Source organism: Lolium perenne, chromosome 4 (assembly GCF_019359855.2).
Source record: "Lolium perenne isolate Kyuss_39 chromosome 4, Kyuss_2.0, whole genome shotgun sequence".
NCBI classification, from domain to species: domain Eukaryota; kingdom Viridiplantae; phylum Streptophyta; class Magnoliopsida; order Poales; family Poaceae; genus Lolium; species Lolium perenne.
In genome coordinates, this window is record NC_067247.2 from 138313286 (window position 1) to 138385374 (window position 72089).

General features: G+C 41.9%; 1 protein-coding gene and 1 pseudogene across 1 annotated transcript; one reads left to right on the forward strand and one right to left on the reverse strand.

Annotated features, from left to right (window-relative positions):
* Positions 1 to 15607: 15607 nt before the first annotated feature.
* On the reverse strand, positions 15608 to 26637 carry LOC127347227 (uncharacterized). Its single transcript, XM_071829187.1, has 8 exons — positions 26145 to 26637; positions 25909 to 26055; positions 25466 to 25812; positions 20670 to 20801; positions 19245 to 19361; positions 18483 to 18548; positions 17274 to 17324; positions 15608 to 16489 (listed from the first exon to the last, which is right to left on the reverse strand). The coding sequence occupies exons 1-8, from the start codon at positions 26515 to 26517 to the stop codon at positions 15608 to 15610; spliced, it is 2115 nt and encodes a 704-aa protein (XP_071685288.1). The 5' UTR covers positions 26518 to 26637.
* Positions 26638 to 28219: 1582 nt separating this feature from the next.
* On the forward strand, positions 28220 to 29567 carry LOC127347228 (putative F-box protein At4g17565; annotated as a pseudogene).
* Positions 29568 to 72089: the final 42522 nt, after the last annotated feature.

Below are 72089 nucleotides of genomic sequence, written 5' to 3' on the forward strand. Positions count from 1 at the left end.
CTAACCCATCTACTATCAGCAATAGGATATATAATACCAGCTTCAAGAAGTCTTAATACCTCATTCCTTACCACTTCCTTCATCTTCGGAATTAGACGACGCTGAGGTTCAACAACAGGCTTTGCATCATCTTCCATATTAATAGCATGTTGGCAAATAGAAGGAGAAATCCCCTTCAAATCATCAAGAGTGTAGCCAATAGCGCCTCGGTGTTTCTTCAATATTTCCAATAACCTTTCTTCCTCAATCTCTGAAAGTTTAGAACTAATAATAACAGGATATATTTTCTTATCATCAATATGAGCATATTTAAGGTTATCAGGCAAAGGCTTTAATTCAAAAACAGGATCTTCCTTTGGTGGCGGTGTTGTACCCAAATCTTCCACCGGTAAATCATGCTTGAGAATAGGTTGGCGGAGAAAAATTTCCTCCAGCTCATCTCTTTCTTTCCTAAAGACTTCACTCTCGCTATCCTCCAAATGTTGCTGCAAAGGATTATTAGGAACAAGAACAATAGATGCACATTGCTCCATTTTAAAATCATCACTAGGCAAATCAGCTTTATAAGGAGTTTTGGTAAATTTAGAGAAGTTAAACTCATAAGATTCACCAGCAAATCTAGTCAAAATTTTCTCTTTCTTGCAATCTATAATAGCTCCACAAGTATTTAGAAAAGGTCTACCAAAAATAATAGGACAATAATCACTAGCAGCAGAACCAAGTACCAAAAAGTCAGCAGGATATTTAATCTTACCACATAGAACTTCCACATCTCGAACGATACCAATTGGAGAAATAGTTTCTCTATTAGCCAGCTGAATAACCACATCAATATCTTCAAGTTCACAAGAATCAATTTCGTGCATAATCTCCGTGTAAAGCTCATAAGGAATAGCACTAACACTTGCACCAATATCACATAATCCATAATAGCAATGATCACCAATTCTAACAGATAGCATAGGAACACTAGCTTGTTTGGGTTTATTAGGATGTGAAACAATATTAGAAGCATCTTCACAAAAAATAATATGACCATCCTCCACATTTTCAGTCACAAGATCTTTAACTATTGCAACAGCAGGTTCAACTTTTATTTGTTCTTTAGGTTCTACAGGTTTCTTTTCACTTTTATGAACCGCACTATTTATAACAGAGTACTCCTTCATTTTAGCAGGGAAAGGAGTTTTTTCAATATAAGCTTCAGGAATAACATGATCAGCCGCATTTATTAATAGATGAATCAATTTTATCCTTATACGGTTCATGATACTTATCAAAATTCTTCTTAGGCAATTCATAATGAGAGGCAAAAGCTTTATAAAGATTTGCAGCAACTTGAGAATCAAGACCATATGTAGCACTCATATTACGAAATTTATCAGTATCCATAAAAGCTTCAATGCATTTATAATCATAAATTATACCTGATTCTCTATCCTTGTCGTTCTCCCAACCTTCAGTATTTTCTTGGATCCGATCAAGAAGGTCCCTTTTAAACTCTTCTTTGTTGCATGTAAATGATCCAGAACAAGAAGTATCCAGCAAGGTCTTGTCTTGAAAAGAAAGTCTTGCATAGAAATTATCAATAATAACATTACCAGGAAGCTCATGAATGGGGCATTTGAGCATTAAAGACTTCAATCTCCCCCAAGCTTGGGCAATACTCTCTCCATCATGAGGCCAAAAATTATATATGCGATTCCGATCCTTGTGAATTTCACTTGGAGGATAGAACTTAGAATAAAACCGGGGCACAATATCATTCCATTCAAGAGAATCCCCATTATCCAGTAATTTATACCAATGCGCCGCCTTACGGGACAGCGATAAAGAGAATAGTTTCTTCCTCACTTCATCCATAGCAATACCTGCACATTTGAATAACCCACATAATTCATGCAAAAACAGTAAATGATCACCAGGATGGACAGTTCCATCCCCTTCATAGCGGTTATCCATAACACGTTCAATAATTTTCATAGGTATTTTATATGGTATCACTTCCTCACCTGGCGCCTCATCCACTACCATTGCAGTAGTAGTAGATTTCCCAAATAAAAATTGAAGAGAAGATCTCTCCATAATTACTTATAGCAGCAGACAGAAATAAAATCAGCACAAACAGTAAAGGTTTTCCTTACCAATTCCACTTACCAATAGCGCTTCACTCCCCGGCAACGGCGCCAGAAAATAGTCTTGATGACCCACAAGTATAGGGGGTGTATCGTAGTATTTTCGATAAGTAAGAATGTCGATCCCAACGAGGAGCAGAAGGTGTTGACAAGCAGTTTTGATGAAGGATTCACTGTAAATGCTCACAGACAAGTATTCAGGGGGTTTTGATGTAACAGTTGAATAAAGTACGAGTAAGTAAAGTGCGAGAGTAACAATTGCAGCGAGTGGCCCAATCCTTTTTAGCACAAAGGACAAGCCGGTTTGTTTACTTATAATGACCAAACGTTCTCGAGGACACACGGGATTTTAGTCTAGTGCTTTCGCTACATACGGCTAAATAATCTTCATTGTTATGATAAGTGTTGTGTGGGTGAACCTATGCTAATGTACCGCCCTTCCTAGGACTAATACATACTTGTGATTATACCCCTTGCAAGCATCCGCAACTACAAGAAAGTAATTAAGAATAAATCTAACCACAGCCTTAAACTCTGAGATCCTGCTATCCCTCCTGCATCGATATACCAGCGGGGGTTTAGGTTTCTGTCACTCCGGCAACCCCGCAATTGGAAAACGAATACAAGATGCATTCCCATAGGCCCATAAATGGTGAAGTGTCATGTAGTCGACGTTCACATGACACCACTAGATGAATAACACCACAACTTAAATATCATACCATTGAATATTACTCAACCATAGTTCACTACTAACATTTAGACTTCACCCATGTCCTCAAGAACTAAACGAACTACTCACAAGACATCATATGGAACATGATCAGAGGTGATATGATGATGAATAACAATCTGAACATAAACTTGGTTCAATGGTTTCACTCAATAGCATCAACAACAAGTAGAGATCGATACCGGGAGAGTTTCCCCTATCAAACAATCAAGATCAAACCCAAATTGCTACGGCGGTGACGGTGTCCAGCGGTGGAGACGGCGGTGATGATGGTGGAGATGATGATGATGGTGATGGAGATGATGTCCAGCTCGATGACGGTGACGATGGCGTCGATTTCCCCCTCCCGGAGGGAATTTCCCCGGCGGATTCCTGCCCGCCGGAGAGCTCTTTTCTCTCTGGTGTTCTCCGCCCCCGCAGAGGCGGCTGTAACTCTTCACGAGGTACCCTCTGTGGCTTAGGTTTTCGGGACGAAGGATTTCGCGAAGAAAAGGAGGCGAAAGGGGCTGTGGGGCCCCCACACCACATGGTGGCGCGGCCAGGCCATGGGCCGCGCCGCCCTATGGTGTGGGCCCACCCTGGGTCCAGCTGGCTCCTCCTTCTGGCTTCCTTCGTCATCTTGAAAAATAGGATTTTTGGTATAATTTCCTTCCACAGTTGATCTTCCGAAATATTGCGTTCTGACGGTGCTTTTTCCAGCAGAATCCTGGCTCCGGTGCTTGATCCTCCAATAATGATGAAACATGCAAAATAGATGAAATAACATAAGTATTGTGCCCCAATATGAAATATATCAATGAATAACAGCAAATTATGATATAAAATAGTGATGCAAATTGGACGTATCATTGAGCAAGCCACAAGGGAATCGTCTCAAGCTAGCAGGAGGAGCAGGGCAAGCTTTACACACCAACCAGAAGGAAATCCTCTACATCAGCAACTAATCTAGGAGCTGGAGTGAGGTATACACAATTGATCATGAGAAAACACATGTTTTGCTCATCAATAAGCATACGCATGCATCACAGAAGCAAAGAAGGGTAGAACACCCAGCTTGTATCATCACTTGGCTATCAAGCCATTTGGTGCTAGCAAACAAGTGACCTAGCTAGAAGGAAATCACCAAGGGAACAATGGTTCTGTCAACATAGTGACATAACCAAAGGAATCCATCATGGATTTATCCTATCTAACCATCCATATTCACCAAGCACCTACATCTAGCTAAGCCATCAGATTATTGGACATTTATCTGTCCAGTATTATCTCAACATCAAATATCCTATCAGCCCATGAAAGACTACCAGGAATATTGCATAGAAAAATCCACTAGAGGTAGGAGCAACCATTTCCAGCAGACCAAGTCTTCTAGGGTCACAACAGCTACCTAGCCACACAGAAAAGCCTACTGAAGAAGCACATCATCACCCAATAGGGTTTAGCATGAGCTAGGGTACCCAACCAGTGGTTGGCATCCCTCTAGCCCCATTAAATAAATTCATAAGATCATCACTGCTAAGCAGTTCACATCATTTATCCATTCAATAAATCAGAACTACACAGATAAATGAAATAGTTAAGCAAACCATGCACCAGGCCTTGCATATGATCCAAGGGATGACTGCAAGCAACAACAGAGGCTTGAGCAAGCACAAGCATGCACCAGCATAAGCTTGAGAATCACACAAATCCTGGAAGAGCAATAGTAATGGATTCACCAGCAAAAGGAACCACCAGTACTTGGTGAAAAGCTAAATCCACAAGCAACAACATCATATAAATTGAATCCATGCATACATTTAAACCAATAGGAGGACCTAGTGATCACAGGATCTCCAAAGCCACAGTTAATCAACCAATGTATCACAGATAATCAAATAGATGCATTATAATTGTATGCAGAAGCACACTAACAAGAGATGGAGCTGTCTAGCCAACAATCATGCTCAATAGAGCATTCCCATGAATTACAACTCAAAGAGCATCACACGGAGGCACTGGTTCTTGCTAAAATGCAAGGATTACCTACTGTAATCAAGCCAAGGGCCAAGAAATGAATACACATGATAGTCTAGCACTAGTAGCAAGCTCAGGAACAACCTAGCATGGCAGGAGCATCGCAGAATGCTCATGAGCAAGTGCTCATGAGTCACAGCAGCACAGAGGGCAAGCACACATGCATAGTCCAGAGGGAGGAGAACAACATCATGGTATATGATAGAACAAATAGAGCACAGACAGTAGCTAGCAACCATGGCAGTAGCAGAGAGCCAGCAGCACAGCATGGCTTCTCCATGAGGAGGAGTGATACGTCTCCGACGTATCGATAATTTCTTATGTTCCATGCCACATTATTGATGTTATCTACATGTTTTATGCACACTTTATGTCATATTCGTGCATTTTCTGGAACTAACCTATTAACAAGATGCCGAAGTGCCAGTTCCTGTTTTCTGCTGTTTTTGGTTTCAGAAATCCTAGTAACGAAATATTCTCGGAATCGGACGAAATCAACGCCCAAGTTCCTATTTTCACCGGAAGCATCCAGAACACCCGGGAAGGACCAGAGGGGGGGCACTGGGCCCCCAGACCATAGGCCGGCGCGTTCCCCAGATATGTACGCAACTTTACGTGCGTGTTCCCCAGATATGTACGCAACTTTCATTAGTTTTGAGTTTTCTGATTTGAGCAACGGAAGTATTTATTAGAAATTCGTCTTTACGGACTGTTCTGTTTTGATAGATTCTGCCTTTTATTTCGCATTGCCTCTTTTGCTATGTGGGATGGATTTCTTTGTTCCATTAAACTCCAGTAGCTTTGAGCAATGTCCAGAAGTGTTAAGAATGATTGTGTCACCTCTGAACATGTGAGTTTTTGATTATGTACTAACCCCTCTAATGAAGTTTATGAGAAGTTTGGTGTGAAGGAAGTTTTCAAGGGTCAAGAGAGGAGGATGATATACAATGATCAAGAAGAGTGAAAGCTCTAAGCTTGGGGATGCCCCGGTGGTTCACCCCTGCATATATCAAGAAGACTCAAGCGTCTAAGCTTGGGGATGCCCAAGGCATCCCCTTCTTCATCGACAAATTATCAGGTTCCTTCTCTTGAAACTATATTTTTATTCGGTCACATCTTATGTGCTTTACTTGGAGCGTCTGTATGCTTTTATTTTTGTTTGTGTTTGAATAAATTGGATTACATCATGCTTGTGTGGGAGAGAGACACGCTCCGCTGTAGCATATGGACAAGTATGTCCTTAGGCTCTACTCATAGTATTCATGGCGAAGTTTCTCCTTCGTTAAATTGTTATATGGTTGGAATTGGAAAATGATACATGTAGTAATTGCTATAAATGTCTTGGGTAATGTGATACTTGGCAATTGTTGTGCTCATGTTTAAGCTCTTGCATCATATGCTTTGCACCCATTAATGAAGAAATACATAGAGCATGCTAAAATTTGGTTTGCATATTTGGTTTCTCTAAGGTCTAGATAATTTCTAGTATTGAGTTTGAACAACAAGGAAGACGGTGTAGAGTCTTATAATGTTTTCAATATGTCTTTTATGTGAGTTTTGCTGCACCGGTTCATCCTTGTGTTTGTTTCAAATAAGCCTTGATATCCTAAACCTTGTATCGAGAGGGAATACTTCTCATGCATCCAAATACTTGAGCCAACCACTATGCCATTTGTGTCCACTATACCTACCTACTACATGGTATTTTCCGCCATTCCAAAGTAAATTGCTTGAGTGCTACCTTTAAAATTCCATCATTCACCTTTGCAATATATAGCTCATGGGACAAATAGCTTAAAAACTATTGTGGTATTGAATATGTAATTATGCACTTTATCTCTTATTAAGTTGCTTGTTGTGCGATAACCATGTTTACTGGGGATGCCATCAACTATTCATTGTTGAATTTCATGTGAGTTGCTATGCATGTTCGTCTTGTCTGAAGTAAGGGCGATCTACACTGAGTTGAATGGTTTGAGCATGCATATTGTTAGAGAAGAACATTGGGCCGCTAACTAAATCCATGATCCATGGTGGAAGTTTCAGTTTTGGACAAACATCCTCAAATCTCTAATGAGAAAAGAATTAATTATTGTTGAATGCTTAAAGCATTAAAAGAGGAGTCCATTATCTGTTGTCTATGTTGTCCTGGTATGGATGTCTAAGTTGAGAATAATCAAAAGCGAGAAATCCAAATGCGAGCTTTCTCCTTAGACCTTTGTACAGGCGGCATAGAGGTACCCCTTTGTGATACTTGGTTAAAGCATATGTATTGCGGTGATAATCCAGGTAGTCCAAGCTAATTAGGACAAGGTGCGGGCACTATTGGTACACTATGCATGAGGCTTGCAACTTATAAGATATAATTTACATGATGCATATGCATTATTACTACCGTTGACAAAATTGTTTCATGTTTTCAAAATCAAAGCTCTAGCACAAATATAGCAATCGATGCTTTTCCTCTATGGAGGACCATTCTTTTACTTTTAATGTTGAGTCAGTTCACCTATTTCTCTCCACCTCAAGAAGCAAACACTTGTGTGAACTGTGCATTGATTCCTACATACTTGCTTATTGCACTTATTATATTACTCTATGTTGACAATATCCATGAGATATACATGTTACAAGTTGAAAGCAACCGCTGAAACTTAATCTTCTTTTGTGTTGCTTCAATGCTTTTACTATGAATTATTGCTTTATGAGTTAACTCTTATGCAAGACTTATTGATGCTTGTCTTGAAGTGCTATTCATGAAAAGTCTTTGCTTTATGATTCACTTGTTTACTCATGTCATATACATTGTTTTGATCGCTGCATTCACTACATATGCTTTACAAATAGTATGATCAAGATTATGATGGCATGTCACTCCAGAAATTATCTGTGTTATCGTTTTACCTGCTCGGGACGAGCAGAACTAAGCTTGGGGATGCTGATACGTCTCCGACGTATCGATAATTTCTTATGTTCCATGCCACATTATTGATGTTATCTACATGTTTTATGCACACTTTATGTCATATTCGTGCATTTTACGGAACTAACCTATTAACAAGATGCCGAAGTGCAGTTCACATTTCTGCTGTTTTTGGTTTCAGAAATCCTAGTAACGCAATATTCTCGGAATCGGACGAAATCAACGCCCAAGTTCCTATTTTCACCGGAAGCATCCAGAACACCGGGAAGGACCGGAGGGGGCACTGGGCCCCCAGGACCATAGGCCGGCGCGGCCCAGGCCCTGGCCGCGCCGCCCTATGGTGTCGTCGCCCCTTCGACCCTCTGCGCCGCCTCATCGCCTATATAAAGCCCCTGGATCGAAAACCACGATACGATTGGCGAAAACCCACGAAACCTTCCCGAGCCGCCGCCATCGCGACGCCAAGATCCGGGGACAGAGTCTCTGTTCCGGCACGCTGCCGGAGCGGGGAAGTGCCCCCGGAAGGCTTCTCCATCGACACCGCTGCCATCTCCACCGCCATCTTCATCACCGCTGCTGCTCCCATGAGGAGGGAGTAATTCTCCATCGAGGCTCGGGGCTGTACCGGTAGCTATGTGGTTCATCTCTCCCATGTACCTCAATACAATAATCTCATGAGCTGCTTTACATGATTGAGATTCATATGAGTTTTGTATCACTACTATCTATGTGCTACTCTAGCAAAGTTATTAAAGTAGTTCTATTCCTCCTGCACGTGTGTAAAGGTGACAGTGTGTGCACCGTGTTAGTACTTGGTTTATGCTATGATCATGATCTCTTGTAGATTGCGAAGTTAACTATTGCTATGATAATATTGATGTGATCTATTCCTCCTACATATGCATGAAGGTGACAGTGTGCATGCTATGCTAGTACTTGGTTTAGTCTTTTGATCTATCTTACACTAAAGGTTACTAAAATATGAGCATTATTGTGGAGCTTGTTAACTCCAGCATTGAGGGTTCGTGTAATCCTACGCAATGTGTTCATCATCCAACAAAAGTGTAGAGTATGCATTTATCTATTCTGTTATGTGATCAATATTGAGAGTGTCCACTAGTGAAAGTCTAATCCCTAGGCCTTGTTCCTAAATACTGCTGCGTTACTCGCTTGTTTCTTGTTTCTTGTGTTACTATCTGCTGCAATACTACCACCATCAACTACACGCCAGCAAGCTATTTTCTGGCACCGTTGCTACTGCTCATATATATTCATACCACCTGTATTTCACTATCTCTTCGCCGAACTAGTGCACCTATTAGGTGTGTTGGGGACACAAGAGACTTCTTGCTTTGTGGTTGCAGGGTTGCATGAGAGGGATATCTTTGACCTCTTCCTCCCTGAGTTCGATAAACCTTGGGTGATCCACTTAAGGGAAAACTTGCTGCTGTTCTACAAACCTCTGCTCTTGGAGGCCCAACACTGTCTACAGGAAAGGAGGGGGAACGTAGACATCAAGGAGCAGCCGCAGCTCAAGCTAGAAGGAGGAGGATAAGAGCTGAGAGATAAAGGGGAGGCGATGGAGCACTTACAGGTGAAGCGGGCCGACGAACGCGGCCATGGCGGCCACGACGGCACACGCCAGGGGCACGGCAGCGCCAGGCCAGGCCACGGCAACGCCGCAGCGCCCAGCACCACCACGGTAGGGCTCATGGCGACGCCACAGCACCAGGAGCACCGGCGGGCGGCGCATCACCATGGATCCTTGCGGCCGTGTTGCAGAGGAGTTGGGGGCGAGCGGTGGCGACGACGAATCCCAGATCGACACGGACCGATAGGTGCGCCATCGAGCGGCGGTTCATCTGCGACCCATCTCGTCGCCGGAGGTGGCCGGAGGCGGCCGAGATAAATCGGCGAAGGCGGCGGCGACCGCAGATCGCCAGAGCGTCGGGTGAGAGTAGGGTTAGGACGAAACGGCGTCTATGGGCGCGACTGGGTCGGTTGGACCGAGCCCAACTAGCTGGTCCAACCTAACCAGCACGGGCCACCTGACAGGTGGGGCCCAAGGGCACTTTGTTCATTTAAAAAATGACCATTTAACTAAATCTTTCACAAAATTTTATAAAATAAACAAAACTCTAAAAAATAGAGAAAAATATGCAAAACACTTAAAATTTTATTCTCTATCCAAATAAAATATGAGATAGAATTTTTGAGACAATTAAAAATTGAGTCATAATTAAATGCAAGAAATGAATATTTAAATCACTAAAAAAACACTTTATATTTTTAATGATAAAATAAGTCCATAAATCCTTTTGGACTTAAAAACACCTTGGCAATATTCCAAGGTAGTAATTTACTCTTAAGGAGTCATCTTAAAATTGTTCTTAGTAATCACCTCTGACATAAAATGATAAAACACAGGGAAGGGGGGAACAAAACCCTAAAAACTGAAAGCATGCATAATTGCTTCTTTAACCATTGCCCTTATCGGACAATGATGCTATCTTTCAGCAACAGAGGACAAGGGTCAGTCCACACCATCGAACTGCAACACTTTGCAGTCTTCAGGCAAGTTCATCGCTTGCTCATTTCACTTGAGTATTTTTACCAAATTACTTGCAAAGTACTATACTTACCACTCTTGCATGAAAAGAAAAAATACTATTTTCATAACTATGAATTTGACTATGTGGTTGGCAATGGAACCATGGAATGTGTTGATATGGTGGAGGTTCCATTGCAATGGGTTTATATCCATCTAGGATTAAACAACAAATGGAGGAGGACACCGACGACCAAGATGGAGCAGATGGGATCTGCTATGAAGAGCCAGAGCTCTCCGGAGGTGTAGAGCGAGTGGATTACCTTATCGTCTATGGAGCCGGGGAGGGTTCCGAAGGAGAACAAGCATAGGTTACCCTACGTACTAGTAGTAGTAACCGAGCAGTACAAACACTTTAGTACTTAGCTGCTCGAGGAGAATAAATGTATGACCTGCTAAGACTCTTATATTATAAGTTAAATCGGGTTCACCTCGAACCCAGGAGTAAACCTCTTTGGACCCAGGAGGAGCTCCGAAATGATGTATATATATATGGGTTGTAATAATGTATGAATAAGTTATGGACCAGCTATGTTTTGTTGTACTACTCTGAGGGATGTAATATTTGCGGATTGGTACTTCGTGAATGTTATGTCAACGACTGGCATACTACAAATTGCTACACGAAACAATCTTTGGGACAATTTGCACCATTCCTCTTCTCGTTTATGATCGAAAAATACTACTGCCTATTCTGGTCCATCTTCCGAAAAATATGGTTACTCCACGAACATTTATCGCATGTACTACCATTATCTTTTATCGAAAAACTACTACAGTCATCTTCTATGATACCTTAATAAAAATATACTTACAATACGTCCTAAAAATTTTATTTGCTTCACCGTATAGGACGTACCCAGTGCTGAGAGCTCCCGCACTGTGCGGGGTCTGGGGAAGATGTTAGTGGCAAGCCTTACCCTCACAAAGTGCAATGTGAGGAGACCGCGACTCGAACCTGGGACCTCTCGGTCACAGGCGGTGAGGCTCTACCGCTGCACCAGGCCCGCCCTTCTATTTGCTTCACCGTATGTTGTTTCAAAAATATATTTACTTACAATTATCTAGAGATTTTTGTCCGCACTACCATCTTTTTCCACCGCATCACAATCAGCCTACACGACGTGGGAAAAAAATAAATACTATACATAGAAGCTGTTGGTGTTTGCTGCCTTTCATTCATTTGGTCACTGTTCAAGTGCACATGAATAGTGCCATACGAAAATTGCTACACGAACAATCTTTGGGACAATTTGCACCATTCCGCTTCTCTTTTATGCTCGAAACGTACTACTGCATCTTCTAGTATAAGGTACATCCATGGCGACCAATTTTTCCTTTGGACAGACTACAGCTTGAGCATTACAGACCTTCCGTAGGGATGGCAAAATGAGAATCCAATGGTGGCCCAAAATTATACACTATATAAAAGGTAATCAGTTTACCACATCTCAGATTGATTTAGCCACTGTAGATGGTCTATTTATCTCTTCATCCCTCCCATCGTTGCCTGACACGTGCTTTCCATCTTTACTGCAACGTTAAATTAGTGCAATCAACTGTTTTGCATTTCCCTTTTCTTCCGTCTGAAGGTTACCGGTTACCGGATGCCACGCTGCCTTCCTTTGAATTGATTTGATTGCTGCCGGTAATCACGTTTTTACGGTTTTAAAGCGGTGAGTCTTTCACGTTCTGCCACGTTATTTTTCACGGTAAGGTACGTGTCCTCTTCTGGCTTATCGGATAAACTTTGCGTGTCCATATCAGAAATTTCTAGATTTTCTGTTCTCTTCCCCGTGGAAAGCGAAAAGGCAGCAGCACTACCCCGGCCGATCGCTCTGTGCGAGTCTGTCGATTTGCCTTCTCTCTGCTTGCCGCTCCGGCAGCCGGTGGTGGGGAGTGGCCGAGTGGGATCCCTGTGTTTCGGGTCCAGCCTGTAAATATGTTAGGGCTAGGTCTTACCGATGGCTGTGCTCCGTCAGCGAGTTGTTCTGATGAGGTTCCCTTCCCCTCGACTACGTTCGCTAGGGTGGGATCGACGAACCGCCGATGTTGATTACTGGGGGTTAGCAGGGTTAGGACTTTCTCGCCGTTCTTGCGGGACGGCGGTATCTCTCGGTCGCCGCCTTGCTGGAGTTCTCAATCTGGGGTTTCCAGTCGCTGGCGACGGTGCTGCAGCGGCGCCATCGTTTTCTCCGGCGATGCTGTGAAACCAGTGGGATTGCTGGGCCTCGCGGAGGTGCTGTACAGGAGGTGGTCGTGCGCTGACCTGAATGGTGACGGCGGTGATCGAGCTTGAGCAACTACATCTCATTTTCTGGGGTGTGGAACTATGGATCCTGGTGACTCCCCCATCGTGACAAACAAGGTTCGACTTGCTTTGAGTTGCAGACAGCGGCAGCGGTGGACAGCCATCAGCTCATCCAGTCATCCTGGAGGTTTGCTCTTTCTGTTTTCTTTGGAGATTTTCACTTGATCAGCTTTTGTTGGTACAACGTTTAGTTGATCTGATTGTGTTTTTGATTCATTAACACTGTGTTTTCTTCCTTGCCTTACCATGTGTGCACTCCTTATTTCTGCAGGTTCCTTATGAGTGGGTGGATGAGTGTATCTAAGTGACTAAATCTAACAAATTTTCCCTGGCAAATGTGGAGAGGTGACATTGCGGAGCAAGCGTTGTCTATTGTGCATTAGATAAATGATGAAGAGACAAGAGCCATGGATGCTCCTTCAGGTTTCATGTGTATTGTGCGTTCTCAGTACTGATACCATATGAGATTAGCATTAGAGTTTCTGAAAATGATTCGCCAGAAGGTTCGGCCTCGCAAGGTACAGTTGTGTTTCTGTATCTTAATACATTTTCATGGACAATGTTCAGTATCTCCACGCCATAAATAGAAGGTACAGGGGAAGATTCCACCTACTAATGTATCCAAACATCGTCCTATAGTGTCCCCTGCAGACTGCTACATTTCAACAAGAATATTTGATGCGTAATTTGTTAGCCTTCTTTGAGTCTTTATTTGCTACTCTACATAAACATAGAGGGCATAGCCTCAAAGAAACTGATCAGTTGTCACTAATATGTTCACCAATCTCTTGTGAAACTGAATCGCATATGGTGCATCTCAATATTTTAAAAATAAACTTAATTAGCTCTAATCTGCTATAGGTGTAGTTAATTATTTTCTTAATGGCAATTTAGGAACCACAAAACATGTATGTGCAACAGTATAACTTCACTCCTTGTGAAACCTGATGACTACAGTCTGGTGCTAATGGTAATAGGACCCATTGTTGGTGCCTCTTACTCATTTGTTTTTGAACCAGAACTTGGGTTTAGTTGGTTATTTGTTGTTTCACCCAATCCAAAGATTGTGTTCCACCATATCGGTAGTGCTGAATAGTATTGTATGTAAGGATGCAGATTGTGCCACTAGATCCTCTATTAGGAGAGTGTGTAAGTAAGTATGGCACTGACAAAACCACTCCCTATGTGATGCATTGCTTTTCCGTTTTCCATTTTCCCTGTTTGGCCCCTCGGTGTGTTTGTTGTTAACCTTCAGATTCACATAAGTCTGTCATGCCTTAGATTTATGTGCATATTCATATAACTTGCAAGTAATACCTTCTTCTCTCCTCCATGCATTTTCTTATATTTCAGATGTACACTAAGCGACTCGTGAGTGCAGATTTTACTCACCTGTTCAGATAATCTTGGTAATATTGTCAGCAATTTTCTAATGAAACCAAATTCAGGTGGTTGCATCAGTACCTGATCGTCCTTCCTCATTATTAAAGAATGACATAGCATATTTTGAAGTGATAAAAAATTCCCTGTGAAACTTGGAGAGTGCATTTCAGGGAAAAACAGGGTTAATCATGTTAATATCTGTGCTTCGCGCTCGGGTCAACCATCAGATCAGTATGGTAGGGCTAATGCAGGTAAGAAAAATTCTTGCTCTATTTCTACAAACCTAATTATTTTCTCTTTGGTAAAATAACTACCAATGAAACATCACATCTTCGATCAATGCATGAATCTCCTGGTATTCTAGCTTCTGGTGTTGATCTGTTTTTCCCTGGGGATCCAATAAATTATTAAGTGTCACATGTCCTATGCTTTCGTATGTCTGCTGTCTGCTGCTATGAGCGCCTAAAAGGGGAATTCTAATACTATGGGTATCGTAACGGTTAAAATCATATCCATATAGTAAGTAAATTGTTCTATTGGATTAATTTGACAGTGTATCTGTTTCAGGAATTATCTTATTTTGTTGGAACTTATCATTTTTGTATGCATTGTCTTATATCACTGTACTCAAGATTTACCTTAAATAGGAATAATGTGCCTTTTTGTTGTCAACGTGTTGCTGCTGAATCAAGAGCAGTAGCTGCACTGACATGCTACCTCATTGCTTAACGTTTAGTTTTCTACTTGCTGACTTTTGTTTGTATTATCCTGCTGTTTGAGATGCTTCTTCTCTGTTGCTCTGTCTGATACTTTCATGTGGGTGCTTACATACCAGAGGTTCGTCTTGGCAAGCTGCTGGTTGGCTGTTCTGAAGGTAGCTATTTTCTTCCTCTTTCCCTATTATACATTCGCTCGGTCACTCTTCTTTTTCTCTTACTTTGTTTTCCAACTTGCAAGCAAATTGGGAGCATTTCAGACATAGGCAAGGATATGATCCTTAGAGAACTAGCCAGGAAAGTATCCAGAAGACAAAACCCATGAGAGTAATAAGGAAGGTGTACACGTTTGCAGCATGCTGAGGTATAATAGACTGTATGGAATGGAACATGAAAATGTAAGGCCGTTGTTTTCGTCATTGGTCCCTCCGTGGTGAAAGATATTATCGATCCATGCGGCCTTGCTGATGTGGTAATTCGAGTTTGGCCAAAAGCAGGCATGATCAACAAATATATACAGTGCAGGAACGGTTATTGATCAACTATATATATGTAGTATGCTGGAAGTAATTACTACAGAAAAATGCATCATGCCATTCACTTGCTGATGTAGTATGTCTTCCAGTTAAGGAGTCCGGTGGCAATTCACTTGTGGACTGATCGGTTATAAATATGCTCCTATATCCTCATCCTTTTTAAGACCAAAAGAACAAAATATGATTTGAAAATATTAAATCCTATCTTACATGCGCACATTTCATATTCTTGCACATTACAATGTCTTACCTCCTGAATTCTCCATTCTTCCGTCCACGGGCGCGGCGTGCCGCCGCGCCTATGCTTCCTAGTGCCAACACAAACGTGGCAGCGGTGACCACGTATAGCACTGGATCACCAAACATCTCTCCCACATGTTCCTCCGGCGCTGGATCTGGACCGGGAGCAGTGCACATGTTGCCATGTGTGATCTTGTGAAGGTTGGTGTTTGCTAGGTAGCTCTGTATGCCGAACGACCCGCGCTGACCAGAGTTCGGAATGCATCCTGACAAGTTGTTGTATGCCACGGAGAAGACCCCTAATGATGATAACTGGGTTAACTGCTGAGGTATCAGTCCACTCAACTCATTGTGGGAGAGGTCCAAGCTTTCTATCTCCTTCATGCCACCGAAGGTTGCTGGGATTGGGCCAACAAAAAAATTGTATGACAGGTTAAGGGATTTGATACGGCTTAGATTTCCTAGCTCCCAAGGAATTTCTCCATCCAGCATGTTTGCAGACAGGTCGATGCCAGACATCGAAAGAAAGAAACTGCGACCATATGTGTACAGATTCCCTTTTGTAGCAAAGGCGAAGCTTTTGAAGTCATAGGAATTACTGTACTTTTTGGGGGCATAGAAATTTCTGTAGAAGTAGGATATAAACCTGTGGACTGGCTGAAAAATCTGATCATCTGTCTCGCCTTTGAAAGAGATATTACCAATACATGCTGGTAATGAACCTGAAAGCTTGTTATGTGACAAATCAATTATCCTCAAGTACAGGAGTTTGCACAGGATTGGACTGATCTGCCCTTCAAACTTGTTTCCACTCAAGAAAAGTAGCCTGGTGTTACCAAGATAGCGTACCCAGTGAAGGTTGCCCATGAACTGATTGTGTCTTATATCCTGTTATAATCGAGATGCACAATAAACGAAGAACGAAAAGTAAAACACTGCAGGTGACATGAGATTTTAACGTGGAAAACCCTTGCAACACACAAGGGAAAAACCACGGGCGCCAGCCAGCAAAACTTCACTATTTCGGTGGTGTTTACAAACGCCGTGGGTGTACAATGATGCGACAAAACCCTAGCGGCGGCTTACAGGGAATATATATAGACGGTGGCAACGATCCATACCGCGGGGGGCTTCGCCTCCCGCACACCCCAGGTGCACCTGCTGGGCCTCGGTGTGGGCTAACTTCAGACTCGCTTCGCTCGGCTCAAGCCTACGGCGACGGGCCTCGCTCTGCTCGTCAGAAGTTAGCCTCTTCTTGGAATTTGGATCACAAATATAACAAACTCCACCTTGAGACAAATTCCTTGTAGCATGAACTTCAACAATCACCTGAATCAACAAAGAAAACACTTGCTGGCGCCAATAGCCACTTGGGCTAAACAGTTATACCAACCAAGCTTGAACAAAGCTCAAACTTGGACACAGGGACAGGCTTAGTCATCATATCAGCAGGATTATCATAAGTACTAATCTTGCATACCTTCACTTTACCTTTTGCAACAACATCTCTGATTGCGTGGTACTTAATATCAATGTGCTTTGTCCTCTCATGGAACATCTGATCTTTAGTAAGATAAATAGCACTTTGAATGTCACTGAACAACTTAATACAAGAATTATCTCCACAAAGCTCAGCATATAAACCTTTCAGCCAAACAGCCTCTTTACCTGCCTCAGCAATAGCAATGTACTTAGCCTCAATAGTAGATTGTGCAACAGCATCCTGCAAAGTAGACTTCCAGCTAACAGCACATCCACCAACAGTAAACACATAACCTGTGAGGGACCTTCTCTTATCCAAATCGCCAGCATAATCTAAATCCACATATCCGGCGAGCCCCTCACCAATCCTGCCAAACCTCAAGCAAGCTTTTGATGTGCCGCGAAGGTACCTGAAAATCCATTGAACAGCTTTCCAATGTTCTTTACCAGGATTAGCCATGTATCGACTGACCAAACTCATAGCATATGACAGATCAGGACGTGAACAAACCATGGCATACATCAAGGAACCAACAGCACTAGAATAGGGAACTCGAGACATGTACTCAATATCATCTTCAGAGCTAGGACATTGCAAAGCTGACAACTTGAAATGAGAAGCAATAGGAGTAGTAACTGACTTTGCATCATGCATATTAAAACGATGAAGAACTTTCTCAATGTACTTTTCCTGACTAAGAAACATCAAGCTAGACTTTCTGTCCCTTTTAATTTCCATGCATAGTATTTTCTTAGCAGGACCAAGATCCTTCATCTCAAACTCACTACTTAATTGATTCTTTAAAATAGTGATCTCTTTCATGCTCTTGGCAGCAATCAACATATCATCAACATATAGCAGCAAATAAATAGGTGATCCATTAACAAACTTGATATACACAAAACTATCATACCGAGATCTCTCAAAACCATGTGTAAGCATAAATGAATCAAACCTTTTATACCACTGTCGTGGCGACTGTTTCAGACCATAAAGGGACCTCTTTAATTTGCAAACAAGATCCTCCTTACCAGGCACAACATAACCTTCAGGTTGGTCCATATATATCTCCTCCTCCAACTCACCATGCAGAAAAGCAGTCTTTACATCTAGCTGCTCAAGCTCAAGATCATGCATAGCAACAATACCGAAGAAAGCACGAATAGAACTATGCTTCACAACCGGGGAGAATACATCATTATAATCAACACCTGGAATTTGACTGAAACCTTTTGCTACTAACATTGCCTTAAACCGTGGAGGCTCATTAGGAGACAAACCTTCCTTTCTTTTAAATATCCACTTGCAGCGGACAGCCTTCTTTTGTTTAGGCAAGTGCACAACATCCCATGTGCAATTCTTCTCAAGCGATTGCATCTCTTCTTGCATCGCACCTACCCACTTCTCTTTATCAACCGAAGAAATGGCTTCAATATATGTAGCTGGTTCAATATCATGCTCCACCTGTTCAGCACAACTCAAAGCATAATCAACAATATCACATTCTTGAATTAATCGGGTAGGAGGTGCAATATTTTTCTTAGGGCGGTCAGCAGCAGTAGACCGTCCTTGTTGCTGAACAATAGGTGGTGAAGGTGGAACATCATTATCATCATTGTTGGTTTCAGGAACCACATTTTCATTCTCCTTTGCATGCTCCACCTGCACGCCAATTCTGTGCTGCTCATCATCAGAAACATCAGGAGAATCAATAGCATCAGAAATATTAGTAGACGGACTATCATTAAACATAACCGCCTCATTAAAAACGACATTCCTGATCAACACAATTTTCTTAGTTTTAGGATTCCATAATCTATATGCCTTAACTCCTGAACCATAACCAAGGAAGATGCACTTAACAGCCCTTGGCTCCAACTTTCCATTATCAACATGAGCGTAAGCAGTGCAACCATAAACTCTCAAATCTGAATAATCAGCAGGTGAACCAGACCATACCTCAATTGGAGTTTTCTTATCAAGTGGAACAGAAGGTGACCTGTTGATGAGATAACATGCGGTGGAGGCTGCTTCAGCCTAAAAAATTCTATGCATCTTTGCATTAGACAACATGCAGCGAGCCCTCGAAATAATGGTCATGTTCATGCGTTCAGCCACGCCATTCTATTGAGGGGTGTACGGGATGGTATGATGTCTTACCATCCCATCATTGCTGCAAAACTCATCAAATTCATTTGAACAAAATTCCATACCATTGTCAGTACGGAGTATCTTAACCTTCTTTTTAGTTTGGGTTTCTACCATAACTTTCCACTTCTTAAAAGCATTAAAAACATCAGATTTATGTTTCAGGAAATATGGCCACACTTTCCTTGAGTAATCATCAATAATAGTAAGCATGTAATTAGCACCACCATTAGAAGTTCTACGGGATGGACCCCAAACATCCACATGTACATAATCTAAAATGCCTTTGGTGGTATGAACGGAAGCATTAAATTTTACTCTTTTATGCTTACCAAAGATGCAGTGCTCACAGAACTCAAGCTTACCTAAATCGCAGCCATCAATTAGTTCTCTCTTTGCCAATTCTGCCATGCCAAGCTCACTCATATGTCCAAGACGCTTATGCCAAAGGTTAGTCTTACTAGATTCATCAGAACTAACAGCAGCAGCAATACCAGACAAAGTGCTACCTCTAAGGACATATAATTTCGCAGAATTCATATCACCAATCATAATAATGAGAGAACCTGATGATACCTTCAAAAGTTTGTTCCCACCTTTGTACTTGTACCCGTCACAATCAAGGGTAATCAAAGAGATCAAATTCCTCGCCATGGAGGGTATGTGTTTCACTCCTATCAACGTGTGTGTCATCCCATCATGGGTCTTGATCTGAACAGAACCAATGCCAACAATGCTGCACTGGTTGTCATTCCCCACACGCACAAAATCTCCACTCTGCACAGACTCATAAGAACTGAACCAATCTTTGTTACAGCAAATATGAAACGAACATGCAGTATCAAGAATCCATTCATCATCACGTGAAACACATGCAGCCAAGACAGCTAAGCAATCTCCATCAGAACTATCACTACCATCATTACCAGCAACAACAGCAGCCTCACCCTTACCGGTGACAACGGCAGCCTTACCATTACCATCATTATTTTTCGGTTGGTAAGTTCCGTTCCTTTTCTCCTTGTTCTGCAGCTTCCAACAATCATCAATATTGTGGTTAGATTTCTTACAATACCTGCAGAACTTGTCACGTCCTTTGGACTTTGAGCGACCTCTGTCGCCCTTGCTCTTATCTCTGTTGTTGTGGTAGTAGTTATCTCGCTGCTCAGGCCTGCCACGGACCTCTAATGCCTCCGCCTTGGAGGATGAACTTTCAGCCTGCACCATAGATTTCATTTTCTCCTTTTGTTGGAGAGCATCATAAACTTCCGCGAGAGTTAGTTTGTCACGGCTCAATAATATGGTGTCACAAAAATTACTGAAAGAATTAGGCAACGAGCATAAAAGAAGAAGACCTAAATCCTCATCGTCATAATTAACTTCTATAGACTGCAAATCAGAAACAATCTCTTTCCAGGAAGATAGGTGATTCATTACCGAACCTCCCTCTTGCAACTTATGCGAGAACAACTTCATCTTCACGTGCAATCTGCCCGTGAGATCCTTGGACAAACAGATCTCCTCTAGTTTGACCCACAACTCGGCGGTGGTTTTCTCCTGCATCACTTCCTGCAAAATATTATTGGACAGATGGAGTTGAATCAACGATAAAGCCTTACGGTCTTTCCGCTTCTCCGCATCGGTCCAGGTATCCTTCGCTTTCTCGCCAAAAGCATCAATCGCTTCATCCAGATCTGAAGATTGGGCGAGAATCGCCCTCATCTTCACTTGCCACAAAGCAAATCTCGTGGTGTAGTCCAGCTGCGGTAGATCGAACTTCAGTGACGACATCTCGTAAACCCTAGATCCAAAGAACACGGGCTCTGATACCACTTGTTATAATCGAGATGCACAATAAACGAAGAACGAAAAGTAAAACACTGCAGGGGATACGAGATTTTAACGTGGAAAACTCTTGCAACACACAAGGGAGAAACCACGGGCGCCAGCCATCAAAACTTCACTATTTCGGTGGTGTTTACAAACGCCGTGGGTGTACAATGATGCGACAAAACCCTAGCGGCGGCTTACAGGGAATATATATAGACGGTGGCAACGATCCGTACCGCGGGGGGCTTCGCCCCCGCACACCCCCAGGTGCACCTGCTGGGCCTCGGTGTGGGCTAACTTCAGACTCGCTTCGCTCGGCTCAAGCCTCCGGCGACGGGCCTCGCTCCGCTCGTCAGAAGTTAGCCTCTTCTTGGAATTTGGATCACAAATATAACAAACTCCACCTTGAGACAAATTCCTTGTAGCATGAACACTCATGTTATTATAATGGAGATTTAAGACTTCAAGTGGAACTGGTTCTGGAGACAAACTAATAGGAAAACGTCCCTCAAAATTATTGTATGAGAGATCTAGGAACTTCAGATGAGGAAGTGCAAATAATGATACAGGGAGAGATCCTCTGAACTGGTTGCCAGACAAATTCAAGTTCCTGATGTTTTGAAAGGCTGTGATGCATGCAAGTAATATAATCTATCTATTATATACTAAAAGCAAAATAAGAGGCTTTTAACGGAGACACCAGGTTAATCCACATAGACTCTATATATGTCATTGATCTTAATTTTAATGGTACGGATTTAAAGCCGATATATGTTACGTAAAAAGTTGACACGTACAAACTATTAAGAACATACACAACCATCATACATGGAGCCATCCCCACGTGATTTAGAAGGACCAGCGTACATGTCAAGAAAAAATAGTACGTGGGGCCATCTCTAAGTAATTTTCTAAATCACGTAACAATATTGTGATAGAGCATGCTGGATTGGTAATATACGTGGAGTTTAGGAAAAAGTAGAATCCTTCCCACATACGCTTTGTCCTTCAAATAATTAAACTTGCAATATCCGTGTACTATAAAAATTAGAGCCCCTCTTTCACACGATTTGGCCGTACGAATAGTCTTTTGCTGTAAAAAAAAATCTTGCTAGCTAGCCGAGTCCGTTCGGCAAGAAAACATTTATTTTTATATTAAAATAGGCACACATTCGGAAAAAATGACTTACACTACCTACCTTGCTCGGTAGCAATATATGAGTTTGTTCAAAAAAAAATTATACACAAGATTATCTATCTAAAATGCTAAACCTAGCAGAAAATTAAAAGAAGGCGTTTGGGTGAGAAAAATAGAATAATTTAAATTACGTAACATGAAATTTATAAAAAATAAATACATAGCTTAGTCTACTGTGCATGATTAAGTAGAAAAATTAATTATGAAACATTTACGCATTAATTTATTTAAACAATTTTAAATTTATATTTTGCAAAACATAAAAAATATAGAAACGCTATTTGACTTTTAGGGTACAGAAAAGTTATTTTACACCCAACATAATCTTACGCCGTTACTTACATAAAATTATGTTTTTGTACTCGAATAATTATGTTCATCTTAACTTACAACAAAAGTATCGATATAAAAACACATTACGGTGTATAAAACGCCAAAAATATGTACTTATGTCATATTTTTATACGTCATGTAAATAAAAAATATGGCCATGTCTATTTTTCGTTAGCTTATACTTTACTTATGAAGTAAGACAAAATTTACGTGATGCAAAATTCATTTACGGTTACAAAGATAGTGGGTGGGTACAGAATAGTTATTCTGCATCTGGGGATCAAATAGCGCAACTCTATATAGCTAAATCTACTGTGCATGATTGAGTAAAAAAATTAATTATAAAATATCTATGAATTAATTTAATTTAAACATTCATAAAATCTATTTTGCAATGTATGTGTATATATATATATATATATATATATATATATATATTATTCTGAAAATCGGTTTACTAAAACATTGGACATAAGGCTGTAATATCATACATAATGTTAGAATATATATCTACTTATATACTAAAAGAAATATATGGGGTTTTAGAATAGAAGCGCCACGCTGTTCCACATCATTTGAATTATCTTACCCGTTAATCGTGTTGTGGGAACAAATTATAAGGTTGAGCTATAAAGAACAATATATTACGACGATAGTACATGAACAAGATTTAATGTTGATGGTCATCACGTCTGCCTCCCTAAAAGAGGTATTTTTGTACTCGAATAATTATGTTCATGTTAACTTACAACAAAAATATCGATATAAAAACATATTTTATGAGTCATTACAGTGTAAGAAACACCAAAAATATGTATTTTATGTCATATTTTTGTACGTCATGTAAATAAAAAATATGGCCATGCCTATTTTTTCTTATGTTATACTTAACTTATGAAGTAGACAAAAATTACGTGATGCAAAATTCATTTACGGTAACAAAGATAGTGTGTGGATGTAGAATAGTTATTCTGCACCTGGGGATCAAATAGCGCGACTCTATATAACTAAGTCTACTGTGCATGATTGAGTAATTTGTTTGTTTATAAAATATCTGTGAATTAATCTAATTTAAACATTCATAAAATCTATTTTGCAATATATATATATTATTCTGAAAATTGGTTTACTAAAACATTGCACATAAGGCTGTAATATCATAATCTTAGAATATATATCTACTTATATACTAAAAGCAATATATGGGGTTTTAGAATAGAAGCGCCACGCTGATCCACATCATTTGAATTATCTTACCCATTAATCGTGTTGTGGGAACAAATTATAAAGGTTGAGCTATACAGAACAATATATTACGACGATAGTAAATGAACATGATTTAATGTTGATGGTCACGTCTGCCTCCCTAAAAGAGGTACCCGTATTCGACACCAATGTATTTTGAATGGTTAGATCTAAAATTTAAGACTATGATCCTAAGTCATGTAAAAAGAGATCAATGTTAGGCCCGTAAGAAGAGTCCGTGTTTACTAAGATAGATCAGATTGATTGATCATGGGTACATATTTAGAAGAAAAACGGTCTCCAATTTTTCCGTACAACCATACATTTTCTTTGAACGCATATTCAACTTCATAGAATGGTACAGGGTAGGGACATGTCTCAAAGAAACTGTAAAATTAAACGTGTGCGGACTAAGTTATTTACGAGTAATTTGCATTCAATTTTTAAATGCATGGTAATTATGCTCAAAGGAACTTCTAGATCATCGCAAAAAATAAAGCAACGTTTTTTATAGAATAAATTGCCAACATGTGTACACTAATGTATGTAAAAAGATAATGTCACAAGATTTCAAAAATAAGAGTAAGGAGAGCGCACAAGCCTCCCATTTCTACCGCACAATAGTCTTGGACATATCACTTGCAAAACATACAGCCTAAACTACACTTAGTCATTGAACCATCAGCCAGAAATTTTGAATACAATCAATTGATCATGAGCATGTTAGCTAAGCAAAAAAACATTGTTTGCTAGGGTGAAAGCTACATAGCGTTGCAGCCGGTGAGATGACCAAGACCAAGCAGAGTAGGAGGCAGTATGTTTGCTAATATTAGATTTTGTGAGAATTACTTTATATAATGGTCAAATTTGCAAGTTTGGAGATCATGCATGTCCATGTCTAAAAACAACTGTATTTCATTAAAGGGGCAATAGAATGAGAGTAATTTAAGTGAATACTTTTAGTCTTTTAATGGCTTATCTATTGAATCATGTCAAATAATGTCACTTGACTACACCAAAATAAATATTTACCTAACTATTAACTGCGGTGTTCTCCTTTTGGGAACTTGACCTTCTAATATTCATAGCACACTATGTTTATTATAATTGAGAATCATATATTGTATGCAGAGAAAATGAACGTTTATTTGGAAATGATGAAGCGATATATTGAAAGTAGCTATACACATAGGAGGTTGATTTCCATAACTGTATTAATCATTTGTATATTATCTTAGTGAACATAAATAAATAGTATTCTATAACCGTTTATAAACATGATCTATATATTCATTTGGTGTAGCCCAAATAGGATATGAACAAGGAATTAATATTTTGTAACTTTACAGTCAAATGAAAAACTAGACATCCAAATTTTAACCTTGCATAATGATTTGACATCACATCTATAGTACCAAAAACATCGCACTCTATTTCAATGTGCAAAATAGACTTATTGTCATCAGTATATTGTGTTTTTGAAGAGAGATGATAATCACGTGGCCCTAAATTGAAGGTGATTAATTCAGCCGCACAAATAATACTTAGCATAATATTTATAGTGGCTCTACAACCTTACAGTTACATATCTTAGCCTTATGAGTAACTATGACATCTAAGATTTAACTCTCAAACGCAATACACATAATAAGCATGATGCCCTCGCATTTGCGACGGCCACTGTGCTAGTTATTATAGGTAGTACAACGAGTGAAACATGAACTTTTTCGAATATAAGCAAGATTTTTTTACCAGCAACGGGTAAAGTTCCATTGAGCTGATTAGAGCTAAGATCCAAGACTTCAAGAGAAATTGGTCTTGACGCTGAGCTAATTGGAATATGCCCACCAAAGATATTTGCTGAGAGATCTAGGATCTTTAGGTGTGGAAGTGAAAATAGTGATTCCGGGAGGTTTCCGTGGCAGCTATTCGAAGTCATATTCAATTGTCGCAAGTTCCTAAGATTTTTAACAGCTGCAAAGTGTGCAAGTACATGTGACGTTTATGGATATAAAATGTCAACCTCTACCTTACTAGACTGTAAGTTACGTAAGTAGTAAACTTAAATACCTTTGCCGGGAAGACCTCCGGTGATGTTGTTATCGTTGAGCGCTAATACTTCCAGTGAAACAATTTCTCCGATAAATTCTGGGAAACCCACTCCCCACATAGTGCCACTGAGGTCGAGATATCGAAGCTTGGCTAACCCAACTAATCCTGCAGGTATTTTTGTTTGTACAGTTACGAGAAACGGGAAGCGACCACATGTACATGTTATTCGAAGAGAATTTGGAGCACAGACATACCTTTCAAGCTTAAGGAACAAGGGGAATTGTATGATAGATCTAGGTACTGAAGCTCATGGAATACAGAAAACACAGTCGAGTTCAAAAACCAATGGCCATCTCCCTCTGTTGTTGCATATACAGAGGAAAGGTCAAGATGGGACACTCGCTGTGTTCTATTGTTGCATTTGACATGCTTCCACGAGCAGCAATCATAATCATCCTTCCTCCATGAATCAGGCACCTCCAGGGAGTGCGCTCTCATCAGAGAAGACCGGATCTCCAGTAGTGCAGCCCTCTCCTCCACGGAGCAGCCATAGGACACGTGAAGCATGAACTGTAACAGTAGAAATGGGACCAGGGAGAAATGTCCCCATGGCGAGAGGCTACCCATCTGCAGATGATAAGATTTTTCCTTCTCCTGCCGGTGTCATATACACGACTGTTGGACTGTAGTTGCTAGACTTTGAGGATAATATGGTGGGTGTTTCTAACGTTTTGCAGGCTTTGCTTTATCTTACGCTAGCTTTGTACGAATTATAGACAAGGACATGCAAGGAATACAAGACTAGGAGTAGAAATTTTGGGGCACACACTGTTGGTTATCTTAGACCAAGACTTGAGCGATCGATATCATCCGCACAAAATTAAAATCTTGTTAAAGATATATATTGATGTACTGGCAAGGTTATACCAAGATATAATGATTGGAGTTCTAACAGCACCAATCAAAAATCCAAAAAAGAAATGAAGCAAGATGTTCTTGGAAATAGGTGCGAGAAGAGACTAGTACTATATATAAAAGCTGAGCAACACCACAGTAGTCCGGGTACTGTTCATGCGCATTTTTTACGCTTTTTATTTCTTTATTTTTTATAATATTTTCCGTAGTAATTTTTTTGTGTAAATACTCAAATTTCATCGTAGTTTTTCATGGGTAGAAGTACTCAACTTTTACATGAATCTTCTATTTATTTGTCATCACTAAAAATATTTTCCGCCTAATTTGCCACGTGCCGATGTCTACTACGAAACAACCCGTTAACTATCTAATATTAATATTTTCAGTGCGGTAATTTCTCAATGGTGCATAAACTTGCTATTTTTTACACGAATATTCAACCTCAACCGTAGTTAATTTTTTCCTGATGCATAATTCTTCGACAATAATTTGGAAAAATCCAACATTCGTCATCTTTTCGGCACAGGAAAAAATATTGTTTACCTCAAACAAATATTATGCCCTTCTACGGTATCATTGGAATAAACTATATTTACTCCACCTTCCGTCGCCTCTTTTACCCAGGGAGAATACTATTGTCTCCTTCTACCGTCTCTTTCGAAACCTATACTTACTTCAGGTGCCACCTCTTTTAAGCCACAGAAAATATTAGCATCTTTCTTCCCTAGAAACTACGGAGACAAAGACACTCCACCATCCACCAACTATTTTAGTTGGGAAAATGGTACCGTCTTCTTTATAGTATATCTCAAAAATAGTTTTTATCCGTTATAACCTTTTGACCGCCCTGATCGAGTTCATGCTACCATTTTTTCGATCGCCTATGATTATCTCTTGTTTTTCATACATGCTACCATCTTATTTCATCGCTTTGGGATTACCTATGGCCGTTTAAAAAATGAACCATGTCAGAGTGATCATGTACCAATCCTTCTATAGTATTACAGTAACCTACACATTGTAGTACTTCTACAATAATATAACCAGCAATCTAACAGTCAAGGGCGCGGCGTGCCACCACGGCAAGCTTCCTAGTTTGTTTAAGGGATGGTTTGAGAATGCGAGTAGAAGATGCTGAAGGATGGATCAGTTAATTCAATTCCACCCTCTAGTGTGGCCCGGCCCGTATACGTACTTGTGCGGGCAGAGCGGCGGCACGGTAACTGTCGGGCTTTACCGACCATTATCCAGGACGACAGCTTGGATCACCGATTTGGATCGTACATCGGTTTATCTACGGCCCACACGAGAAAATATAGTTGATCCATATAAGCAAGACGCCCAGGGAGAAACAGGTGGAGCTCACCGTCAAAAGAAAGGAGAAGCAGTGTAGTTCTCGTGAACGCCGCCCACCATGATTAATGCTTCCGCAACCGCATCCGAAGCGGCCGGTGACGACCCTGATTGGTCGGAACTGCCAGAGGAAATACTACTGATGTTCATGGAGGCTGGAGATTGCCGACCTCGTCCGCTCAGGCGCTGTCTGCGCGTCTTGGCACACGGCATACCGCTGCCTCCACCTCCCCCTCCCGATATCCCGGAATCAACTCCCCTGCCTCCTCTACGCATGCCAAGACTACGCCCCCGACTCCGCCGTCCTCTGCTGCCCCTTCACCGGCGATTCGGTCCGAGTCCCCCTCCCTCTGCCCCCGCTCACCCTCCACTGCACTGTCGGCTCGGCGCACGGCTGGCTCGTCACCGCCGACGAAGCTGCCAACCTGCAGCTCCTCAACCCCGTCACCGGCGCCCAGGCCGCCCTCCCGCCAATCACCGGTATCCACCACGTCGAGATCTGTACCGACGTAGACGGCGACGGCCGCCACATGTACAATGTCTTCTACATGGGCGACCCGGAGCCGATCCCCTTCCACACGCGCAAGGCCCGGGACTGCATGTACGACCGTATTATCCTCTCCTGCAGCCCGTCGGCCGGGAGCGCTTGCATCGCGCTCCTCGTGCACATGCCGGCCGGGGAGCTCTCCTATGCCCGGCTCGGCGACGAGCGATGGACGTGGATCTCGCCGGCCGATCACCAGTGTATGGGCGAAAGCTGGGGCTTTATGGATGCTTTCTACAACGAGGACCAAGGGATGTTTTACGTGCTTCACGGCCATAGATCCGTCTTCACCTTGAACTTCAATGGGCCGTCCCTTGTTGTGAAAAAGATCACGCCCACGGAGAGGAAGGGGGATGAGCCTTCCAGCATGTACATCCTGCAAGCGCCATGGGGCGATATCTTGCAAATATGGAGGTGGAGGAGCTACATCGAATCGTCCACGCCTATTGAGCTTCCTGCAGATCTGGCGGGTTGCAGTGAAGATGACATAGACCGGTGCATTGAGCTCAGGACAACCGAAATAGAGATCTATAAGGTTGGCCCTTGACGACCAGAAGCTTGTCAAGATGACAAGCTTGCCGGATCATGCATTATTCCTAGGTTACAATGGCACAATGTGTCTTCCTACCAAGGATTTTCCAACACTCAAGTCCAACTCTGCCTACATGACGGATGACTCATGTGAGTATGTCAACATGTGTAAGCATAACTGGCGAGAAATAGGTGTTTGGGACATGGAAAACAAGAGCTTGCAGAGCTTCGACACTGCTGTGCTTCCTCATTCCTGGCTCAACTGGCCTTCTCCGGTTTGGATAACACCCTCCCTTTTCTAGTAGGAGTGACATTTAGTCAAGGTTGCTGCAAATTACGGGTGTTGCATTCTCCAGTCTTAGCCTGATTATTATCAATCATGCTAGAGCTACGGGAAGGTTTGTTACGGACAAGACTTACGGACTGACGTGTCAATCAAAGGTGAAGTTGGGTGAGCAAAAATCGGAGCAACCGCTGCAGCCTCACCAATCAGACTGAACCACGACTTGTCTGTAAGTCTGGCCCGTAGAAAAATTTCGTAGGTGTAGCATTGTTGGATTATTATTGTCAAGATTTTCACTGTGTTATGAGTTGTTGAGTGAATGAGATACGGAATAAATAAATTATCAAATTAACAGTTTTTATTGAGAGAATCCCCTAGGTGCCACAGATGATTATCTCAGCTCCCTCTATACCACTTATGAATGCCTTATTATTCCCTAGCACCGCTGGTTAACGGTTTTGAATTTTCTCACTGCCACTTCAACCTCATATTATTTTAGAGTCTTGTTAAGGTGACTTATTTCCGAACGGAGGTTGTATATGATAATTTCATCTATACTACCAATTAGTGCATGGAACCATAATGGATGTTTAGGCAGTAATTTTCTGTTGTTTGTGAAGCAGACAATAGTAGATGTTTAGGAAAGGTTTTTTTTAGTATTTTTGAAAAAATACTGACATATTTTATGTGGCCTAATGGAGCTCTACTAACATGAGGTTAACAGAATGGCATTAAGAGAACTCAAAACTGCCTCGATTCCACCCGTCTAGGCCGCCCTTGCCGCCGCCGCCAGGGGGTGCTCTAGCTCGCGTGGTGGCAACCGGCTCGTGGGGGCGTTGGCGATTTGGGGGAACTGAAGCCGACCGAGCCGGCGGGTTCGGGTCGATGTGGAGGGTGGAGCGGCGGCTGGCCGGCAGCGAGGCATCGTGCTCGGCCACTGACTCGACCCCGGTGGAGGTGATGGGAGCTCTCCCAGGCGGCCCTCTTGGCGGCACGGCCATCGGGCCCAAAAGTAGGCCGGTGAGCTTTGGCGGGCCGAAGGTGCTTTGTGTGTGGCGCTCTGCACAGTGGAGCTATCGTCTTGGGTCGAGGCAGATGGGCACCGTCGGGGTGATGCCGTTGATGCTGTGGTGGTGGTGTGGGCAGTTGGGCAACTTTTAGATGGCGCCAGCCCGTTGCCCGACAGGCATGGGGCCACGTGTCAGCGGATGGAGGCCTTCCTGCCATGATCCGTCTTACGGTGGGGTGGAGCCCCTTCCCCGACAACGACGAGACAAGAATCCACTCCTTGCGCTGGCGGTCCTCCACATCCGTCAACAGCTGCTCCAATGGACATTGTGGGGGTGAGCGGCAGGCTAGGGAGAAATCCCTGCTTCGCGCTGACGACGGCGAAGCCCACGGTTGCCGTCTCCTTCTTGCGGGCGCCGTTATGGCCTCGACTGCGAATCCCCTTCCTCTAGCATCAGGGGACACCCTATGTCCGGCTTGCCAAAACATGCAACGGCGGTGCCATGGCATCATTACTTCGTTGGGGGTGCTGCAGGAGTTTCTTGGGAGTGTCTAGGGCGGCTGATGGAGTTGGCTTTGGTCCCAGTTCAAGGCATAGGCTTTGAGGGTGCAATGTACGCCATAGTCGGTGTTTCCATGGTGGAGTCTTCTTCGGGTCCGGTCCGAGCCTGCCATTCACTTGCCAACTTCTTTTGTCTAGGCACAAGGGTGGGTGGTACGTTGCTCGGGCTGGTTGAAGTCATGGCTGTTCTTCGGAAGCTTCTGGCACCGGTCATGACACGGTCTCAATGGTCGGTGTCGCGGTTATTCATCATGTTTAGCAGGCAATTTCTTTGCCTCATTCTATTAATTAAGGAGAATAATTAAATATGTTTTACAAGGTAACCCAACGTGACTTTACAAACCGCCTACTCTCGCGGCATCAAAATACTCACTTGCTTCGCTCCCACGGTGACCCAAAGTTTTAGCGCTTTCTTTATGTTCCCGAAAATAACCGTTGGAGGAGCATGTTTGTGCCTAAAACTTCTAGCATTTCGCTCATTCCAAATTTCCCAAGAGATGAGGAGAACAACGGATCCAAGAGTTTTCCTGTTTGGCGTAGATGCACCGGTCATGAGGCTCCACCACTCATGAAGAAACATAGCATGCCAATAGAATATAAAGTGAGTCACTCTTTGATTAGACCCTAAAGCCTTTGGGTGAAACGGAGGTGATCGATGGACTCTTTTGTGTAGTCGCTATTGGTGTGGAGGAGTGGTTGTGTGTGGTTGGACAAGTTCTCTCCTGACATGTGTTCTTGTGTGGGGTTGTAACAAGTTTGATTTCTATCTTAATTAATAATGCAAAAGACATGCGATCCCTCCCCGTGTTCTTGAAAAAGAAAGACCGGCGGACCTGATTAGTCCCGACGGACCTGCATGGTCGGCGTCTCTCCGAGTAGGATTACGGTTCCACATCGAGTAGGATTGGCTAGTCTCCTTCGTGCGTAAATAAAGCTGGCATACCCGTGTAATATGTATTCTACCGAGATAGAAAAATACTACAAAGCAAGTTTACGAGGCGCGACCTCTAGCAACTCGTGACTCGCAGCGATTCGATTTTCGCGTGTGTGTGTCGTACGTGAGCTAGCTAGAGCAGAATCCTTCAACCTGCTTATAATTACTAGTAGGTTAGTCAGTCGTTTCGTCGGAACAGGTCGGCGTGTCTTGATGGAAAACAACGATGGCGCCGCAGTGTTGCCGCTGCGTCGCCCTGGATTGGTTAGTGGCTTTGATGACATGTTAAAAGCCAAAGGAAGAGTACGGCGGCAGCTGAGCAAGGAGGAGCTGGAGAAGCGGCGCGAGGAGCAGTCGGCCATGGCCGCCGTGGCCATCGCCTACAGGACCGTCGTGGTCTTGGGCTTTACCGTCGCAATGATTTACCTGAACCACGACGACCCGCCGCTGCTCGTCTGGTCGGTCGGGTTCCTGCTATGCCTGCTCTTCTACAGCTGGTCGCACCACATCAACCAGTTCCTCTTGGAGACGTACGACGTCGCACTGTCCTTATCTGTGCTGGTGGTGTCGCTTGCCATGTTCTTCTTGTCCCTGATGGTTGCCGGTCTCTTCTCCAGCAAGTGTGCTGGCATGGTCATGGTCTGCCTCGACGTGATTTTAGTCGCCGGCTACCTCGTATTCTGCGTGGCCAACTATAAGCGAACCACGCCTTCTAGTAACAGGGATAAAAACGAGCACCAACATGCCCAACGAGAGTTCACGGCAGAAACCGGAGACACCACCGGAGCTTCCCGATTACTGTAGATTGAGGGGCGGGGCCAGCTATAGCTGAGTGAGCCCAGGCCCACTCAATATTTACAAATCCGCTACTTCCTCGGTTCCAAAAATGATATCGCAGAATTTTCTTTTATACATAAATATATGTATATATATACGACATGTTTTTTGAAAGGGAGGGAGTTAGAGTTTGTTCATATTTTTCCGCTGCAGTATAACCAACTATCGTTGTTACCTGACGCTAGTCTCTACTTATCTCTACTTACTTATACTTATAAAGGCACAAAGTTGCGTTGGAAAATAAGATCTTGGCCGTCTATCATGATACACATCTAACGTTCCAGATTCATTTGGTCTCCCCTCTCCACCCCATGCTCCGTGGACAAAAGTTTCCGCGATCCACTCCACCCTGATTCAGTTCCTGAAATCACGGTAAACAACCCCCATGTTGATCGCAAAAAAAAAACTCCACGACACCCCAGTCGCCAGCACGAACGCCTCCCCAACGCCTGCTGCCTCCCTGCTACACACCGCCCCGCTTCCTACCGCCCAGCAGCGTCGCCTTCCCCGCCGGCCATGCTCCCTGCATCGCGTGCGGTTCTCTCTTGCCGGCACAAACACCACTAGAGGCGGAAGTGACCATGCGATCCCACGCCGAGGGCGCCAACGGACGATTGCATCCGTCAATCATCACGCTTCCCGTCCAACCAACGGATGCGCCGTGGGTCAAGTTTCCCTCACATGATGCTGCAGCCGGCACCGTCGCCATTCATGTCGATCTGGCACCGACGACGACGAGAATCCCAACCGCCGCCAATAGGGGCACGGCCGAATTCAGTACCACCAGCCAGTCCGAGTTTCGCACGTTTTCTCCCTCAAGGTATTCACTTCGTCTACTTTCCTGCAGTTCCGACTTCCGATTGCCTCAATCCTGGGTCAATGACCTCCTGGTAGTGGTATGTGTACCGTGTACCGTCTGCCCGCAAGGAAGCACAATCTGTCTAATTACGGTGTATATAATTTGAACTTTAAAGTATGTTATTCCTTCTTCATGAAAATCCAGAATAAGTACCAGTCGGTCCATGCCATCAGTTCCTCAGTTGATGGTAGAAGAACTTTGATGTGTGAAGATAATTGGTTCCAATCCTTTTATTTTAAAATAATCCAATTGTTCTAACGTAGATATAACTGTAATCTGTCAACATATGCGTGCATGTATGTAGTCTTCATTTTTGTAACATGATTAGAACTGAGGTTTAAAAAAATTGTACCATCAAGAGATACATGCGTGCATATACTTCTCTTATTTCCTATCCGTTGTGCAACTAGATCGATATCACATATCTCTGCATAGATCTGGTTTTTTTTCTTCTTCCTTAGTTTCTGGGCTGATTGTCAAGATATAAACATGCGCTTAAATCACTCTTTTTCAGTATGGTTAGCTTCTGATAGATCATTTCCCATACTTCAAATTAGTTTATCATTAATTCACTTTGAAAATAATATTAAGACTATCATTATTGATGTTTGCTCTTTTTTGTACTTCAAATTTCGATTATGATACTAAGTCCAAGTATTCCAAAATTCAAGCGTCTTCACACAATTCAAGCATCTTCACATCATTCTAAATCATTCTTATTTTTCAATTATTGATGATAGCTTTCAGATTAATTTATGTTCTGGCACCTGGTCGACACAACCGTTGAGCTACATCATGGCCAACCTACGCTGCCACGTTGGTATCTCACAGACAAAAAAAAATCTGTAAGTTGGTCAGGCAGTTCTGTGACTTCTGTCTAGCTAGCAATCTTTCTCGTGCATTATGGATTGTCTTAGTTGGGCACTTGGCAAGACGCAGCACGATCTGATCCCAAACAAATCACCAACCTCTACGTAGCTCGGATGTGATTTAATTGTGATCAACTATGAGGTTGTTTATACTTGATATATCAGAAGTGCATCATGTACAGTCAAAAAAAGAAGTGCATCATGGATGTGCTAATGATTATTATATCCCACTTTAGTTGGTTGATGGCATTCCACTTATTGATGTTATTTCCAGAAAGAAGAACCTGACAACTTGAAAATCAATCGTGTTTCATGAGCAGAGTTCCACATTATGCAGCTTTTGTTCTTTTCAGACAAGGTAATGCACATCACTGTATTGAATAATTCTTTGTGCTGAATATTTCTTAGGATGCAAATGACATTGGATCCTAATACACAATTTACTTTCCCACTATTATGTGGCATGATTGACAATTTTAGGCTTTAGAACTCTTCGTAAACATGGCTCCATTTTTTTGCCTTCTAATGGCCTGTGAGAAAACACATATGATAGTTGCTGGGGAAACAAAGGATAGGAGCGGACACCCACAATAGTTTTTCCATTATTTCTGCCATAGTATCATAGATGAAAAGGCAGGCACATTTTGACAGATCATATTAATGCTTAAAATATGAGGTCTTTTGTGGTACCCTCAAATAAATTGTACCCATCCATTTTAGTCAATCTAATGGTGCATAATCTATTATAATCAAGGATGGTGGAGGGGAACACATACCTATTGCCTCAGGAGGACATTGAGCCGGCAGTGTGCAAGCATGAACGAGTCGCCTTTCCGGTCCGGGAGACGAGTTGAAGCAGAGGACCGAGGTGGAGGCGGGAGATTAGGGCGGTGACCGCGTCTGAAGTGCAGGCTTCAGCGGCAGCGGCATGTCGAGGGGCTCGGCCGCTCGGTTGGCCGTGCGTTCTCCTGGTCATCCATTTTTTCCTCATACTTACACCTTCCCGGGGCAGCTGGGCTTAATTTCCACCGCTGAATCTCAGCCGCCCGATGATTTTATACTGGTCCCAGGTACCATAAAACTTGCCTTAAAATATATACCTTTCATATAACCATATTGTTGTGGGTATACTTCATGGGTGTACCATCGACAGTGCCTAGATCCGGCAAGCCCGGGTGGCCCATAGATGGCGATGTGGCGTGTGGCCCGTCGGGCGGCCCAGTTGCTGTTGATCCTAAAGGATGAAGTCCAGCCCAGGATAGGGAAGCCGGATCCCAACCGACCATCGGAGGAAGTCGGATCCGTGAAGGTCCATGTGGAACCCGGATCCATGGAGGCCAGGAGTAACCCGGATCCATGGAGGCCCAGGAGTAACCCGGATCCATGGAGGCCCAGGAGTAACCCGGATCCATGGAGGCCCAGGAGTAACCCGGATCCATGGAGGCCCATGTGGAACCCGGATCCAGTACGACGTAGGGAGGAAGGCAGATCCTTGACGTACACGGCAAGACCTTGTACCGTAGTTAGGCGACCTGTAATCCGGCTAGGACTCTCCATGTAAACCCTAGATCCGTGCGCCTATATAAGCCGGATCCTGGGAGCCCGAGAGCTGGAGCTAGAAGCGAGACAACCACAACTCATTGTAACAACGCGAAAGCGCCCAGATAATTCCAGACAAGCAGCAGTAGGCCCTGTCATCGTGCAGGTGTTCCGAAGCTGGGTAACTCGCGTACCACCGTCCCGTGTGCACTCCGCCCTATGGCCCCTACTTCTTCTCCCCCTCGTGAGGATCCCTCCTCCGGGGTACCGTCGATTAGGCAACGACAGTTGGCGCCCACCGTGGGGCCTGCGGCGTCTGGAGGCCGGAACCGGGAGGGTTCCGCCATGGGAAGCTACGACGACACCATCGCTGTGGGGCGCGTCCTTTACGCCGGAAATCTGTCGATCGTCCCTCCGGATGAGTGCTGGATTCCGGCTAAGACTGACCCCGTCAAGCTCTCCATCATCCCAGTTGGCGGCATACACATCTTCATTGGGGAAACCGTCGATTCCGACGGAAACGCACTGGTAAGTAACGCTGACGCGACCGCCGCTGAGCAGGACGCAGTCGCGAAGATCCGATCTGAGTCGCAGGAGCTTCCTAGGGAAGATTCCGCCTTAGATCTGAAAATTTCAAATTTTGGTTTTGGTAGCCGGATCCGCGCCTACGTTTTTGGTAGTCGGATCCGCACCTATGTTTTTGGTTGCCGGATCCGCGCCTACGTTTTTGGTAGTCGGATCCGCACCTATGTTTTTGGTTGCCGGATCCGCGCCTACGTTTTTGGTAGTCGGATCCGCATCTATGTTTTTGGTTGCCGGATCCGCGCCTACGTTTTTGGTAGTCGGATCCGCACCTATGTTTTTGGTTGCCGGATCCGCGCCTACGTTTTTGGTAGTCGGATCCGCACCTATGTTTTTGGCAGCCGGATCCGCCCTAATTTTTGGTAGTCGGATCAGCACCTATATTTTTGTAGCCGGATCTATACCAAAATTTTGGTAGGTGGATCCGCACCTAAATTTTTGGGAAGTCGGATCCATACCTAAATTTTGGTAGGTGGATCCGCACCTACAGGACCACTGCGACAATCAATCTCGCACCGGCTTGACGGAACGCTGAAGAAAAACCGCCACGACCGACGTTGACTCCGCTCCAAACAGCTAAGTCCCTATTTATATTTCATATTTTAATATTTTATGATCATGAGATTAAGATTGGTTCACTCATATCCTGAGTCTTTTACCGCTTTCGCTGTTGGTCATATCTTTCCCACGATTTGCCTTGCGCTCGTGAAAAACTTTGTACTGTTTTTGCAGCTTAAGGCTCCAGTACGCTGCAAAATTTCCGCCTTCGGGCGTTAGCTTGAGTTTTCTGGTCTACACGTTTTCTGTTGTTTTATGTGTGGATTCCTTAGTAGTGACATCTCGGTACTTAAAGCCGGCCTCTGTTTCTGAGGTTCTTGATTGTTTCGCTATTAAGCGCTATCGCCTCAGCAGATGTTCTGTGTTTAAAGTTTGCCGTCTCGCGAAAAGTCAAGCATATAAACCAGAAGAACGGATAAACCAGCACTTGCTTAAAACATATAAATTACATTAACTGTTCAAGATAGTCGAGTTGTTTCCGCCTTGACAGTTTTATGTTGTTCAACTGCTGCATAGTTTCAGCTTTAAAACATTTGTTCAAAGGCCGTTTTTGTTCCGCCTTACATTTGTTCGTTGAACATGATCAAAGAAACAATTTAATACAAATATGTTTTTATGTTTATGTATCAGGTACATGACACTTGGACGTACAACAATCTCCCGAGGTTAGGCGGATCCATGGCGTGCACAGCTGGAAAAGCAACTTGAGTCTTGATTCCGCTATGCTTAGCCGGAACCAACCCTCGGGGGCTGCGGTTTGATCTTAGGTGAAAAGTGTGTTTCCTTTCGGGTATCAGTGCTGGAAATTTCCGCCTAGATGCTTGGGATTTACGCTATTCCTAAGTCACATATAAAGATAAAGCTACTCTAAGAGCACCAAGCCGGATTTTCAAGTAAATTCACCTTGGCGCTCGGGGGCTACACCGATGAAGTTCTCTTTGGAGCAACAGGCCGGAAATTTTCCACCTTGACGCTTGGGGGCTAAGTTTCTGAGCATCGAGTCTCCTTGGAGCAAGCCGACTCAACGCTCGGGGGCTACATACATATGGTTATGTCAAGAAAAATTTCAAAGATGGCGAAAATCTGGCTAACTAGTCGGATCCGCACCTAATTTTTTGGTAGTCGGATCCGCACCTATTTTTTGGTAGTCGGATCCGCACCTCAATTTTCGGTAGCCGGATCCGCACCTAATTTTTTGGTAGCCGGATCCGCACCTAACTTTTGGTAGTCGGATCCGCCCCTCAATTTTTTGGTAGCCGGATCCGCACCTAATTTTTGGTAGTCGGATCCGCACCTCAATTTTTTGGTAGCCGGATCCGCACCTAATTTTTGGTAGTCGGATCCGCACCTCAATTTTCGGTAGCCGGATCCGCACCTAATCTTTTGTTAGTCGGATCCGCACCTATATTTTGGGTAGTCGGATCCACACCTATATTTTGGCTAGTCAGATCCGAACCTACATTTGGCTAGTCGGATCCATACCGAAGATTACGTTGGATGGTGTCTCCGAAGAATCTGACCATTGGATCATGAAGTTTCCGACCAATACTTGGTTGGAGATACGAAGTTTGGAGTCCTTCAAGATTCTCTATTATTCGTTCCAGCCAAAGGATGAAGATACATGCGCAAGCTGAGCTGGATGGAAGAACGGTGAATCTTGGAGAACTCCGGGGGCTACTGTTGTGGGTATACTTCATGGGTGTACCATCGACAGTGCCTAGATCCGGCAAGCCCGGGTGGCCCATAGATGGCGATGTGGCGTGTGGCCCGTCGGGCGGCCCAGTTGCTGTTGATCCTAAAGGATGAAGTCCAGCCCAGGATAGGGAAGCCGGATCCCAACCGACCATCGGAGGAAGTCGGATCCGTGAAGGTCCATGTGGAACCCGGATCCATGGAGGCCAGGAGTAACCCGGATCCATGGAGGCCCAGGAGTAACCCGGATCCATGGAGGCCCAGGAGTAACCCGGATCCATGGAGGCCCAGGAGTAACCCGGATCCATGGAGGCCCATGTGGAACCCGGATCCAGTACGACGTAGGGAGGAAGGCAGATCCTTGACGTACACGGCAAGACCTTGTACCGTAGTTAGGCGACCTGTAATCCGGCTAGGACTCTCCATGTAAACCCTAGATCCGTGCGCCTATATAAGCCGGATCCTGGGAGCCCGAGAGCTGGAGCTAGAAGCGAGACAACCACAACTCATTGTAACAACGCGAAAGCGCCCAGATAATTCCAGACAAGCAGCAGTAGGCCCTGTCATCGTGCAGGTGTTCCGAAGCTGGGTAACTCGCGTACCACCGTCCCGTGTGCACTCCGCCCTATGGCCCCTACTTCTTCTCCCCCTCGTGAGGATCCCTCCTCCGGGGTACCGTCGATTAGGCAACGACACATATGTAATTCCTTGAATAGTTTATACTTTGTGCTTTCTGGTACATACTTTCTAATTTTCTCCTAAAAAATCATTATTATGCAGGAAATTAGAGTGTTGGAGGTACTTCTTAATGTGTTCCGGCTCATTTGAAGTTGCGAGGATGGGTTGATGCTATGATTTTTTTCGGTCGACACAGTATTCCATCGCCATAAGCCACAAAAAACTCATATTTTGTATTTCATCGCCATAAGCTACAAACAAACTCATATTTATAGCTATCTGAGTTTTTTTCATTTTGGTTTTATGTAATGTAATTTAGGGACAAAATGCATTTAAAACTGTAAATGTTTTTGCATGTGCAACTGAATTAGGAGCGGGCGGACAAGATAGAAACTTGCTTGACTGCTTACCCCTAGGGTTTATTTGTTAGCCATTTGTAAGAATATTTGCTGGTCCACATTTCATCATTTATTAAGAACAGTGCCCACTGAATGAAAAATGGACACTGTTCAGTTATCTTTGTTGATTGACATTGGAGTTGCTAGCATTTTTTAGTGAGTAATTGAGCAAGTTTCTTGCTCAGTGACATAGTTGTTTGAGAGAAGTCACAGGATAGGAGTATTCAAAGCTTTCATGATCTGGCATGTTTCTTGCTTGGTGACACGATTTTTTGAGTAATACTTGAATTGTTTGGTTTTATGCAAAAGCATGTTCTGAAATTATTGTTGTAATACTAGGCAGGATATTCAAATGAGATTGTGAAATAATCCTTGCAACTAACATTCTATTCATATGAGTTTACTTGTTGCCGTTATGGAAGGTTGAACATAGTTCTACATACAAACACCGTGTATGTTTATTGTTTGATTCTTTCACATTCGGGTTTGTGTCTAGATAGAGAAAACGTGCGTTGCACGTGCACACTTACTAGTAGAAAAAGAGGTTCCATACGCCCCCATTAGTCCCCAAAATATTCGAACCGCGACTAAAGGGGTCTTTAGTCTTGGTACGGAAGGCGACCCGCGACCAAAGTTCTGGACCCAGCGGGTTCGGTCGACAGCTGGTCCTCAGGCCTGGCCCGAAGGCCTTTAGTCGCGGTTGGCCAGGCCAACCGAGACTAAAGGCTCATCCCTATAACTGCAGTTCAGCACACTTCACTTAGCCATTTGGTGCCACTTCTATTCACAATATTCACAAGGGGGTGGTGGGTTTGCTTTTGGTTCCTCTTATGCACACAAGGTGTTCGATGAAATGCCCGAGAGCATGAAACAAACATGATATGAAGTGTCCGAGCCACACTTGAGCTTTCTCATTTATTTTTCCTCCTCAATCGCGGTTAGCAACTTGAACCTTTCATGTGTCATTGATAAAATATGCATGTGTGTAGTTCATTGTTTAATTTCTATTATTTTTAGCTAGTTAGTTTAACAAAATGTATGATGGTTAATTATATACTTTATATAATAATAAAGCAGATGAATCGGCAATGGATGTACGGTAACCGACTCTCCGGCGAGTTCATTACGGGTTTGAAAGATTTCCTCGTAGTGGCTAATGCGAACAAGCAGGGGAGTTTTATTATATGTCCATGTGTTGCCTGTAAGAATCAGAAGGGTTACTCTTCCTCAAGAGACGTTCACCTGCACCTGCTTCGGCACGGTTTCATGCCAAGCTATAATTGTTGGACCAAGCATGGAGAAAGAGGGGTTAGAATGGAAGAAGATGGAGAAGGGGATGATATCATCGATGACAACTATCCTGATCATTTCGGTGATACTTTCATGGACGATGCTGAAGGGGGGGAAGGTGAAGGGGAAGGTGAAGAAGAGGCACGTGATGAGCCTGCTGATTATCTTGGTCGGACCATTGCTGATGCACGGAGACGCTTGATACGTCTCCAACGTATCTATAATTTCTTATGTTCCATGCTACTTTTATGATGATACACACATGTTTTATACATACTTTATGTCATTATTATGCATTTTCCGGAACTAACCTATTGACGAGATGCCGAAGTGTCAGTTCCTGTTTTCTGCTGTTTTTGGTTTCAGAAATCCTAGTAAGGAAATATTCTCGGAATTGGACGAAATCAACGCCCAGCATCCAGAACACCCGAGAGGGACCAGAGGAGAGCCACAGGGGGCCCACACAGGGTGGCGGCGCGACCCAAGGGGGGGCGCGCCCCCCTATTGTGTGGCGGCTCCGTAGCCCTTCCGACTCCGCCTCTTCGCCTATAAGAAGCCTCCTGACCTAAAACATCGATACGAATAAGCCACGGTACGAGAAACCTTCCAGAGCCGCCGCCATCGCGAAGCCAAGATCTGGGGGACAGAAGTCTCTGTTCCGGCATGCCGCCGGGACGGGGAAGTGCCCCCGGAAGGCATCTCCATCGACACCACCGCCATCTTCATCAACACTGCTGTCTCCCATGAGGAGGGAGTAGTTCTCCCTCGAGGCTAAGGGCTGTACCGGTAGCTATGTGGTTAATCTCTCTCCCATGTACTTCAATACAATGATCTCATGAGCTGCCTTACATGATTGAGATTCATATGATGAGCACTGTATCACTATTAATCTATGTCCTACTCTAGTGATGTTATCAAAGTATTCTATTTCTCCTCCATGATGTAATGGTGACAGTGTGTGCATCATGTAGTACTTGGCGTAGTTTATGATTGTGATCTCTTGTAGATTATGAAGTTAACTATTACTATGATGGTATTGATGTGATCTATTCCCCCTTTCATAGTATGATGGTGACAGTGTTCATGCTATGTTAGTACTTGGTATAATTGCGTTGGTCTATCATGCACTCTAAGGTTATTTAAATATGAACATCGAATGTTGTGGAGCTTGTTAACTCCGGCATTGAGGTGCTCTTGTAGCCCTACACAATTAATGGTGTTCATCATCCAACAAGAGAGTGTAGAGTGGTTTTATTATGTGATCAATGTTGAGAGTGTCCACTAGTGAAAGTATGATCCCTAGGCCTTGTTTCCGAATAGAAAAGCTACACCACAAAGATTCCTATCTCCCACATCAACTGCACGCCAGCAAGTATTTTCTGGTGCCATTGCAGGGGAGGTCACTGTTTGTTTACTGTTCCACTGCATGTTTACTCGCCGCTATATTTATTTCAGATTGCTATTACCACTCATACTCATCCATATTACTTGCATCTCACTATCTCTTCGCTGAACTAGTGCACCTATACATCTGACAAGTGTATTGGGTGTGTTGGGGACACAAGAGACTTCTTGTATCGTGATTGCAGGGTTGCTTGAGAGGGATATCTTTGACCTCTTCCTCCCTGAGTTCGATAAACCTTGGGTGATCCACTTAAGGGAAAACTTGCTGCTGTTCTACAAACCTCTGCTCTTGGAGGCCCAACACTGTCTACAGGAAAAGAAGCGTGAGTAGACATCAAGCTATTTTCTGGCGCCGTTGCCGGGGACCGAAAAGCTTCACCACGGATATTTCCTCCCTCGTCAACCACGCGCCAGTTGTAGGCAGTCAAGCTATTTTCTGGCGCCGTTGCCGGGGAGGAAAGGTAAAAAGGCATTCACACTCCGGTCCCAGGTAACTAAATTATTTTTTGGTGCCGTTGTAAGTGCTCGAAGCTATTTCCTTTAGATCCTGCAATTGCATCTTTTTGTTTCTTGTTTTTATTTCACTAGTTTGGCATAATGGAAAGCAACATGGAGCTTTTTAATCTATTTCCTGAGTTAAGACATGGATGGTTTGATGCGAAAATTAAAAAACCTATGGAACATATTAGTATGAACACTTTGAACACCATTGTTCCTAATGATATGGAAAATTCTAAGCTTGGGGAAGCTAGTTTTGATGAGCATGATATTTTTAGTCCCCCAATCATTGAGGAGAAAATTTTCTTTGATGATACTTTGCCTCCTATTTATGATGATTATAATGATAGTTGTCTTTTGGTGCCACCTACTATGGAGGATAAATTTTATTATGATTATACTATGCCTCCTACACTTGATGAGAATAATAATGATAGCTACTTTGTTGAATTTGCTCCCACTACAATTAATAAGAATGACTATGCTTATGTTGGGAGTAGTAATAATTTTATGTATGAGACTCATGATAAGAATGCTTTATGTGATACTTATATTGTTGAGTTTGCTCATGATGCTACTGGATATTATTATGAGAGAGGAAAATATGGTTGTAGAAATTTTCATGTTACTAAAACACATCTCTTTTTGCTGAAAATCTTGAAATTGCACTTGTCTAGTTTTCCTATGCTATTCACTTTGCTCTTCATGAATTTGTTTATTTACAAGATTTCTTTTCATAGGAAGTGGGTTAGACTTAAATTTGTTTCGAATTTGCTTTTTGATGCTCTCTTTTGCTTCAACTCTTATTTCTTGGGAGTGCATCATTGAAATTGCTGAGCCCATCTTAATGACTATAAAGAAAACACTTCTTGGGAGATAACCCATGTGTTTATTTTACTACAGTAATTTTGTTTTATATTTGTGTCTTGGAAGTTGTTACTACTGTAGCAACCTCTCCTTATCTTTGTTTTATTGCATTTTTGTGCCAAGTAAAGTCTTTGATAGTAAGGTTGATACTAGATTTGGATTACTGCACAGAAACAGATTTCTGTCTGTCACGAATTTGGGCAGTGTTCTCTGTAGGTAACTCAGAAAAATCTGCCAATTTACGTGAGTGATCCTCAGATATGTACGCAACTTTCATTCAATTTGAGCATTTTCATCTGAACAAGTCTGGTGCCTCTAAAAAATTCGTCTTTACGGACTGTTCTGTTTTGACAGATTCTGCCTTTTATTTCGCATTGCTTCTTTTGCTATGTTGGATGGATTTTTTTGTTCCATTAACTTCCAGTAGCTTTGTGCAATGTCCAGAAGTGTTAAGAATGATTGTGTCACCTCTGAACATGTGAATTTTTGACTATGCACTAACCTTCTAATGAGTTTGTTTTGAGTTTGGTGTGGAGGAAGTTTTCAAGGGTCAAGAGAGGAGGATGATATAATATGATCAAGAAGAGTGAAAAGTCTAAGCTTGGGGATGCCCCCGTTCATCCCTGCATATTTCAAGAAGACTCAAGCATCTAAGCTTGGGGATGCCTTGGGCATCCCCTTCTTCATCAACAATTTATCAGGTTTCTTCTCTTGAAACTATATTTTTATTCGGTCACATCTTATGTACTTTACTTGGAGCGTCTGTTTGTTTTTATTTTTCTTTTGTTTGAATAAGTTCATCCTTGTGTGGGAGAGAGACACGCTCCGCTGGTTCATATGAACACATGTGTTCTTAGCTTTTAATGTTCATGGCGAAGGTTGAAACTGCTTCGTTCATTGTTATATGGTTGGAAACAGAAAATGCTACATGTGGTAATTGGTATGATGTCTTGAATAACTTGATACTTGGCAATTTTTATGCTCATATAGATCATTTTTAAGCTCTTGCATCATATACTTTGCACCTATTAGTGAAGAAATACATAGAGCTTGCTGAAATTTGGTTTGCATGATTGGTCTCTCTAAGGTCTTGATATTTTCTGGTAAAGGTTTGAACAACAAGGAAGACAGTGTAGAGTCTTATCATGCTTGCAATATGTTTTTATGTGAGTTTTGTTGTACACATTCATACTTGTGTTTGCTTCAAATAATCTTGCTAGCCTAAGCCTTGTATTGAGAGGGATTACTTCTCGTGCATCCAAATCCTTGAGCCAAAAACTATGCCATTTGTGTCCACCATACCTACCTACTACATGGTATTTCTCTGCCATTCCAAAGTAAATTGCTTGAGTGCTACCTTTAAATTTCTATCCTTTGTCTTTGCAATATATAGCTCATGGGACAAATAGCCTAAAACTATTGTGGTATTGAATATGTACTTATGTATCTTATTTCTTATTAAGTTGCTTGTTGTGCGATAACCATGTTCCTTGGGACGCCATCAACTACCCTTTGTTGAATATCATGTGAGTTGTGATACGTCCAATTTGCATCACTATTTTATATCATAATTTGCTGTTATTCATTGATATATTTCATATTGGGACACAATACTTATGTTATTTCATCTATTTTGCATGTTTCATCATTATTGGAGGATCAAGCACCGGAGCCAGGATTCTGCTGGAAAAAGCACCGTCAGAACGCAATATTTCGGAAGATCAACTGTGGAAGGAAATTATACCAAAAATCCTATTTTTCAATATGACGAAGGAAGCCAGAAGGAGGGGCCAGGAGGACCCAGGGTGGGCCCACACCCTAGGGCGGCGCGGCCCATGCCCTGGCCGCGCCGCCATGTGGTTTGGGGGGCCCACGACCCCTTTCGCCTCCTTTTCTTCGCGAAATCCTTCGTCCCGAAAACCTAAGCCACAGAGGGTACCTCGCGAAGAGTTGACCGCCTCTGCGGGGCGGAGAACACCAGAGAGAAAGAGCCCTCCGGCGGGCAGGAATCCGCAGGAAATTCCCTCCGGGAGGGGGAAATCGACGCCATCGTCACCGTCATCGAGCTGGACATCATCGCCATCACCATCATCATCATCTCCACCATCATCACCGCCGTCATCACCGCTGGACACCGTCACCGCCGTAGCAATTTGGGTTTGATCTTGATTGTTTGATAGGGGAAACTCTCCCGGTATCGATCTCTACTTGTTGTTGATGCTATTGAGTGAAACCATTGAACCAAGTTTATGTTCAGATTGTTATTCATCATCATATCACCTCTGATCATGTTCCATATGATGTCTCGTGAGTAGTTCGTTTAGTTCTTGAGGACATGGGTGAAGTCTAAATGTTAGTAGTGAACTTTGGTTGAGTAATATTCAATGGTGTGATATTTAAGTTGTGGTGTTATTCTTCTAGTGGTGTCATGTGAACGTCGACTACATGACACTTCACCATTTATGGGCCTAGGGGAATGCATCTTGTATTCGTTTGCTAATTGCGGGGTTGCCGGAGTGACGAAACCTAAACCCCCGTTGGTATATCGATGCGGGGAGGGATAGCGGGATCTCGAGTTTAAGGCTGTGGTTAGATTTATTCTTAATTACTTTCTTGTAGTTGTGGATGCTTGCAAGGGGTATAATCACAAGTATGTATTAGTCCTAGGAAGGGCGGTACATTAGCATAGGTTCACCCACACAACACTTATCATAACAATGAAGATTATTTAGCTGTATGTAGCGAAAGCACTAGACTAAAATCCCGTGTGTCCTCGAGAACGTTTGGTCATTATAAGTAAACAAACCGGCTTGTCCTTTGTGCTAAAAAGGATTGGGCCACTCGCTGCAATTGTTACTCTCGCACTTTACTTACTCGTACTTTATTCAAGCTGTTACATCAAACCCCTGAATACTTGTACGTGAGCATTTACGGTGAATCCTTCATCGAAACTGCTTGTCAACACCTTACGCTCCTCGTTGGGATCGACATTCTTACTTATCGAAGATACTACGATACACCCCTATACTTGTGGGTCATCAAGACTATTTTCTCGGCGCCGTTGCCGGGTGATGAAGCGCTATTGGTAAGTGGAATTGGTAAGGAAAACCTTTCTTGTTGTGCTGATTTTATTTACTGCTGCTATAAGTCATTATGGAGAGATCTTCTCTTCAATTTTTATTTGGGAAATCTACTACTACTGCAACGGTAGTGGATGAGGCGCCAGGTGAGGAAGTGATACCATATAAAATACCTATGAAAATTATTGAACGTGTTATGGATAACCGCTATGAAGGGGATGGAACTGTCCATCCCGGTGATCATTCTTGTTTTTGCATGAAGTATGCGGGTTATTCACATGTGCAGGGAGTGCTATGGATGAAGTGAGGAAGAAACTATTCTCTTTATCGCTATGCAGTAAAGCGGCGCATTGGTATAAATTCTTGGATAATGGGGATTCTCTTGAATGGAATGATATTGTGCCCGGTTTTATTCTAAGTTCTATCCTCCAAGCGAAATTCATAAGGATCGGAATCGCATATATAATTTTTGGCCTCATGATGGAGAGAGTATTGCCCAAGCTTGGGGGAGATTGAAGTCTTTAATGCTCAAATGCCCCATTCATGAGCTTCCTGGTAATGTTATTATTGATAATTTCTATGCAAGACTTTCTTTTCAAGACAAGACCTTCTGGATACTTCTTGTTACGGATCATTTACACGCAACAAAGAAGAGTTTAAAAGGGACCTTCTTGATCGGATCCAAGAAAATACTGAAGGTTGGGAGAACGACAAGGATAGAGAATCAGGTATAATTTATGATTATAAATGCATTGAAGCTTTTATGGATACTGATAAATTTCGTAATATGAGTGCTACATATGGTCTTGATTCTCAAGTTGCTGTAAATCTTTATAAAGCTTTTGCCTCTCATTATGAATTGCCAAAGAAGAATTTTGATAAGTATCATGAACCGTATAAAGATAAAATTGATTCATCTATTAATAAATGCGTTGTAGTTGAAACTGCTGATCATGTTATTCCTGAAGCTTATATTGAAAAAACTCCTTTCCCTGCTAAAATGAAGGAGTACTCTGTTATAAATAGTGCGGTTCATAAAAGTGAAAAGAAACCTGTAGAACCTGAAGAACAAATAAAAGTTGAACCTGCTGTTGCAATAATTAAAGATCTTGTGACTGAAAATGTGGAGGATGGTCATATTATTTTCTGTGAAGATGCTTCTAATATTGTTTCACATCCTAATAAACCCAAACAAGCTAGTGTTCCTATGCTATCTGTTAGAATTGGTGATCATTGCTATTATGCATTATGTGATATTGGTGCAAGTGTTAGTGCTATTCCGTATGAGCTTTACACGGAGATTATGCACGAAATTGATTCTTGCGAACTTGAAGATATTGATGTGGTTATTCAGCTGGCTAATAGAGAAACTATTTCTCAAATTGGTATTGTTCGAGATGTGGAAGTATTATGCGGTAAGATTAAATATCCTGCTGACTTTTTGGTACTTGGTTCTGCTGCTAGTGATTATTGTCCTATTATCTTTGGTAGACCTTTTCTAAATACTTGTGGAGCTATTATAGATTGCAAGAAAGAGAAAATTTTGACTAAATTTGCTGGTGAATCTTATGAGTTTAACTTCTCTAAATTTACCAAAACTCCTTATAAAGCTGATTTGCCTAGTAATGATTTTAAAATGGAGCAGTGTGCATCTATTGTTCTTGTTCCTAATAATCCTTTGCAGCAACATTTGGAGGATAGCGAGAGTGAAGTTTTTAGGAAAGAAAGAGATGAGCTCGAGGAAATTTTTCTTCGCCAACCCATTCTCAAGCATGATTTACCGGTGGAGGATTTGGGTACAACACCGCCACCAAAGGAAGATCCTGTTTTTGAATTAAAGCCTTTGCCTGATAATCTTAAATATGCTCATATTGATGATAAGAAAATATATCCTGTTATTATTAGTTCTAAGCTTTCAGAGATTGAGGAAGAAAGGTTATTGGAAATATTGAAGAAACACTGAGGCGCTATTGGCTACACTCTTGATGATTTGAAAGGGATTTCTCCTTCTATTTGCCAACATGCTATTAATATGGAAGATGATGCAAAGCCTGTTGTTGAACATCAGCGTCGTCTAATTCCGAAGATGAAGGAAGTGGTAAGGAATGAGGTATTAAGACTTCTTGAAGCTGGTATTATATATCCTATTGCTGATAGTAGATGGGTTAGTCCTGTGCATTGCGTTCCCAAGAAAGGAGGAATGACTGTTGTGCCTAATGATAATGATGAGCTCATCCCTCAAAGAGTAGTTGTAGGGTATAGAATGTGCATTGATTTTCGAAAAGTTAATAAAGTTACTAAGAAAGATCATTACCCCTTACCATTTATTGATCAAATGCTAGAAAGATTGTCTAAAAATACTCATTTTTGTTTTCTTGATGGTTATTCTGGGTTCTCACAAATTGCTGTTAAAGCTAAAGATCAAGAGAAAACCACCTTTACTTGTCCCTATGGAACTTATGCTTATAGACGCATGCCTTTTGGTTTATGTAATGCTCCTGCTACTTTTCAAAGATGCATGTCTGCTATTTTTCATGGTTTTTCTGAGAGTATTGTAGAGGTATTCATGGATGATTTTTCCGTCTATGGGAATTCTTTTGATAGTTGCTTGCGAAACCTTGATAAAGTTTTGCAGAGATGTGAAGAAACTAACCTTGTTCTTAATTGGGAGAAATGCCACTTTATGGTTAATGAAGGAATTGTATTGGGACATAAAATTTCTGAGAGAGGTATTGAAGTTGATAGAGCCAAAGTTGAAGCAATTGAGAAGATGCCCTATCCGAGGGATGTTAAAGGTATTCGTAGTGTTCTTGGTCATGCTGGGTTTTATAGGAGATTTATTAAAGATTTCTCCAAGATTTCAAAGCCTCTTACTAATCTTCTTCAAAAAGACGTACCTTTTGTTTTTGATGACGATTGTAAGGAAGCTTTTGAAACTCTTAAGAAAGCCTTAACAACTGCTCCTATAGTTGAACCTCCTGATTGGAACTTACCCTTTGAGATTATGTGTGATGCTAGTGATTTTGCTGTAGGCGTTGTTCTTGGACAGCGAGTAGATAAAAAACTGAATGTTATTCATTATGCTAGTAAAACTCTTGATGCTGCTCAAAGAAATTATGCTACAACTGAAAAAGAATTATTAGCTGTAGTCTTTGCTTGCGATAAGTTTAGATCTTATATTGTTGATTCAAAAGTTACGATTCATACTGATCATGCTGCAATTAGATACCTTATGACTAAGAAAGATGCTAAGCCGAGGCTTATTAGATGGGTACTTCTTTTGCAAGAATTTGATTTACATATTGTAGATAGGAAAGGTGCTGATAATCCTGTTGCTGATAATTTGTCTAGATTGGAAAATATTGCTTATGATCCTGTTCCTGTTAATGATAGTTTTCCAAATGAACAATTGGCTGTAATAAAGGTGAGCTCGCGAGACAGTCCTTGGTATGCTGATTATGCTAACTTTATTGTTTCCAAGTACTTGCCTCCAACCTTTTCAGCTCAGCAAAGGAGGAAATTCTTTTATGATTTGAGGCATTATTTCTGGGATGACCCACACTTATATAAAGAAGGAGTGGATGGTATTATGCGAAGATGTGTTCCCGAATATGAACAACAAGAGATATTGAGTAAATGTCATGGTAGTGCTTATGGAGGACATCACGCTGGAGAGAGAACCGCGCAAAAAGTTTTACAATCAGGTTTTTATTGGCCAACTCTCTTCAAGGATGCGAGAAAGTTTATTTTATCTTGCGATGAATGCCAACGGGTTGGTAATATCTCCAGACGTAATGAAATGCCTATGAATTATACTCTTGTTATTGAACCGTTTGATTGTTGGGGATTTGACTTCATGGGACCTTTTCCGTCTTTAGAAGGTAACACTCATATACTTGTTGCTGTCGATTATGTTACTAAATGGGTGGAAGCTATACCTACAAAAAGTGCTGATGGTGAGACCTCTTTAAGAATGCTTTTAGATATTATTTTTCCTAGATTTGGAGTACCTAGATATATTATGACTGATGGAGGTTCTCATTTTATTCATGGAGGTTTTAGAAAAACTCTTGCTAAGTATGGTATTAATCATAGAATTGCTTCCGCTTATCATCCTCAAACTAGTGGTCAAGTAGAATTATCAAATAGAGAGATTAAATCTATTTTGGGAAAGACCGTTAATAAAACTAGAAAGAATTGGGCTAGTAAATTGAAGGATGCACTATGGGCTTATAGAACTGCTTATAAAAATCCCATGGGAATGTCACCTTATAAAATGGTTTATGGGAAAGCTTGTCATTTACCTTTAGAACTAGAGCACAAAGCTTATTGGGCCGTTGGAGAATTAAATAAAGATCCTAAACTTGCCGGTGATAACAGGTTGTTGCAATTGAGTGCTCTAGATGAATGGAGAAGTGAAGCTTATGAAAATGCTAAACTCTTTAAAGAGAAAGTTAAAAAATGGCATGATAGGAGGATTATCAAAAGAGAATTTAATATTGGGGATAAAGTCCTATTGTATCGGTCTCGTCTCAGATTCTTTGCAGGGAAATTACTCTCGAAATGGGAAGGACCATATGTTGTCGAGGAGGTGTATCGTTCAGGAGCAATCAAAATTAGCTCTCTCCAAGGCAATGCTACGCAAGTGGTGAATGGACAAAGACTCAAGCATTATATCTCAGGTGATTCCTATAATGTTGATGTTGATATTATTCAAGTGGAAACACCGGAGGCTTTCATCAAAGGGCAAATTTACGATCCGCGAACTTCGACTTTGAATAGGTAACGATCTTGGTAATGAAAAGTACGCAATTTACTTTCCGAACAATATTTTTGCTGTTTTTGGAAAATATGAAAAATTACGAGTTCGAAACGGAGTGGAAAGGACGCACGAGGGGGTGCCACCATAGGGCGGCGCGGCCTGACCTGGGCCCGCGCCGACCTATGGTCTGGCCGCCCCGTCGCCCCTTTCCGACTCAGGTTCGATCTGGTACTTTCCGTTTGTCGTAAAAAATTTTGCTATATAATCCCCCGGACCCCTGGAGGTCCGTATATCGTGTTCTCGACGTGTTTTGTTTCGAGCTGTTTCTGCCAGGATCTGTTTTCAGTTTAGAAGCACCATGGTCTCCAAGAACAAGGGCAAGGAGTTTCCGGATGAAGATGATCGAGATCTTGGGTGGAAAGAGGAAGACAAGAGCGTCAAGGAAGAGGATGAGGAAGAGGTGGAGGAAGATTCGCGCGCACACCCGCGTGCTACTATCGCAAGCATCAAGGTGGTGGACAACCCTTTTAGTGCAAACAAGAGCGCAAGAATTCGCACTGGAGGAGGGGTTCCACGTAATTATCTAGCTTCGAAAACATCTCTATCAGGCACTCATCACCCCTTCCACAATCTAATTTTCAATAATCAAATTGAAGGGACTCCCAAGGCAGCATTGCCTAGCCAGTGGGATATAGATCGCTCTAACACTGCAGGAGAGAAGGAGCCTGAGGCTGAAGAGTGGGGAAGTAACTCCAAGAGCTGGGACTCGCCGTCAGACAGACTCTTTAACCGCGTCGAGCACAATTCAGAGATGATTCGCAATCTCATATACAGGATTGACGAGCTTCAGGAGCTTATTGAGAAGCTTGTCAGGAATTCATCACCACCATCGCCAAAGGAGTAATTCATCATCGGTATTGGCATCCCCTTGGTTTGTTCCAAACTTGGGGAGTGCATGGTATCACATTATCACTACCTTTTACTTTTTATTGTCAAGTAGTGTCATATCATGAGTAGGGAAGTTATCATATAAGATGGGTTGCAGTTGGAGGTATCTCTCTTTAGTTGGTTATCTATGTATTCCTTGGTGTGAGTTATCGTTATGGAATATTAATGAGAAGTCTTATCATTTACATATTGCACATCTTATTTTAGTTTGCAATCTCTATTATATGATTTACCTTGTTGTTAGTATTGGTATCACTTTGGGAGCATTGAATAAATCTATTTGGTTTTGGCAAACTTAGCATAGGTCTTTAGCAACAACACTTTGAGGTTTAAGTAGAAAAGAGAAATACATGTAGATGTTTCATTGTCTTTCTTGTTAGCTCATAGCTTATTATTCTGAAGTTAAGATTGTTTGTGCTTACAAGGAAAATGCATGATTGTTTCTATCATATGTATATTTGTTTGTTTCCCTCGACTCTTATGCTTGCTAATTAACCTTGCTAGCCAAAGACCTGTACTGAGAGGGAATACTTCTCGTGCATCCAAACCTTAACCCAAACCTATGCCATTTGTGTCCACCATACCTACCTACTACATGGTATTTTCTGCCATTCCAAGTAAATACTTCATGTGCTACCTTTAAAAAATTCAAAACTTAGTATCTCCTATTTGTGTCAATGTTTCATAGCTCATGAGGAAGTATGTGGTGTTTTATCTTTCAATCTTGTTGGGCAACTTCCACCAATGGACTAGTGGCTTCATCCGCTTATCCAATAATTCTGCAAAAAGAGCTGGCAATGGGATTCCCAGTCCCAAATTAATTAAACTAAATAGACACTCCTCCATGGTATGTGATTGATGGACGGCACCCGAAGGATTCGGTTAGCCATGGCTTGTGTAAGCAAAGGTTGGGGGGAGTGTCATCATCATAATAAAGCTAAAATAAAAAGGCACTCCTTCATGGTATGAGATTGTTGGCAGGCACCCGAGGATTCGGTTAGCCATGGTTTGTGAAAGAAAGGTTGGAAGGAGTGCCACACAAAATGGAAATAATATGGGAGCCGCTCTTAGGAGGTTGTCTGGCAAGGGGGTTAGAGTACCCGCTACCAGTCGTTGACAACAACAAACACCCCTCAAAATGTTACTTTTATTATCTCTATATGATTTCAAAACTGAAAAAGCTCTAGCACATGATTTAATCCCTGCTTCCCTCTGCGAAGGGCCTGTCTTTTACTTTATGTTGAGTCAGTAAACCTATTTCCCTCCATCTCAAGCAAGCATTTGAGTAGTTGTGATCAAACCATTATATTGTGATTTGTTTCATCATGTCTTTTATTCTTCCTTGTTTAGTACAAGTTTTATCTGAATGAATATAGCTTTGCAAGTTATCAATGATTATGAAAAGACCATTATGATTGAGTATGCAAGTTGTGCCTTATAAACTTTAACATGAGAGCGCTGCTCAATGAGATAAATATAATCTGTTAATTGTTCTCTGACCAAGAACGAAGTTTGCCATCACCAATTATGATTTCTTATGCACCTTTACTTGTAATTACCTTATACTTGTTTCAAGATGAGTTATAAGAGGTTGTTTACTATAATGTCCTGTGTGAATGAATATGATGCTTCTTGTCCATATTTTATTTATCGACTCTTCACTCCATAAACATGTGGTCCTGTCTATCGAGTTCAGTTTCGCTTGGGGACAAGCGAAGTCTAAGCTTGGGGGGAGTTGATACGTCCAATTTGCATCACTATTTTATATCATAATTTGCTGTTATTCATTGATATATTTCATATTGGGACACAATACTTATGTTATTTCATCTATTTTGCATGTTTCATCATTATTGGAGGATCAAGCACCGGAGCCGGATTACTGCTGGAAAAAGCACCGTCAGAACGCAATATTTCGGAAGATCAACTGTGGAAGGAAATTATACCAAAAATCCTATTTTTCAATATGACGAAGGAAGCCAGAAGGAGGGGCCAGGAGGACCCAGGGTGGGCCCACACCCTAGGGCGGCGCGGCCCATGCCCTGGCCGCGCCGCCATGTGGTTTGGGGGGCCCACGACCCCTTTCGCCTCCTTTTCTTCGCGAAATCCTTCGTCCCGAAAACCTAAGCCACAGAGGGTACCTCGCGAAGAGTTACAGCCGCCTCTGCGGGGCGGAGAACACCAGAGAGAAAAGAGCCCTCCGGCGGGCAGGAATCCGCCGGGGAAATTCCCTCCGGGAGGGGGAAATCGACGCCATCGTCACCGTCATCGAGCTGGACATCATCGCCATCACCATCATCATCATCTCCACCATCATCACCGCCATCATCACCGCTGGACACCGTCACCGCCGTAGCAATTTGGGTTTGATCTTGATTGTTTGATAGGGGAAACTCTCCCGGTATCGATCTCTACTTGTTGTTGATGCTATTGAGTGAAACCATTGAACCAAGTTTATGTTCAGATTGTTATGCATCATCATATCACCTCTGATCATGTTCCATATGATGTCTCGTGAGTAGTTCGTTTAGTTCTTGAGGACATGGGTGAAGTCTAAATGTTAGTAGTGAACTTTGGTTGAGTAATATTCAATGGTGTGATATTTAAGTTGTGGTGTTATTCTTCTAGTGGTGTCATGTGAACGTCGACTACATGACACTTCACCATTTATGGGCCTAGGGGAATGCATCTTGTATTCGTTTGCTAATTGCGGGGTTGCCGGAGTGACAGAAACCTAAACCCCCGTTGGTATATCGATGCAGGAGGGATAGCAGGATCTCAGAGTTTAAGGCTATGGTTAGATTTATTCTTAATTACTTTCTTGTAGTTGCGGATGCTTGCAAGGGGTATAATCACAAGTATGTATTAGTCCTAGGAAGGGCGGTACATTAGCATAGGTTCACCCACACAACACTTATCATAACAATGAAGATTATTTAGCTGTATGTAGCGAAAGCACTAGACTAAAATCCCGTGTGTCCTCGAGAACGTTTGGTCATTATAAGTAAACAAACCGGCTTGTCCTTTGTGCTAAAAAGGATTGGGCCACTCGCTGCAATTGTTACTCTCGCACTTTACTTACTCGTACTTTATTCAACTGTTACATCAAACCCCCCTGAATACTTGTCTGTGAGCATTTACAGTGAATCCTTCATCGAAACTGCTTGTCAACACCTTCTGCTCCTCGTTGGGATCGACATTCTTACTTATCGAAGATACTACGATACACCCCCTATACTTGTGGGTCATCAAGTTGCTATGCATGTTCGTCTTGTCTGAAGTAAGGGCGATTTACCATGAGTTGAATGGTTTGAGCATGCATATTGTTAGAGAAGAACATTGGGCCGCTAACTAAAGCCATGATCCATGGTGGAAGTTTCAGTTTTGGACAACAATCCTCAATCTCTTATGAGAATATTATCTGTTGTTGAATGCTTATGCATTAAAGAGGAGTCCATTATCTATTGTCTATGTTGTCCCGGTATGGATGTCTAAGTTGAGAATAATCAAAAGCGAGAAATCCAATGCGAGCTTTCTCCTTAGACCTTTGTACAGGCGGCATAGAGGTACCCCTTTGTGACACTTGGTTGAAACATATGTTATGCAATGATAATCCATGTAAATCCAAGCTAATTAGGACAAGGTGCGAGCACTATTGGTAATCTATGCATGAGGCTTGCAACTTTTAGGATATAATTTACATAATACATATGCTTTATTACCACCGTTGACAAAATTGTTTCTTGTTTTCAAAATAAAAGCTCTAGCACAAATATAGCAATCCATGCTTCCCTCTTCGAAGGGCCATTCTTCTACTTTCATGTTGAGTCAGTTTACCCACTTCCTTCCACCTTAGAAGCAAACACTTGTGTTAACTGTGCATTGATTCTTACATACTTGCATATTTGCATTCATCATATTACTTTATGTTGACAATATCCATGAGATATACATGTTGAAAGTTGAAAGCAACCGCTGAAACTTAATCTTCCTTTGTGTTGCTTCAATGCCTTTATTTAGAATGCAAGACTTATTGATGCTTGTCTTGAAAGTACTATTCATGAAAAGTCTTTGTTATATGATTCATTTGTTTAATCATTGTATTTATCATTGCTTTGAATCGCTGCATTCATCTCATATGCTTTACAATAGTATGATCAAGATTATGTTGGTAGCATGTCACTTCATAAATTATCTTGTTATCGTTTACCTACTCGGGGACGAGTAGGAACTAAGCTTGGGGATGCTGATACGTCTCCAACGTATCTACAATTTCTTATGTTCCATGCTACTTTTATGATTATACACACATGTTTTATACATACTTTATGTCATTATTATGCATTTTCCGGAACTAACCTATTGACGAGATGCCGAAGTGCCAGTTCCTGTTTTCTGCTGTTTTTGGTTACAGAAATCCTAGTAAGGAAATATTCTCGGAATTGGACGAAATTAACGCCCATCACCTTATAATTCCACGAAGCTTCCAGAACACCCGAGAGGGACCAGAGGAGAGCCACAGGGGGCCCACACAGGGTGGCGGCGCGGCCCAAGGGGGGGGCGCGCCCCCCTATTGTGTGGCGGCTCCGTAGCCCTTCCGACTCCGCCTCTTCGCCTATAAGAAGCCTCCTGACCTAAAACATCGATATGAATAAGCCACGGTACGAGAAACCTTCCAGAGCCGCCGCCATCGCGAAGCCAAGATCTGGGGGACAGAAGTCTCTGTTCCGGCACGCCGCCGGGACGGGGAAGTGCCCCCGGAAGGCATCTCCATCGACACCACCGCCATCTTCATCAACGCTGCTGTCTCCCATGAGGAGGGAGTAGTTCTCCCTAGAGGCTAAGGGCTGTACCGGTAGCTATGTGGTTAAGCTCTCTCCCATGTACTTCAATACAATGATCTCATGAGCTGCCTTACATGATTGAGATTCATATGATGAGCTTTGTATCACTATTAATCTATGTGCTACTCTAGTGATGTTATTAAAGTACTCTATTCCTCCTCCATGATGTAATGGTGACAGTGTGTGCATCATGTAGTACTTGGCGTAGTTTATGATTGTGATCTCTTGTAGATTATGAAGTTAACTATTACTATGATGGTATTGATGTGATCTATTCCCCCTTTCATAGTATGATGGTGACAGTGTGCATGGATGTGAGTACTTGGTATAATTGCGTTGGTCTATCATGCACTCTAAGGTTATTTAAATATGAACATCGAATGTTGTGGAGCTTGTTAACTCCGGCATTGACGTGCTCTTGTAGCCCTACACAATTAATGGTGTTCATCATCCAACAAGAGAGTGTAGAGTGGTTTTATTATGTGATCAATGTTGAGAGTGTCCACTAGTGAAAGTATGATCCCTAGGCCTTGTTTCCGAATAGAAAAGCTACACCACAAAGATTCCTATCTCCCACATCAACTGCACGCCAGCAAGTATTTTCTGGTGCCATTGCAGGGGAGGTCACTGTTTGTTTACTGTTCCACTGCATGTTTACTCGCTGCTATATTTATTTCAGATTGCTATTACCACTCATACTCATCCATATTACTTGCATCTCACTATCTCTTCGCCGAACTAGTGCACCTATACATCTGACAAGTGTATTGGGTGTGTTGGGGACACAAGAAACTTCTTGTATCGTGATTGCAGGGTTGCTTGAGGGGGATATCTTTGACCTCTTCCTCCCTGAGTTCGATAAACCTTGGGTGATCCACTTAAGGGAAAACTTGCTGCTGTTCTACAAACCTCTGCTCTTGGAGGCCCAACACTGTCTACAGGAAAAGAAGCGTGAGTAGACATCAACGCTGCGAAGGAGAGGGAGAATTTGGATCTTATGTTAGAGGATCACAAAAAGTCAATGTACCCAGGATGCGATAATGGTCTGAAAAAGCTGGGCTGCACACTGGATTTTCTGAAATGGAAGGCACATGAAGGTGTAGCTGAGTCAGGATTTGAAAATTTGCTGAAAATGTTGAATGGAGAATATATTGTCCTAACTATATTGTTGTGTATGCTATTATGCAGAATGAGGATTGGGGAATGCAAAAAAGGAACATTCATGATGTTGGGTTCATTGATCCACATATCGTTAATGGATATGTGTTAGAAAGATACCCCCGCGACGTGGAGAAAGAACTATGGGATTTTCTTACAAAGCAGCAACTCAAAAGTCAAATTCTATTTCCTTACCATTTTGGGTGAGTGTTTCTGTCTTAAGCACATTCTCTTTTGTTTACTCCATGCATGGTATGTCTAATCGATGAGTTATGCATGACTGTGTATGTATCGTGTCCGCAGGTTCCACTGGATTCTGCTAATAATTGAATTTCACACATCTAGAGTTCTCATCATGGACTCTCTGAATATGGATTCAAAGCTTTGGGTCAGCATGAGAAATATGCTGCAAAAGTAATTATTTTCAATCATTTGCGCTCTATATCGGCCTCTTTCGTTCATTTCCTGATATCAAGTAACCAATAACTCCCTTGTTCATTTAATTTTCTTTGCCCTGTAGGGTTTGGAAACAGTTGTCAGATCAAATGGTCGGTGAATTCAAACATGAGCTAGAATTTAGAAGGTTAATTAATGTGGATACTCAACCACCGGGGACCAATCTATGTGGATACTATGTTTGTGAGTTCATCCGGAGACACACCTCTGAGCGGAGGGCGTCGGATAGCAACTTGCGGAGGAATGAATTGCGGAAGAAGCTTAGTCCAGAAGCTCGCTTCCGACCAATTCAAGAGGAATTAGCAGGATTTTTGGTGAGGGAAGTCCTCCACACTAAAGGAGAACACTATTACGAGGACGAAGAACTTCTGATGCCATAAATTGTGTATGGCAACTTGTTCGAAGTTGTATTTGGTCACCCGAGATTGAATATATATTGTATATTCCTCTTGAATTCTTCTTGTTTGAAATTTCAAACTTGTTTGAAATTGTACATTCATATGCATCAACGTGTAACATGCATGTATATAGTAGCGTAGAATATGTGTACTGAAACTTCTTCAAAATTAAAATAAAACTCAAAATAAAATACAAAAGAGATAAAACACTATAAATTTAAAAGAAACCAGATTTAGGGGGGCTCAAAACTCTAAACCTGCGGAGGCCTTTAGTCGCGGTTGGCCAGGCCAACCGCGACTAAAGATCCTCCGTCTCGACGGACGCCTGCCGCCCACGTGGATGGGCCTTTAGTCGCGGTTCATAAGCAACCGCGACTAAAGGGGGGCCTTTAGTCGCGCATAATTGGTCCCGGTTGCGCAACCGGGATTAATGGCCGTTGCGAACCGCGACTAAAGGCCGTTCTACCAGTGTGACAACATTTCGCTGCAGTAGCCAACACATACTTGAAGGCCATCTCCGATAGCATGCCGATGGGGAATGACTAGCCAATACACAATTCTGTAAGTAATAGAGAGATAGCCAGATAATCTTGGGGGGGAAGATACCGAGCGCACCAAAGGCATGCTATCGGCTCCATTATCACTACTAGGAAATACCTTTTCTGTGGCGCATATTTTTGGACTTTTATGGTGCATATGTCTAGCGTCACAGTTGTCACGCGGCAGATATTTGAATTCTGTGGCGCACCATATGAAAAGTTCTGTGGCGCATATCTGGAGATGCGCCACAGAATTGTGCACCAGATTCTGTGGCGCACCCAGCAGTGATGCGCCATAGATTTTTTATTTGAATTAAAAATGGCAACCATATCTATATCTAGATCTGTGGTCGTCGTAATTTTGCCCTTTTTTTTTGAAATTTTCCGGAGGTCGCCGAAGGTGAGTGGTTGGGTGGGGTGGGTGGAGGAGGAGGAGGCCGGCCAGAGGAGGTGGTGGTGGTTTAAGGATTCGTAGATAGAAAACAAAAAATTTCCTACCGCAAGAACGAATAACAAGCCAAGATCTAATCTAGTAGATGGTAGCAACGAGGTGAAGATCAACATACCCTCGAAGATCGCTAAGCGTTAACGAGATATATCTCGTGGTGGATGTAGTCGATCACTTGCCACTTTCGAAAGCACGTAGAAGATCTTGACAGTGCCACAATCGGGTAGCACCTCCGCACTCGATCACACATACGGTGTTGATGATGACGTCCTTCTCCCCGTTCCAGCAGGCAGCGGATGTAGTAGGTCCTCCACGGAATCCCGCCAGCACGATGGCATGGTGACGGTGGTGGTGGAGATCTCCGGCAGCGCTTCGCTGTAAGCACCGCGGGAGAAATAGGAGGAGGGAGTAGCTGGGGTTTGGGAGAGGGTGAGAACTTGGGGCGCTGGCCTGGGAGCCCCTTGGTGGTGCGGCTGGATTGGTGTGTTCGGCCCCCTCCCTCTCCTCCTCTATATATAGGTGGAAAACCTAGGGTTCCCCCAAAAACCATTTTGGAGTCCAACTCCCAAACTTACCAAAATTGGAGACCTAGATGGAAAGGGATTTCTCCCTTCCCTTCTTCTATGGCCGGCCAACAAGGTGGAGTCCACCATGGACTCCAACTTTCCACTTGGTGGGTTGGCTAGGGCTGGTGGAGTCCCTCCGGGACTCTACCTGCCATAGTGATTTATTCTGGACGATTCTAGAATCTTCTACAACCTTCCATAAATGCACCAGACCATTCCCAAACATGGAATATGACTTCCTATATATGAATCTTATTCTCCGGACCATTCCGGAACTCCTCATAATGTCATGGATCCCATCCGAGACTCCGAACAATATTCGAACTCCATTACCTATTCCATATCTACTTGAAACGATATCGAACCTTAAATGTGTCACACTGTGGTTCGTAAACTATGCAGACATGATCGAGACTCTTCTCCGAGCAATAACTAATAGCGGGACCTGGATATCTATAATAGCTCCCACATATTCAACGATGACTTCGTGATCGAAAGAACCATTTACATACGATACCGATTTCCTTTGTCTCGCGATATTTTACTTATCTGAAGTTTGATCGTCAGTATCTCCATACCTAGTTCAACATCGTTATTGATAAGTACGCTTTACTCGTACTGTGATATGATATCCCTTGTCAGCCAGTTACATGCTTGCAAGCTAATTGGATGACATTCCACCGAGAGGACCCAGAGTGTATCTATCTGTCATTTGGATGGACAAATCCCACTATTGATCCACGTGCTTCAACCTATACTTTCCGAACATTTAATGTCACCTTTATAACTACCCATTTACGAAGTAGTGTTTGATGTCATCAAAGCATCCATCCGATGTAGGTGATTAACATGATCTCATGGTCGAAAGATTAGGTTACTATGTATCTTAAAGCTTGAAACAAAACAAACTTAATGACTTGATCATATGCTACACTTACTATGGGTGTATGTCCATCACATCATTCACCTAATGATATGATCTTGTTATTAATAACATCCAATGTTCATGATCAGGAAACCATGATTATCTATTAATCAACAAGCTATTTTAACAATAGGATTACTAGGGACCACTTTATGTTTACAAAACACACAAATATTAATGTTTCCGTTTAATACAATCATAGCATGGGATGTAAACATTTATCATGAACACTAATATATAACAATAAAAAACTTTTATTATTGCCTCTTAGGCATATCTCCAATAGTCTTCCACTTGCACTAGAGTTAATAATCTAGTTTACATTTGTAAAGATATAACACATTGGCCTTCTAGTGCTTATCATGTTTGCTTATGGGAGAGGTTTCAGTCAACGAATCTGACATTCTCAGAAATGTATGTATTTTGCAATTCATTTGCGTCTCTACGCATCACTCAGTTTTTCAAATGAGTCGGCATTATTCATATATGTTTGGTCTTCTGATGGAACCTTAATTCCGCGGTCTGAAACATGTTACCAATATTGTCACATAGAATATAGTTTCATAGTTCTAACACTACCGAAACTACACCAAGTTCTCAAAGAACTCCTCGACTCAAACACCCTCGGTCATTATCAAAACAATATTATACTCTGCCTTCATTTGTGGAATCCGTCGCAATATTTAGAACTTATCTAAATCTAGCAGAGACTTCCTCTAGCCCATTGTGCTACCTTTTAATGAACACATTAGCCTAATTGAGATTGAAATTTATTTTTATATGTGACCAAACTAATATGGGTGTAACACCTTACAACCATTTGTTTGTCATTACCCGATATAAAACTACATATTTATATCCTCGTCTCTGACAAAGCAATTAGGGATATTATTACTGTTGTCCCATGATCATCATATGAATCATACTGGTATATGCTCGTAATACCTTAGAGCATAGGACATCTGATTGCGTACATATTATTCGTGATCCAAAATCACTCATGTTTTTTTACTCATTGAGTGTCAAATACACTTAAGTCTTGTTTAAACCTTCACATGCATGGAAAAGAACACCTTCTTGACGTTTTCATATTGAACTCCTTCAATATTCATTCTATGTACTTTGACTTAAACTTATTATGCGCTTCAATCTATCTTCATAGATCTTGACGCTAAATATGGTTTTGTTCCATATCAATGAAACCTTCTAATCACATCAAGTACATGATTACATTATTTATAATCAACGATTTGTCATCTACATAAAGTATCATAGATATGTCTCAGTGTTCCCACTTAATTTCTTGCAAATGCAAGCATCTTCACCGTTTCTGATGAAATCAAAATTCTTTGATTATTTCATCCGGTGAACATTCCAACTCTATGATACTCACTTCATCCAGTGAAGTTTGTATACATATCTAGTATTCTGCGGACTACCAAAACTCTGTATCTTGTATACACCTTTAATACACACTTCTGTTAAGGAATGTATTTTTTCGTCCTACTAACATATTTCATAAAAGAAATATGTAGCGATTACTAGAACAATCCGCATAGACTATAAGCATCACTGTTGAAGATCTAATCTTATCGCAGTCAACTCTTTGAATTTTGTCGTAAATGATCTTTTGACAAATCGAGCTTCTTCGAGGATATTATATCCAAGTCTATTAATTTTATAGATCCATTTACTATCAAAAATTATTTATTCATTCAAAAGGTTTACCAAGCTCCAAGCTTGATTATAGATACTATCATGGATTTCATGGCTCTTAGCCATTTTAACGGAGTCAGGGTCCATCATAGCTTCTTTATATGTAATTGGTTTATCATTGTTCAAAATCAACCCTTTGACCTCAAATCATTTATTTGATCACAAAGTAAACCATATCTATAAGGTTCAATATGTACTTCGATCTCCATCACTATAACACTTTGTAGACATGGGAGCCATGATCATCGTGGCCGCTTCCGGAACCATTTCCGATGTTACGCTACTCTGATCATCATGCTCAGGTTCATCAACCTTATCAAGTTCCATTATCCTCCCACTCAAATACTTCGCTAGAAACAATTTCTTGGAAATAAGCAAGAAAACATCGACAAACACTTTTGTTTTTGACTTCATCGTGGAACGAATTCCCAATTTGTTCTCTGGGATAACCAACAAAGACATTCATCCGATTTTGGTTGTAAACTCATTTACTTATGCTTGCATACCAAAATTTTAGAAAGGACTATTAGGATTTATACCCATGCCATATATCATATGGTGTCATTTCAATGGATTTATGATGAAGCTCTATTTAGTGTAAAAGTGGTAGTATCTATAAAGCATAATCCACAAAATATAATGGCATTATTTTATTTTATCTCATCATTAATCCAAAACGGCTTGGATACGTCTTTCGAATATTCCATCATAACTATGGTGTTGCAAGAAACGTGAGTTATGGAACAATTTCGTAACTCTCTTAGATGTTCACTAAAACTCGTAATTCAAATATTTCCACCATGATCCAATCATAGATATTTGACTTTTCTATTACGATGATTTTCACTTCATGCTGAAACTTATTTGAATCTATTCAAATGTTTCAGACTTCTTCCTCATCGAATAAATATATTCATTATATATATATACACTCAATGCATTGTTGGAAATTTTCATGAAGTAGAAGAATCTTCCGCACAACTATGCCCAATGAACCACATACAACATCATGTATGTTTCCACTAAGTTAGTTGCCCGTTCAACTCTTGGCCTATGAATGGTATTTTAGTCATTTTATTTAGAAAAGATTTGCAAGTGCCAAACGATTCAAAAATCAAATGACTCCAAAAATCCATTTGCATGGAGTTTCTTAATGCATTACTTTCTAACTTGACCTAAATGGCGGTTCCACAAATAAGTGAAATTCAAATCATTTGCCTTATCGAATTTTAGCGTCAGTGTTATGCATGTGCGTTTCACCATTAAGATTTATAATAACTTATCCATCGTACATGGAGTATGGTCATAATTTGAAAAACTCATTGTTTTCATTTGACTAGAGCAAAATAAAAATTATTAAGTTCTTTACAATAAATCTAAAAAGCTAGGTAGAATGCCAACGGCGAACACAATAACACTTTATTTTGTTCCAGACGTGCATTATTACCATATTCTTTGTCAGTCACTTAGGCCATTGTATTCTTGTATTGCGTTGTGTTGTATGACACCTCATACCAACTAATATGGTACTAATACCCAAGAATTCCATTGTGTGACCAATCAAAGAATACATTCATAACATGTATATCATCTATATACACTTGAGCTAGAGTTTCTAGTCTTTTCTTTCTTTTTGCCAAAATCTTTTGTTGTTTCTCTTTCGGATTTCCTCGTCTTTCAGAAATCGCTTCAACATCAATAACTTCTAGTATTGTTGGTCAAATACCAATAACCTTAAGGTTCGTACTTTGAAGTTGATCATCACATGACAAATGTTCCGAATTTCACTATTAGTAACTTTTATTGTGATGAACAATTTAACTCATAATTTTATCCATCTAATCAGGACAACTTCATGATGAAGCTACTATGGCTCATATGGATATGCGAATAACGTTAGTGCCCAACTAGTTGGCGGATCGGGACGCCTAGCCTCTTCAACCTTCGTACATTCCCATAAAACTTATGAGTTTATGTAGTCTCACTAAATTATATTCTATTATCCTGTAATAAGGTCTTAGATATCACATATATGTCACACCTTTCTTATTTCCGAAAACAAAATTTTCAGCTCCTTACTTTTCAAACGGATTTGAACATCAAGTTTTACGGAGACAAGATAATTTTAGATACTAATTGAAACCATTGTTCTTCGAATTTGCAATTTGAGGATTACCAAAAGTTTGCAATAGGACTTAATCATTTCTTGATTCTTTAACAATACGGTACCAGTCCGTAAAATCACTTGTCAGATTTAACAGTGTTTCTATCTCAATTACAAGCCTAGCGCAAAGTAGAAAACGGATGCCAATTCTACAAAATTTAATTCAAATAGAATTTAGACTAAGTTCATGATAAATTGAGTTTACTATCAATTCTTAAATTAACTAGGTGAAGTCCCACTCAAAAAAACATCCCTCACGTTGCTTTAGTGATTACACGAACCAAATCCACTACATCAAACCCGATCATCACGAGAGATGATGTAGCTTCAATGGAGAACATCGACATGTTCATGATATCATCTATATGATTCATGCTTAACCTTTCAGTTTTCCGTGTTCCGAGGCCATGTCTATACATGCTAGGCTCTTCAAGTTAAACATTAGTTTTCGCATGTGCAAATCTGGCTTGCACCCGTTGTATGCACACGTTGAGTCTATCACACCCGATCATCATGTGATGCTTCGAAACAAAGAGTCTTAGCAACGGTGCTAACTAAGGACGAACACTTTATTATCTTGATTTTTAGTTAGAGGGATCATCTTATAATGCTACCGTCACGATCTAAGCAATACAATATGCATAAAAAGGATTAACATCACATGCAATTCATAATGTGATATGATATGGCCCTTTTATCTCACTCCTTTGGTCTTCATCTCCAAAGCACGGGCATGATCTCCATCATCAACGGCATGATCTCCATCATCATCGGCGGGGCGTCAAGGTCCATGGCGACGTCTTCATGGTTGTCCACCACTTGTAGTAACGATTACAACTACTTTGAAATAAAACTACTACATGATGAATCGATATGAAATTAAGACAACCATAAGGCTCCTGCCGGTTGCCACAATACAATAAGGATCATCTCATACATCAAATATAATCACATTCACATCATGGGCATATCACATCACCAAACCCTGCAAAAACAAGTTAGACACCTCTAATTTGGTTTGCATATTTTACGTGGCTTAGGGTTTTCGAGTAAGATCTGATCTACCTACGAACAGGAACCACAACGATGATACAAGTGTTTTCAGGTGCAGATTGTAAATTGGATCTTAACTATGGTGAGAGAGACAGGCACCCGCAAAGCCACTTATGCAATACAAGTTGCATGTCGAGCGTGGAGCAAGTATCATAAACACGGTCATGTAAGGTTAGCCCGGGCCGCTTCATCCCACCATGCCACAAGATGCAAAATATACGATAAGAAAACGACAACAAAAGCATCAACGCCCAAAAAACCATTGCATTTTACTCGTGCAACCAATCTATGCATAGACACGGCTCTGATAACACTGTAAGGACTCATACCATAGAAAACAAAAAAATTCCTACCGCAAGAACGAATAACAAGCCAAGATGTAATCTAGTAGATGGTAGCAACGAGGTGAAGATCAACATACACTCGAAGATCTCTAAGCATTAACGAGATAAATCTCGTGGTGGATGTAGTCGATTACTTGCCGCTTTCAAAAGCGCGTAGAAGATCTGGAAAGTTCCACAATCGGGCAGCACCTCCGCACTCGATCACATGATGACGACGTCCTTATCCCCGTTCCAGCGGGCAGAGGATGTAGTAGTTCCTCCTCGGAATCCCGCCAGCACGACTGCGTGGTGATGGTGGTGGTGGAGATCTCCGGCAGCGCTTCGCCGTAAGCACCATGGGAGAAATATGAGGAGGGAGTAGCTGGGGTTTGGGAGAGGGGGAGCACTTGGGGCGTCGGCCTGGGAGCCCCTTGGTGGTGCGGCTGGATTGGTGTGTTCAGCCCCCTCCCTCTCCTCCTCTATATATAAGTGGAAAACCTAGGGTTCCCCCAAAAACCAATTTGGAGTCCAAGTCCCAAACTTACAAAAATTGGAAACCTAGATGGAAAGGGATTTCACCCTTTCCTTCTTCTATGGCCGGCCAACAAGGTGGAGTCCACCATGGACTCCACCTTCCCACTTGGTGGGTTGGCGAGGGCTGGTGGAGTCCCTCCGGGATTATACCTGCCATAGTGATTTATTCTGGACGATTCTAAAATCTTCTACAACCTTCCATAAATGCACCAGACCATTCCCAAACTTGGAATGTGACTTCCTATATATGAATCTTATTCTTCGAACCATTTTAGAACTCCTCGTGATGTCAAGGATCCCATCCGAGACTCCGAACAATATTCGAACTCCATTCCATATTCCATATCTACTTAAAACGACATCGAACATTAAGTGTGTCACCCTACTGTTCATGAGCTATGCAGACATGATCGAGACTCTTCTCCGAGCAATAACTAATAGTGGGACCTGAATATCCATAATAGATCCCACATATTCAATGATGACTTCATAATCGAAAGAACCATTTACATACGATACCGATTCGATTTGTCTCGCGATATTTACTTATCCGAAGTTTGATCGTTGGTATCTTTATACCTAGTTCAACTTCGTTACCAATAATTACTCTTTACTCGTACCGTGATACGACATCCCTTGTGAGCCAGTCACATGCTTGCAAGCTAATTGGATGACATTCCACTGAGAGGGGCCAAAGTGTATCTATCCGTCATTTGGATGGACAAATCCCACTATTGATCCACGTGCTTCAACCTATACTTTCCGAACACTTAATGCCACCTTTATAACTACCCATTTACAAAGTATTGTTTGATGTCATCAAAGCATCCATCCGGTGTAGGTTATTAACATGATCTGATGGTCAAAGCATTAGGTTACTATGTATCTTAAAGCTTGAAGCAAAACGAACTTAATGATTTGATCATATGCTACGCTTACTATGAGTGTATGTCCATCAGATCATTCACCTAATGATATGATCTTGTTATTAATAACATCCAATGTTCATGATCAGGAAAGCATGATCATCTATTAATTAACAAGCTAGTTTAACAAGAGGCTTACTAGGGATTCCTTTATGTTTACGAAACACACAAGTATTAATTTTTCTGGTTAATACAATTATAGCATGGGATGTAAAAATTTATCATGAACACTAAGATATAACAATAAACACTTTTATTATTTCCTCTTGGGCATATCTCCAACAGGTGGTGGTGGTGGTGGAGGAGGAGGAGGTGGTAGTGTTGGGAGGAGGAGGAGGAGAAGGAGGTGGAGGTGGTGGTGGTGGAGGAGGAGGTGGTGGTGGTGGTGGAGGTGGTGGAGGAGGAGGTGGTGGTGGTGGGGGTGGAGGAGGAGGAGGTGGTGGTCGCCGGAGGAGGAGGAGGTGGTGGATGGTCATCGGAGGACTAGGAGGAGGAGGTGGTGGTGGTTCTCAGAGGAGGAGGAGGTGGTGGTGGTTGTGGTGGTCGCTGGAGGAGGAGGAGGAGAAGGTGATGGTGGTGGTCGCCAGAGGAGGAGGGGGTGGAGGAGGGAGAAGAAAGGAGGAGAAGTGGAGAAGAAGGAGGGAGGAGAAGTGGAGGAGAAGGAGGGAGGAGAAGTGGAGCAGAAGTGCAGGAGAGGAGGAGGAGGAGGGCGCCGCCGAAATTCAAATTTTGGGCTAAGATTTCTGTGGCGCATGTGTAGATGGTGCGCCACCGAATGTTTTTCGAGTTTTTTTTTTCAAAAAAAAATCTTGGCTTACCGTAACTTTTTTCTCTTTTCGTATTTAGCGATACTAAAAATTGGCTAACTGGGTAAACCTAGGTGAATTCGGATGTAGAATTTTCTCCCGGTCATTTTGATATATTGTGGGTTTTTTTTCGAGTTCGTATGCAACTAGAAATCCAGTTTGATGATTTTGCAACGGAATTTTGCAGAAACAGTCGAAATTCATGTTTGTTAATTTTGGTACTAGATGACATAATACATGGGTACCTCCAAGGATATAATTTTTTGATTTTTTATCAATTTTTTTGTATTTTACAGAGCTAAAAAAGACGATCCACGAGGGGAGGGGGAGGTGGAGTTGCGTGGAGGGCAAAAAACCTTACACTTTCTATGGTGCAGATGCCTACATGCGCCACAGCTTCTGTGGTGCATATTGCCATATGCGCCATAGCTTCTGTGGTTCATATTGCCATATGCGCCACAAAATTGTGTCCTCATACTGTCAAGGGTGGCCCCCACAAGAAATTATGTGGCGCATATACCAACATGCGCTAAAGAATTTTGACTTTCTGTGGCGCATGTGGGCAGATGCTCCACAGAATTCCCTTCGCGCATGTGCAGCACTAGACCCCGCGTAGGCCCCATATAGATTCTATGGCGCATCCATCCACATGCGCCACAGAAAGCCACAATTATGTGGCGCACTAGTAACATGCGCCACAGAAATTTAAAATTTATGTGGAGCATATTTTTCTGTGCGCCACAGAAATATTTTTTTGGAGCACGCACTTTTAGGTGCGCCACAGAATACATTCCTACCTATGATGATTTTCCTAGTAGTGTATGATACATAAGAGACCAATTATATAGGTTGATACAAATGTGCAGATAGCAAATCTTCTACGAGAGGAAAAGATCAAATGGTATTAATGATTTAGAATCCAATTCATTCTTGAAGAGAAGTCGAATACAAGGTACGATTCATAGTATTATCAATGACAGATACAAGAAGAAAATTATTCATTCTCTAGTTTAGGATGAGGGCATGGTCGAATGCCATGAGCAACTAAAGTCGCATATCAGTAATTATTACAAAGATTTTTTCGTCGCAATCCGTGGAAGATAACTTCTCTATGGATGAGTCTCGAACATATGATATCCCTAAATTTCAGACGAGAGAAATAGCTTACTTGACACCTTATACCGAGGAATAAATTAAAAAAAAAGTTTTCCAAATGGAACACAATAAGTCCCCTGGTCCAAATGGCTTCTCGGCTGAGTTGTATCAGAATTTCAATGATGTGATCAAGTGTGACCTTCCAGATTTGTTCGGCTTCCTTCATAGCGGATAACTAGAACCGTCTGATATGCTCGTCGTCGCGATTGAATGCATAAATTCTGATGGTCAAATTGAAGGTGTGATACGCCATGATCATCTGGTTGATGGCGTACTATCCATTGTTCAATATGTCGACGATACAAATTATTTTGATGGAACATGACATTGAAAAAGCAAGAAACCTAAAGGTAATTCTGTTAGCATTCGAGCAATTATCAGGTCTAAAGATAAACTACCATCAGAGCGAGTTGTTTTGTTTTGGCGAGGCTCAAGACGATGCCGTCATGTATGCTTAATTATTTAGCTGCGGGCAACATCATTTCTTATTAGCTAGGTATTTGAGTATTCCGATTCATTGTCGGAGTCTTACAAACACTGAATCGAAACTAGTTGAGGAGCGATTACAAACATGTTTATCTAGCTTGAAGGAAATTATTATCTTTGAGTGAAAGATTGATTCTCATTAATTCAGTACTAAGTAACATGGGCATGTATGTGATGTTCTTCCAACTTCCAGAAGGAGACTTAAAATGATTGGATTACTTCCAATAAAGATTCTTCTGGCAAGATGATAGGAGAAAAGAAAGTGTCAACTGACTAAGTGGAATGTGGTTTGCCGCCCCAAAGACCAAGGAGGACCTGGGATTCAAGACCTTGGAGGTCAAGAAGAGAGCCCTCCTTGGTAAATGGATTTTTAAGCGTCTTGCGGAAAAGGGGGGTGTGGCAAACCATCCTTGGGAGAAAGCACGATGTCTCACGAGCATTGTCTCAGGTTATTTGGAAATCTTGTGTCGCACACTTATGGGCTGGTCTTATGGTGATGAAATTTTTTTCTTCCCATATGGGTCATTCTCTATTAGGGATGGATCAGAAATTAGGTTTCGGGGGATAAATCGCTCCGAGAAAAACTATCTGGCATTGTACAACATTGTGTGCCACAAAGGTGACACAATCGCTAAGTTGATGAAAACTTCCCCACCAAATGTGTCGTTCGGAAGAAGTATCATTGGTCCTAGACAAACATCTTGGAATTTC

Excerpts from the sequence above, each read along its gene's own strand:
- LOC127347227 (XM_071829187.1), bottom strand. The coding sequence starts at position 26,517 with ATGGGTAGCCTCTCGCCATGGGGACATTTCTCCCTGGTCCCATTTCTA. Across the intron at positions 26,056-26,144 it reads TTGTTCCTTAAGCTTGAAAG|GATTAGTTGGGTTAGCCAAG; the intron begins GTATGTCTGTGC and ends AAATACCTGCAG. Across the intron at positions 17,325-18,482 it reads CGGTTGATAAAGAGAAGTGG|GATGCTGTTGCACAATCTAC; the intron begins GTAGGTGCGATG and ends TCTACTTTGCAG.